General features: G+C 31.6%; 1 protein-coding gene across 1 annotated transcript; it reads left to right on the forward strand.

Annotated features, from left to right (window-relative positions):
- Positions 1 to 23,333: 23,333 nt before the first annotated feature.
- LOC134727364 (endoplasmic reticulum chaperone BiP-like) lies at positions 23,334 to 54,649 on the forward strand. Its single transcript, XM_063591741.1, has 10 exons — positions 23,334 to 23,380; positions 24,993 to 25,219; positions 27,753 to 27,962; positions 28,576 to 28,665; positions 29,473 to 29,567; positions 46,543 to 46,658; positions 47,403 to 47,882; positions 51,506 to 51,893; positions 53,054 to 53,200; positions 53,702 to 54,649. Exons 1-10 carry the CDS (start codon positions 23,334 to 23,336, stop codon positions 54,647 to 54,649), a joined length of 2,748 nt encoding a protein of 915 aa, XP_063447811.1.
- The last annotated feature ends 1,860 nt before the right edge of the window (positions 54,650 to 56,509 follow it).

Here is a 56,509-nt window from a genome sequence, read left to right on the forward strand (position 1 = left end):
AAAACTTGTGTAAAGTGTAGAAAAGTCAATTGTTTTAATACTATTACAAGATAAACGAGAATTAGATTGGATGTACTCTAAAACGTCTTTGGAATGTTTAAGTAAAATTGAGAATGGAAATGGGGAATGTGTCAAAGAGACAACAACCCGACCAAAATAAAAAAACACAACAGCAGAAGGTCACCACAACTGAATCACGCAATAAGTATCCACAACTGAATCACGCAATCGCAAGAAAATGCAGCTTTACAATAAGTTTGAAGCCCATCTTTGATTGCTTTTAAAGTAGATGTTAATAATTTAGAAAGAGGTTTCGTGGAGCACATGGAAGACCCAGCAATATACCGTTGTTTGCAAGGGCACTTATGTAGTTAAGGTATCCTATACAGTGATGGAAGATCCAGTTTATCATCTTTGGTGGAATTTCCAAAGGAACTTAGAACAGACCTATGGTTATCTAGGATTTCCTCTTAAGCTGGGGTCACATATTTACGATTTTTACTACCGTTCTTGACAGGACCATTCCCGATTAAAATGTATTAAAAGTCTGATCAAGATCCTGTGAATCGTGGATGGAAATTCAAACTTAAATTAGAATTTGTAAAAAAAATAATTTGATCACGACAACAATCAGATAGTGTTCAGGAAGCACCGATATTCAACCGTTTCTAAGCGAATAAGTCCAGATAATCCCGTTCTGAATCCGCTTCTAATCCGATTTGCATTTTTCGCCAGGTAAAATTCGACCGAGTCTGTCACGACTGCGTCCCGACTCTACCGAATGTAATCCGACTGAGATCAGACAGTGACCAGACTGTGAACCGACGCTGACGGAAGTTATTTGTTCGAAAACTGTCGGCATATTCAGGATAATCAGGTACTGTCGGAACGTAATCCTATCACGGTCCTCTATATCGCATTGCAAACGGCTTTGTCTGGTCTCAGTCGTATTGTATTCTGTAGTTGTCGGGACTCTGACGTGGGTATCGTTGACGAATTTCGTATTAATAACGGGACTGTTTCTGAACGGTTTCGGCAAAAAACGGTTCGCAATCGACAAGATCTAGATGCAATCTGGACTCAATCGGCAGAAAAACAGCTATGAAAAATTACTCCGGATCATTCCCGTTCCACAGGACACCGTCCAGAATACACAAGACATTGTTCGGAATTCGATCCGATACAGCAGAATCTGTCACGACATAGCCACGATTGTAATCCGATTAGACAAAATCGGCTGAGTTGCCCCGAATGTTACGGGACGCACCTAACTGTCGGGATGCTTTGCCGAACTATTCGGACCCTTCCCGATCCGTAGGAATCTGTTACGAACTAAAACGACTGCGTTCAGACAATGATAGGACATTCCAGATAATTGACTTTTTCACTTTTCATATCGTATTGCTGTCTGATCTCAAACGGGAGCAATAATCGGCAATGTGTATATTTTGAGTTTTCAAGTGAATTGTCAATACCTAATTCGTGTATCAAGCATTTAGTGTAATGAGTTTTACACACAAAAACTATGTTGTTTGGGGCTTAATCTTTGGGGACAACAGCATATATGTCATGGAGGTAAGCTATAAGTGTTTTGCAACATTTGTAACTGATTTAAACATCAACAGAAATAACACTCATTTTGTACATAAGAACGAGGAGATACAATAGGGGTTATCAATGAATGATTTATACTGCCAAATCAACATTACACATGATGATTTCGTATTCACAGAACTTGAGAAAAAAGTCTGCCGGCTACAAGATGTTGAATAATTTCAATACATTTGTGTTATATTTATCTTAAACTAACTTTAAGTCACTACAATTACGCTTGCGTCGGACGAATCAGTTACACTTTTTCCCCACTGATGTTAATAGCGTGCAGAATTACACCACATTCTGTTAGTTCCGGGCTCTGGTCAGAATCATGTAATGCAATGGTAGTTGTTTTGTTTATGTTGCCAGTTTGCCTATTTCATGTTTTTCATTTCGGGATTTTTTAAAGCTTGCTTTCGATAAGTCCATTACGAAAGGCTTCTGTGACTAACAATTGAAACTTTTGTAAAAATTCGGTTTCTTGGGGAGAGTTGTGTTATTGGCAGTCGTTCTTCACATTTTAACCTTCATATTTAGAAGATAGTTCTTCTTAAATCTGTATTAGATATATATTAGTTTTCTGCATACTGTTTGAGTCTCAACTTTTTTTGGGTTCTAAAATCAATGCAAAATGCAAAATGAAAAATGAAAAAAAATCACTCCAACATTTACAGAGGCATTTTTTGGATATGACTTGTGTGTATATTCTTTTTATATTTCATTATTCATTACCTTATGTATTTTATGGTATTTTATTCAGTCGTGTAACAATTCATTAACTCAGTTATATAGATATTTCTTATAATGGCTTGAAAACAGAACATAAAGTTTACTATAATTTTAAGACGGTTAAATTTATTATAGAATACCTTTGTGGTAATATTAATCACACTCACACAATGTCGCACCTAATGATGTTTGGACAATTTATAAGATTTAAAAAAAGTTACATGTATTTGTCCACACACATTCCGTTGAATGATACAAACTTGAAATATGACAAGTTCCATGCTGTTTTTGAATTGATAAATATTATATCTAACAAGAGTATATTATATTTTATTACTTTAAATTCACATTTGAATTTGTCATTTCTTTACATATCAAGGTAAGAAGAATGTCACAGACCTCATGAGAATGAATTGAAAGAAAGAGAGAAAAATTCAGCCATGACTTATTAATTTAATTTATTTCTACAAAAACAACAACAAAATAAGCTAGGACTATCTGATTAATTTTGGGATCAATATTTATGTCCCAGACGTGCTGAAACATTCAAAGAGAAAAGTGTTCCACTCGTTCATAAGTAGTAAATCTCGCCGTATCTACGCAGTAATACATCCATAGATTTTTATATCAAAACGTTTATGCTTTCAAAATGAAGATAAATCGAGAGATTAGCACTCCAAACACACAAAAAAATGAAATAAATTCATTTTGTAGGACGTTCACTTTTATGGTTTTACTACAAACCGTAGATTTCTAATGAAATATAACCGACTGTTTATGACATTTGTGTATACAATGTATATGCAAAAAATCAATTCTGCATTATTTTGTAAAATAATAATAACTGATTATAAACAAAACTAGCAATTTCTATGCCGAAAGACTTCAGCCATAATTGTCCAATTCTTTTTTTAATAAAGACAAATAATAAAGTTAAATAACGATAGGTCTGGGTTAGTAAAAATGGTAACAATGCCTCTTTGTTTTAATGTCTCATTATGTGTTACTATCTATTAATCTATCTAAGTTAACTTTATCTTTTTTTTCAAGAGCAATGTGTTAAAAAAAGAAGAAGCTTTTAATGAAATAAGAAATTTTTTTAAACATACATTTCAATTTTGTATATGTCAGTTTATCTCTAAGGATTAAGTTTCTGTGTATGACGTTAAACAATTAAATGAACATCGTCATCATCATCATGCAAACCGATCGGATGTGCTTGACAATTGCATGAATTGTATGCAAATGTTTATTTACATTTCTTTTTATAATTGACATACAAGCTTTTTCACGCTTTAAATGTTTTTGTTGTCTTTTTGGACAAATCTTTCAATCATATGCATAAATGGTTGTGCATTGTATGTGTCTGTAACGAATTTTACATTGTACAAATATTGCATTGCCATATAAATGAGTCCTAGTTAGGAGGTTCTAGACATCGATGATACCGATTTGTTTCAATACTACTATATGTTAGTAACATTGTCTTCACAAGAGAAAAAAATATTAGACTTGAAAGGAATAATATACATAAGCTTAAGTTGAGTATTCCTAAGTATTTTATTTTGACTGATGTTCTTATTCATGTTATTCAGTTGTTATTATATCGCAGTTTTTGTAGAATTCTAAATATATACTTTATAATATATATTTTAGGAGAAAATTTTAGCACAATTTTTAGGTCTCGAAGATTTTGTATTAGGAAAGGCTATACGCTCGAATATTTCAACGAACATTTTTCAATTTGAGATATAGTCATAATTACGTTTCAAAACTAGCTTACTCAAAAGGATTTTATGGTTGTGTTGCTCATTGACTTATACGCACATTTTTCTCGATAAAGAATCAATAACCATGGAATTTAAATGTATTTAATGAACATGAAAGGCGGTTGTTATTTTATGTCCAGTGAAACATCATAAAAAGTGATTATCCTTAAACAGTAAAACAAGTTAAATGTAAAGTAAGATGAAAATAAGCAAGGACTTTCGTACTTTTTTTTTTTATAACAAACAGTTATCACTACTTAGCATTTTCAATCTCCTAGGACCCATGTTTTCATGAAAAATAAATAATAATCGTGATGGAGCGGATCCCAATATAGTAGTATGTAAACATAACATTTCCGTTATGAACATGATTGCTTATTTTGGTTAAATAACTAAAACGCACAGAAACAGACCAATATATATATTTATCGCTATTTTGTGCATTTTTCCTTTGATCTTTTTTTGTGATAATTTTCATATCATGCTACTCGCTTGAGATGGAAAAATTATCGCTAGAAACTAAGGACGCCACGTGCGTTGTTAACGAAATTGACATTGAAATTGACATTGAAATTGACAACGTCGTCATAGGTAAAATAGCGATAAACAGATTATCATTGGTCATCTCAACTCGATTGCTTTTCTCACTTTCGCTGTTCCAGCTCAAGCGAGAAAATCATTCTTGTTGAGATAATCAACGATAATCTATAAATATATATGAAAAAGACTTTTAATTTTAATCAAATCAACTTTCTAAACCAGTTGCAGAGATATAAACATTAAAACAAAAACAATCCAATCCGAAAAATATACTTTAAAAAAAAAACAGTTTACGGGTAGTACAATTAATATATTTTTATATATATTTTTTACGCAAACCAGTAAGATTTATAAACAGACACAAAGAAAAAGAAGAAAACCACACCTACCTTAATTTGTCCTTTTTACATTGTTTGCGTTCACATGTATTTGTAATAAAGAATAAAATCAATGGATACAATGCTTTATCTCGTTTTATCATGACAACTTCATATTGAATATTTTTGTCGTTTAGATAAGGGCAAAATATTAAAATGAATCTTGAATCAAGAGTAGTTGGGGTGTTCCTATCAAATGAAATCTGTCGTTTATAATGCATTGTGTCGTTATCTGTGTTTATAAAGGTATTTCAATATCATTTCCTTTTGATTTAAGATTAATCTTTGTCTTCTTTTGAGATAAAAAAAAAAACACAAAATAAATACAAAACTTATTTGGTTTTTATATTTTAATCCATCTGAATTCTCGTTCACTGATTTATTTATTGCTATTTATTTTAGGTATTTTGTTCATATAGCTCTTCAACGGTCTCGGTACGTATACATTCCTCGGATTTCAAATATTTGGCTTTGAGCGTTCATGATGTAGGTAAATCCAGAAAAGCGTTTCGGACGCATGCAATTATTAAACGTGTTGTTTTGAATTGTTTAATGTTATATTTCCGGGATCAAAGCGTGTCGTTAACATTTTGTTTGTAAAGGTAAAATTGTATATTTTCCGAATTACAAACTCACCGTATACCTTTTTCAGAACAAATCATCAGGCTGTCAAGTATTTTGCCATATAAGGTTATTTTTTTTGTCGGCGGTAAGTTGAAAATTAGTCCCTTTTTAATATATTTACAAATCAACTCAATATGAATTATTGTCATATATATATATTCCTTTTGTTTAATAATGCAATTTACGGACTTAATGTTTGGCTAAATAACTTCTGTTATCTTAGAATATGTAAAATGCTACACCGTTTGTTGTTCTGTCCATATATCTTCCGTCAGACGGTCAGGCATTGAAAAGAAGCAAAAAGGTACATATTGTCATTCTATAGTTACGGAAGTTTAACAATTAATTTTAGTCATTTATAGATCGCAAACTAATTCCAGTAATTCTGAATTGATTCCACCCTATTAAAAAAATCAAATATAAACAAGCTATCTAAATTCGAAAAACGCCAAATTTTGAAAAATAAAAGTAAACTAAAAACATATTTAATTTAGTAAAATATAAATTAAGGATTATGTCCATGTGATAGTACGTACCTTGACCGACAGTGTAAGGGCTGTATAGCCAACCAAGATTGTTAAAAACGTTCATCATCAACAACCAAAACAATGGAACATTTGCTACGATATACATTAAAAAAAATTTGTTTTAATGCTAAATGGTTAAATCTGTAATGTAAGTCGGAGATAAAAGTGAAATAGTGAAAATAATTCGACCTCATTGAATCAGATTCACGTGACCTAAAATGTAAACCCTTGAGTACAGCTGGGTTACGCCCGTATTTGGCGTGTTTTAGAATTCAAAGAAAGAACTGTTAACTTTGAAGTGAGACGAGGGTAAATCATTTGAATGAATAATTTGATCCACAAAAAACATTCTTATATGGACAAAAACGATAACATAAATTGTTAACCTGTTATATGAAATCAAACTGAGCTCTTAAAATCTTATTGCACGTGTTTATATCTATATATATGTGTATTCATGTTTATATCGGATTATATGATGAACAGAGGTCTTATGAGGTCACTAAGATTGATAAACAGATCGAGTCTGAACTAAAATACACACGAAGTTCTGATTGAATAGAATGAGTTGACAATAAAGTAACATATTTGTCACAGATAACCCTGGACATATTTTACTTGTGATATAAACAAACCCCTTTATTTATTCATTTAAATAATGATATCTGTCGGGCCTTAATCATCCCTCGTTCTTGTCTCTGATATAGTGATGGTAAGGATTTTGATGTCAGCCTGTGTCTGCCCCGGTGATCTCGAATGGAGACTTACGGAAAGGTCAGGTTTGCATGTGAAGTAACTTCGCTGACTATTAATGTGTTTGTTACATGGCTTTTCTGTCTCGCCAACTTACTGTATACCACATAGACACTGAAAAATGTATACAATATTCTGGTTTTGCAAATAACATTGCAAAATACAGTAGTGTACACATACCCAAAAGAGTGGCAAGAAAATGTTTCAGTATTCAATATTTGTTGTCAAGTCAGACATCTTCTAGATCTATTTCCACACTACTTGCACCATCCTGCAGTTGAACAGTTTTATTAGAGGAGGCACGAGCCCTCACGAATAAGTCTTCTGGGCTTGCTGATCTCCGAACAGCTAAGACAGGGGGTTTGGGAAAAAACTTGGATGTGTTTTGGTGCTTGACAATAATATGCAAATTGGCACTATTAAATCTGTAAACGCGGTAATGTCTTTAAAACAAACGGAACTATTTCGCTGCACCTTTTTAATAATATTAATAAGTCTGAATTAAAAACAACGTTCAGGCAAATTATTGCGTTTGATAAAAATCAATTGTATACTTGTGCAGCCAAAACAAATAATTTGGTAGACAGGTTTAAATACATCAGCATTTTAAACAGCATTTTCCAAAAAGACAAAGAAAGAGAAAAAAAATATTTTAATAAAACGCATCTTAACCCTCTTGACTGCCATTGACGATTGCCAAATAAACAGATTACTAGACGTTAACAACAGGATCTTAATTAATCCAAACAGAAAAATACTACACCTACAGAGAAGATGGTATACCGCAAACATGAGTTGTACACCAATTCCAGATTTAATGTTAATGTCTCTTCAGTGATGTTAGGTATCAAAACGATATTTGGAAGGCTGTATAATTTACCTCAATTTAGGATAGGCTCTTAAATTTTGAAGAGTCCAAATAGCATGAACAGGTCATATAAACCCGATTGAAAATGTAATACAAGCACCAACGATTGATATAATTTTCAAATAAGGAGATTAATCACTAAATGTAGAATAAGTGATCACTCCCTCTTGATTGAAAAGGGGTGATATTTTAAAATCCCAAGAGAGGAACGACTTTGTCATACATGTAAAATAATAGAGGATGAGACACATTATTTGCTCTATTGTGATTATAATAAAATGTTAAGAAATAATTTTTCTAACACATATGTACTGAAACATGTGAAAACAATAACTTTAATTATTAAACTGAAAAAGAAAAAGAAAAAAAAATCCATTAACGTCTTTCGCGGAAAGATAACATCCGACAACCGAAAGTTTAATTTTAATCGAAACAATATGGTTGATTAGTCTAGCGCGCTGCTTCCGCAAATTCATAGACATTGTTTGGGTGTTATTTAGACTAATTTCATTACACAGAATGTGTTTTAAGTCTTGTTTCACCACCCTGGTGATCCGATGGATAACATTTGTCATAGACGTAGTTGAAAATATATAATTACATTACATGTATTTGTCATTATAATTATAATGATTGGTAAACATCAATCTCGCGCCTTTTTGCAATAAACCTTCATTTCAAAATAAACGTTGCATGCTGACACGAGTGCAGAGGTATTTAAAATCAATACTTCATTTAAATCGTGTTTTCATGATTATAGCATTATAGCACAAATTTGTAAATATAAGTTTAAAATGCTTATTTTAGTAATTTAATATGATTTAAAAAAAAACGTTGACCGTGCGCACATTAAGAATGGAGCGTTTCTGTGCTTCATACAAATTGTACTTTGGCCGACGTTTTTACACTCCAATTAATTTACAAAAAGCAGCATTCAATTTTTAAATATGTATTGTAGTAGTGAAAGCCATCGTGTGGTGTTTCTGTAGTTTCCGTGTGAAAATGTTTTTTTACTACTGTTTCAATGAATTTACATTTAATTAAATGGTTCGATCAAATGAATTATCATGTACAGAAAATTCTAGAGGGGAATATAAAATGGCGTACAAATCACAACTTCCGTGTTTGCAGTTCCAGGAAAGTATGTTTTCTTCAGACTAATTTTGTTATCTAAAGAGGACGTCGCGATTTTTTATAATTCTAAATAATGTTATCCTGATTGCCATAATTGATCTGTGTACATGTCATGTTAGATATTGAGTGTTTTATCAATAAATTTAAAGGCATATCTTTTCAACATTTTAACGTGGACGTGTCAAAAGATCTAATCACATCGTTGAGGTTGTTATCTAAATGCATTTTAAGGGATCGATATGATATGGTTGTTTGCATGTTGTATACACCTTTTTAAGGACTTTCAACGTTTAACCGGCAAGCTACTCACTTTGGTCCTCTAGCAATAACACATTTTACAACTTGAAAGGACATGTTCATGCAGTTGGTTTATTAGTTATGATTACTTTATACTTGTTATGGATTTTTTTTTTCTTCAGGCTTTACGTGTTTAATTGAACTTTAAAAAAAAAATTAGGGCTTTTTTTTGGAAATGTTAATACGACCAACACTTCCTTTTTATAAAAAATGAACAGAGAAGTGGACTCCACATCAAATGCAACAGTAACACAATTGAAAATATCACCAAACACTACAAAAGTCAAAAAGTCTGAAAAGACCAGTTTTTGTCTGAATTTGCATGAATATTTACTCGACATTCTTAATTTGTCTGAATAATTTTTAAAAATTCTTGACATAGTATTAATTTGTCTTATAAGGTTCTTGATTTTTCTTGACAAATGTCTTGACAGTATGAACATTGTCTTAAAATTTCTCGACACTTCCTGTACCATCTGATAAGATTCTTGATTAGTCTCGACCAATGCGTGACTGTCTTAAATTTGTCTCGATCTGTTTTGACATATTCTTGACATTCTTAATAATGTCTGAATATGTCTTGACATATTCTTGACATTCTAAACAATGTCTGAATATGTCTCGACACATTCTTGACAGTCTTAAATATGTCTTGACACTATCTCAAAAGTATAAATTTTGCCTGAAATGTGTACTGACTTACTATGCACTGTTTAGGACATTATATTGCTGTTATATACTCCTTTTTATTATGGCTTAACTAAACATTAACCAAGGATTAATTTGGTATAGTAAGATACCTTTGTTGTGTACCTAAGTTGGAATACTCTGAATACACCCCCATGTAGTTTAATTTTAATTCTTTTTTATTTAACGTTTTATTAATTGTTTTCACTTGGAATATAAGTCGAAGTTACTGACAAACAGCATTTGGATGTTTGCCATTCGCAAAACTGCCAGTCAAATTTGCTTTACTAAAATAGGTATCTAGGAATGGTCAACTGATAAGTTGTATGGCTGCTTACAAGTAAATCAGTAATTTCTATTTGACAGTTGCGTGTATTCTGAGGTGTGGAAAACCTTAATTTTATGGGGAACATCCTGTCCATGTATAATACTTAATAAAAATTTCCAACAGATGCCATTACACAAATTTTTCTTCTGTTAAATGAATGATTTGTATATCATTATAATTTGTTATTTATATAAACCACGTTTTTGTACAATAGTTATTCACCATATTGAAATTAAATATTATGAATGTAGAATGAAATATGTCTACAGTATGATTAATTAATAAGATTTAGGAATCACAATTTATATATTTTTTTTAAAACCCACATTTAAATTGTTTTATATTAACACACCCCGTTTAAATTATTTTATACATCAGATTTCATAGCCGTATTTGAATTTGTAAAAATATTTAGATACCCAAATTTTCATTTATTTAACATGCCCAACTTTCACCTTTGTTGTAAAAAGGGTAACTTGAAACAAATGTGATATTATGTAAAAAGAAATAAAGATTAAAGTTATATCATGAATATTGGTAATGATTTGTTAAACTCAGAACTGTTAAGTAAATTTAAGACACAATTCAAAATGTTTAGAATATGTCAAGCCATACTGAGAAAAAATAAGAATGTCGAGAATATGTCAAGAAATTTCAAGACAGTACTTAAATGTCAAGAATTTGTCAAGAAATTTTAAGACCATATTCAGAATGTCGAGAATATGTCGAGTAAATTTCATACAAATTGGATGTAAATGAGAATTTGTCAAGAAAAGACACAAGTCATACTTTTGGAGAATGTTGAGTAAAAGTTCATGCAAATCAAGACAAAAACTGGTCTTTTCAGACTTTTTAACTTTTGTAGTGAAATGAGCACTAATGTGCAATATACTGTCTTCCAAAAGAAACATGTGGATTTTAGTACACTGTTATACAAAGACAAGTCAAGGAAAATTTATTTAAACGAAATAATCTCTGGAATTGCTTACATGACAATTAACAAAAGCAACCAGTAAATATTTACATAAAGAAGTTAGATATTTATTCTACTAATAAGAAAATATTGACATATATTTATTACATCACGTTTACATCATGATTCATGTATCGCTTGATTTAATGTATTGGTATTTTTTTTTATTTTTAAAATATTATTAGTTTTAGAAAGACATAAGTATATACTTCAAGAAAGGTTAACCATTTCCGAAAAGAGACAAATCGTTAGCTATAGACTATGCCAGACGTTTAATTTGTCTTACATATTGGAAAACTTAGGTCTCAAAAATTTAAGTAAAACATTTAAATTATACAGTTGTTTGATCGAAAATTTTGGTCGGAAATAATACGTAAGATGAATTTGTTTATTTTTCAGAAAAAAAACATGTAAATACAAAATGAATATCGATTAATCAGTCAAAAGATTTTGGCACTGTCTTGCTTTTACTCAGAGACAATTAGAATAATTTGAGTTGCAGATGGAGTTAGCATTGTATACTTTGATCCTGTTTCTACATGTGGAACTTAGATTTACCTATCACAACCCAGAATGGGTCACAGCTCCGCAAAGTGGTAAGTCATAATTATTTTTGGATAATTAACTAAATGTGTCATATTGCTGCTTTCAAAATAAATGGTGTCGAGCATGGATGAAGGTGCAAAGTTAATGAAAAATAAACGGATAATATGTCAGACTGAAAATGTGTCAGACGGACAATGTGTCAATAAGACACATATCTACTGACACATATATTGCTGCTCTCTTGCGTATAACATAATAAAGGGCGATTAGTACTTAAATAAAGTAAAAGTAACGCCTGTAAAATTCAAACTTGATCTGAGTTTTGTGGTAACATGTTCTGTGTATAAATTACATAACATTAGTTTGAAGGCAACCTTAAGTTAGAAACATAAGCTAATTTCTGTACGTATGGAATGACGGATAAGGGTAACTATAAATGCCCCTAAGTGGAGACATAAACAAAATTACTGAACGCAAAACGTATATCTTAATGTGGCAATTTGGTTTAAATTGTACTCACATTCGACTATTTTGGATTTTATAATATCTGGTTTCCAACAATACTGTACCATCTAATTCATGGAGCTTCTTTTTTTTTTTTTAAAGTTGTATGGAGATGATGATTAAACGAAAAACGACTTTGTGTGTTAAAAACATTATGAAAACAAAACAAGAAACCATGTATCCATGTAATACAATTATATACATAATCTCCATTTTCAAGACATATTGGAACTGTCACAGTAAACGAATCAACGGTATTGTTGGAAACTAGATGTTATAAAATCTAAAAGAATCAAATGTGAGTACAATTTAAACCGAATGCGGACATTAAGATATACGTTTTGCGTATGTAGACCCCCGCTTAGGGTCATTAATAGTCCCTTTTTGTCATTAAGTTCTTCATTTTCATAGGTATTTATGCATCCTTGTATTTCAAATATTTGGATATGGGCGTTATCGATGAAGGTAAATTAGGAAAAGTGTGTTAAATTCACGAAATTTTATATTTTTCATTCATTATAATTGTAGTTTTTATTTAAAAGCTGTCTTGAAAAAATGTCTTCATGATATAAAATAAGATTTTATTATGAAATTGAATTACATGTAACAGTAGTTAAATTTTACAAGCATCATATTTTGATACAACTTTAGTGGTATCAGCTTCAATAGTTCTTGTTTTGAAACTCCTGTATAAAGAAAGTAACATATCAATAAAATGCCTGGCAGAAATGGACGTAGAACACAGTTGGTTTTCATTCTAATATAATTAAACTTAAATCACAAAAATTTCTGAACTCAATGGAAAATTAAAAACGAAAAGTCCTTATCAAATTGCAAGATCAAAAGCTCAAACACATCAACCGAATGGATAACAATTGCAAGCGTCATATTTCTGAATTGGTACATGCATTTTCTACCGTAGAAAATGAGGCTTTAAACTGTTTTTATAGCTAGCTAAACCTGTCCCTTTTATGACAGTCAATTTCACAATGTTAATGATGTTAGTTTAAGGACATTTTCCGTTTTTATCAGAGTGGGTCTCAGTGACAAAGTATGATTTATTCAGTTCTTGAAACAAGATATTTGTGTCCAGCTGGCACTTCTTTGAGGATTTAGAACACTAGTGTAAAGGTGAGCAATTTTTGCAATCCCAATTATGTAATTTAAATCTTTGCTACAGAATATAGTATGTATAAAATTGAGAATGGAAATGGGGAATGAGTCTAAGAGACAACAACCCGACCATTGAACAAAACAACAGCAGAAGGTCACCAACAGGTCTTCAATCTAGCGAAAATACTTGCACCCGGAGGCGTCCTTCAGCTGGCTCGTAAACAAATATATACTAGTTCAGTGATAATGTATATCTATATGCTAACCAAAAAAGCATATTCAATTCATCTCAACTTCGAGGCACAACGCTTTTTACTGAAATCATTTATCTTTATTTCTTTAATTGTTTTCTTTTCAAAGTGAGTTATGTAAGATTCTCTAACGAGCCAATTGACCACGCCCACATATAATAATTTTCAATTTTTAGTTAATAACTACAAGAGTATTAATTTTACCTATCGTTTTATTGTATAACAAACAACGAACGGTTTGTGAATATTTACAATAACTATGGTGTGAATATTGACATAATAAAAATATATTTAAAAACTATTTAAAAATATATTTATGTTCTAAACATCCATTGAGCTTTTCTGAATGTTGATCAATTATTAACATTTATAATTATGATCCGACTTATCGGGGAATAATCAACACAATGGACGTCACTGTGAAACAATAATTGTTTACCGAAACGGATCACCATAGTCGATCCAAGCTTTGTTGCCTGAAAAAGAAGGTAAAATAATTTTTTTTTTCGAAATACATTGTACCTATGTTAAACAGTATTTGCAAAATAAAATAATTTTGAACTGATGACTGAGGCAACATATTGGTTGAAATTCTAGTGATGACATTTCAACAGTACAAATATTTAATTTAAAAGGAATAAGTTTAACTTGAAAGACAAATTTGTTGTTGTTTTACAAAAATAATCCGAACATCATTGGAATAAAGTGCCGACTTTTCTTATTATTTTACGAAAAAAATAATTTCTGTGTTCAACAAAGTGTTTGTTCTCTCTTCAAGATTAGTCAATATCCTAAAATCATATTCATTTGCTGTGAAATGAATATTTTTCATTGAATAATTCAATTTGTTTCCCTTTTTATTATATTTTATGATATATTGGAGTTCAAACTTGTGTATCGTTACTATTGTTAACTAGTATAGTTGAATGTAATTACCTCTTTAAAAGATAAACATTTTCTTATCATCGATGAGATTAACGTTTGTATACAATCATGAGGTGTTTTTGTAGACATGCTGCTGATTTTTTTTATTTATCATTTATCGATAGTTCTAGTTCATTTGATTGTCCCAGTGCGTATTTTGTACTGTGAAATGCGTCCAATTTTATCTACATACATGGTTTCAACTCTTACATAATTGTTTGCTCAATTTTATAAGACTGTGAACGATTTGAAAGGTGAAAAAGGGAGTCGTTGGATACACATTGTGTTAATTTGCATGTTTTGATAGTTATACATAAACATGCTTATGAGATGTGTGTACTGAGAGAGTACCACTTCTCTCTTTCAAACAAATATTTTTGTTTATGTAAATCGTCTTCTGATTGGCTGACGTTATTTTGTTTATCTGCTAATATACATAACTTTGTCATGTGACCGAGAAGTTTTCAGTCTGCCCCACATGTTTGACGTTATTTCTTCATGGACAGACAAAAATATTACAGACATTCCTTTAATAATAATTCGCGTTTCTCTCTCTCTCTCTCTCTCTCTCTCTCTCTCTCTCTCTCTCTCTCTCTCTCTCTCTCTCTCTCTCTCCATCTACATCTACATAATACTTCTGAACTTCAATATGTTGAAGATTACAAGAAGGCACATGCTAGGGAAACAAATTAAAACTAAACATATTTACAATAACTGCAAGAAAAATTTTTTTTTTATTTTTTTTTATTTTTGTATATAGTTAAAAACATGGTTTGATTTAGCAATACATATGTGGTTTTGCACCAGACTTAAAAGCTTCTAAGTCTGGGCTACAGGCTACTTGGTATGGTAGGGTATTCCACAACCTTATTGTTCTAGGAAAAAATGAATACAAATGATAGTTTGTGGGAGAGAATGGCTGTATAAATTTATGTTCTTTGGATGGTATTAGGTATGTATTTACTGGGATGGAGACTAATTGGTGTTGAATTTTGTATAGCATGGTGACGGATGCAAGATTTCTTCTTTGTTGTAATGTTGGCCATCTTAGATGTTCAAGCATGGCTGTTACACTGCTTTGATAGCTGTATTCGTTGAGTGTATACCTGGCAGCTCTTCTCTGTGCCATTTCAATTTTAGGTATTTGTTGTTTCTGCCAGGGGTCCCAGACGACACTGCAATATTAAATTTTTGGTCTTACGTATGTTTTGTAAGCCAGTTCTTTTGTTTTTATGCTGTTAGTTTTGACGTTTCTTTTTATAAATCTCAGTGATGCATTTGCTTTGTTCTCTCTCTCTCTCTCTCTCTCTCTCTCTCTCTCTGTTGACTTTTTTAAATTCAACTGTCTATCCTAAAATGTAAATGACATGAGGAGACATTATTTGTGGCAATCCGGATAGAGTGTAAAAAATTCAGCACCTAATGCTGTGGTTTAACATCTTTGCCAGGAAATCGTTCATACATTTACTATTTCCTAAAACAATAAAAGTTGAATAAGACATCTTGATTGAATTTTAATGTCATTATAATAGCGTTAATGTTTATCAAAAATTAAAAAAAGTGTCTCAAGACCGTCATATTCATGATATTCTTATATATTTACTTTTGGAGATTTAAAAATATTTAAAATACACAAACACTGTTTGGGATCTTTATCGAGTTCCTCGTCATTCATTTTGTTTGAAATTGTAACATCGTCATCAGTGTTGAAAATGTTCATTGCATTGTACATTTTTCCTTTTAACACATGTGAGAAAAAACACGCAGGGTAAAAAATTATGTACACATTATAAAACAAAACAAATTATCCAGAACGAATATGTATCAATATATCATTTCATATTACTTGCTTTAGATTGAATAATTTTCAAATTCATACTGGGCCAAAAAAAAATATCCTATTGGATATTACTATGTACCAGACTGTACAGTGATTGTAAAACATTTTTTTCTCTCAAGGTCGTTACACTGAAATGATAAAGTACACTCTGCATTTAGTTAAAGAAACATGGAATGACGCTGCTCTAATATGTGCCAGGGACGACGCGCATCTGCTGTCAATCAACTCACGCGACGAATTTGAACTTATACAAGAATTGAAGCAAGATACATGGAAAGCTATGCTGTAAGTATCCAACAAATTAGCACCGTATATAAATTCTTTTCAGTTGACTTTTTTTTTATATTTCTATTTGCAAAATTTGAGATAACTGTTTAGTTGAGTTTTGTTTTATCAAAATGTGAAAGATATAACACCTTCGAATAATTAACTACAATTTTATTCATTAGCTATGCACGTCATCAAGTATTTTTCAAAGGTACATATGAAATTTATAATAGACACGATGAATGTGTCAGAGAGACAACAACCCGACTATAGAGCGTATACAACACAAGGTCACCAATCATTCCTGGAGGCGGACTTCATCTGACCTATGAATCAATACAGGCGTAACACATTAGCGTATAGCTCCGGCGTACGCCAGGCTTGGTAAAAAATAATGTACACATCCAATACGCTAGTAATTATGAACGCATTCAACTTGTATATCATATATGTATCGTGTGCACATGCGTATGTCTGTCGTTTGTCTGACATAGATGGAATGCACGGACAAAAAGTATCTTAAACGTATTTGAGACGCGCCCGGTCGTATCTGGGACGAACATCCGTGCTTTCGAATTGTCTGACGTTTAGTTAAATCAAGTGTTTGTATCAAACATACCTGCATACGTTTTAGTAAGAGTCGAACGATCTTGAAGCGTATACAACGTGCCCTTTACGTGTTTTAAACTTATCTGGATCGTTTTCAACCGCTTGAAATGCATGTATTACGTGCGTGTAGCGTACAGGTTTACGTTTGGAACACGCTTGAGTTGGAAGAAAGTTTGTATGCTGCATACAAATTTCTTAAAATTATAGCGTTCACCAAGCGTATATCTTTTCGTTTCGTCGTACTTCAAACTTATGCAACATGCTTTTAATGATTTCTTAGCGTTCCTCTGGCGTGCAACTAATATATACGGACTTTGTCAATTTTCTCTTTACATCTGGAGCACGTGCACGCCGCTCTATGTGCCAAGGTGTGACGCCAGCATATTTCAGGAGTATTAGTCCTGCAAAACTAGACGTTTAACTCCGAAACATAATGAACCAAAATAACACAAAATAACACAAAATACTTAAAAAGGCTACAGGCTCTTGACTTTTGATAGGCGCTAAAATGTGAAGTTGCTAAATATGTTTTGTGAGCTCTCAAACCTACCCAAACATGCACCTTTTCCTCAATTTAGAACAGAAAAACACACAGCAATACACACCCTAAAACTCAGTTCAAAAGAAGTACGAGTCAATGTCAGAATAGGTAACAGTATAAACTAGGCAAAATGACAATGGCAAATACATTAAGGAAAGGAGTGGTAACAGTTACTGACATATCAGCTCCAGACTTCAATTAAACCAATTGAAAGATCATGTCTTTATCATACGAAAAAAACCACAATCCCTCCCGTTAGGGGTTCAGTATGATACCAGTATATCAGGATTGATCAAATAATAGACCGACCGTGGAGACATATTGCGAGTTACGTGAATGTTATTCAATAGAATACGAGAATATCTTATAAGTTGACCATTTGATAGACTAAAGGGTATACATAAATTTAGATAAAATAATCAATCAACATAATCAGTGGAACTCAATAAGATTTTCAAAATCGTTCACACGAATATGTTAAATCTGGCTTTGTCTACATTTAAATTCATCTAACATATATGATAATATTTCTGTATTGTAGCGATAAATTAACTAAACTTCACCTTATATTTGTTTCTAAAATTAATAGTAAATTATAGATAGCATTTTTATCATGGAAAATAATGACCTCTAACAGGTCATCATTTTATGCCTTGGAGCATATTTCATAGAACAAAGGTATCGTGCAGGTTGATTCTGAAAAGGAATTACCTATGGTTCTGAAAGTAATTATCTCCATATAGGCTAGTGACATTCAGACCTAAAAAATATTTTGTAATGCACCTATATAACACACAGCTATATTATATATCATTCGAAAGGAACAAATGTGTAGATTCCATTTTTCCCGGTCGTAAAAATGAAATATGGTGCTATTTTTTTTTAAATTGTTGTAAAAGGTCATTTATAAAAAATTGAAAGAAAACCACTTTTGTAGTATTGTTGTTTTATTTGAAGCAGCTGGTAATATAGCTAATTCAAATCTTACTTTACACGATACTATGATAACGTCTCTCTGATTCTTGGTTGCATATCGTTCATAGTTTGGCGATAATTGACGTCATTTTGACGTTTTCACTCTGCTATAGGTAAAACGGTACTTTCTACAAAAACGACGTATAACAAATATTTGAGCTTACATGTGTTAATATTTGCAATAATTGATGGTGTGTCATGCAAAATAAAAAATGATGAACTATTTGTTAGTTGTACGAGTAAAAGGGAGAGAAAACAACGCAATAAAGAGAGTAAAAAGTAGACGTCTTTGTCACATCAATAGTGACAATAGTCTCTTGTTTGTAAACAGCCCACAAACCGTGTCAAGATCGGAAATCACTATCTTACATGTTTAATACAACCACAAGCAAAGTTTAAAAGGATATATGAATCACAATTTAAGTCTGTCCGTCCGTCAGTCCCCACTTGTTTGCGGCCCGTGTCGAATTAAATAAGGTAACTTAAACATGTATACAGATATACAGTTGATTCAAAAACCAATGATTTCAAATATAAAATGCATTGCCTTGAACTATAGAACTGATGTTAAACACACTTAGTTCAGACATGCATTATGGGATGGCACGTGGTTCTTCATAAATTAAATCAGTTAAATTTAACAGTGGTATTGCCATTTGAGCCGTCAAGTTTTCAAACATTGTTTGATTCGTTCTTGTCTGGTTTGTGTCCGGTCCATATATTTTGAACCTTTGAATCAGGGTTTTTCAAACTAAGTAGGCATATACATCATTTTATAGGGGATGGTCATAAACTAAAATCAGGTCACTATGATATGGATCCAATCATGATGGAGTCCTGTCCACGACATATAAAGCTGCAAAACTAAGGTTTTTACATTGTCAAGGGCCTTTTATAGCCGACAATGCGGTATGGGGTTTGATCATTGTTGAAGGCAATACGATGACCTACAGTTGTTAATGTCTGTGTCATTTTTGGTCTCTTATAGACAGCTATCTCATTTGGCAATCATACCACATCTTCTTTTTTTCATATTTACAAAACTTCAGATACAGAAGTCGGTTTTACAAAAAAACTGAGGACAAGATTTATCGCAAGTAAACTGAACTATCCATGACTTGCGATCAGCTTAAGTCGTAAGATTTGTTGTGAAACTGACCCCAGATACAAAATAAGAATGCGGTGATTTACAAACTAAACTTACTGTAGGTTTCAAGGTGACCCTTGTTTTGACACTTGGGATTATATACTTTACAAACACTTTAATTTCTTAACGGGTTTTTTTTAATACGACTGCATTTATTTTCACTCACATTTGTGCAGTTAAAAGTTTGGCAATTAAAAATGCAAGCATTAATGTCTTACCAGTATTCAAAACTTAGATATATCTAGATTTTTATCAACTATATAGATATAGGAAGATGTGGTGTGAGTGCCAACTCTCCATCCAAATAACAATTTCAAAAGTAAACCATTATAGGTTAAAGTACGGCCTTCAACACGGAGCTTTGGCTCACACCGAACAACAAGCTATAAAGGGCCCAAAAATTACTAGTGTAAAACCATTCAAACGGGAAAACCAACGGTCCAATCTATATAAACAAAACGAGAAACGAGAAACACGTATATATTACATAAAAAAACGACAACTACTGTACATCACATTCCTGACTTAGGACAGGTGCAAACATTTGCAGCGGGATTAAACGTTTTAATGGATCCAAACCTTCTCCCTTTTTCTGAAACAATAGCATAACATCACAACATAGAAAAACACACGATAAAATATCAATTGGCAGACTTAACTCAATCAAAAAAAGTATGATTATGAATTTGCAGGATATAGTTCGGATAAACCTATATATTTGTTTTTTTTTGTCATGCTGGAGGATTTTCTGTGAATAATCTATTTTTTTAAAAGAAACGAAATAAATCTAATTTATTACAAATAATGCAATTTTTTATTTTGTGATTTTTAACAATATAAGACAGTCGAAATTCATATTTTAAAACTGAGTCTGTGAAGATTTTGCTTTACTGGAACAATTTTTGTTACTGACATAATTCTGTGTAACAGATGTTTACAATGATATCAGTACATGTACAAGTTCCCTAACGCATAATTTTTCCTTCACAAAAAACAAATTTATTAAATCCTGAAGAAAGTATGACGTATTAAGACCACTTTTGTCATCCGTACTCATACTTAGGTAAACCTACAGTCGTATTAGATTGTTATGACGCCATGTCTAGGTTTGCCAGATTTCAGAACATGTAGTTTGAATGATGATGCTCTTGGTGGTAGGCGTGACACGATGGCAATCTTTTTGGTTTGAAGTCTGATATTATGTAGCTTGCTCAAATCGTCTTGATTAGACTTATACATACGTATTTTTGGTTTCGGACACTTAAGAGTTTTCTTTCAGCACCGATCTACATGTCAATATGAATTTTGTTTAACTTGTGATAGACCCGTTATCTATTGATGATTTCGAAAGCATTAAAAGAGAGTTTTCTTAGAAACACAGATAGATGATGAGCTATATAACTTGTAAGAGCATGAACTGCTGGTAAAGGTACATATAAAGACACTATACATGCACAATAAAAATGGTGCATCGCCAACCATAATTCACACTGGTTATAAAACTCGTAACCAGCACACAATTGTTCCATGTCTACAATACAACGAAGTGTTAGATCATCGTCGACCCTCTGACATTACTCCTCTTAAATTGTTAATCCGTATTTAGAATATAAGAAGCCTGATGATATCATATTATAAGCCCGGTACCTTTGATAAGTATGATTAAAGGACACTATGATCTCTGTATACCAGAGACTAAATAATTTGAGGTAAACAACTATAGCTTATCGTATGGCCTAAAACAAGAATCAATAGCCAACATCGTATAAGCTATAAAGGCTCTAAAACAATTTTAATTAGATACCCAAAATGATTCATGCTCAAAACTACAAACAAAGGCAACAATCATAAGAAGCAACTTACGACATCCATAATGAATAACAAATCAATTTGAAAGATATTAGGCATATGATCGCTTGATCAGATTTGACACATATTTGCATACTTTTAGTTGCAAAACTAAAATGAGCATTGATCCAATTGAGAAAGAAGTATTTTCAAATAGTTATTCAAAATCTCTGCTTTTTGTAAGTGCAAATTGACTAAGTACAGTAAGATATTGGTTTTCTACCAAGAAAAAAACGTTGACATTTCAGCTTCTATGGTCCTTTTAATCTTTTTTTTTATACTTTGCGTACTATAAGTACCAAAAAAATTGCCTTCGGGGTTATACATACTCTTTTTTCGAAGCGTTTGGGTCCATTAACTTAAGGGAAATTAACAGAGAAAGCGATTTCGGAAATTTGATTGAAAAGGGGGAGTGTGTAAAAAATGTATAAAATCCAGAATAATACAGCTATATTGATATGTTTTAAACAAGTAATGAACTCTTGAATAATACGAACATAATTAATTTTGGTTTCGAGCCGAAAATATCTCAGAAATAGAAAAAAAATATGAAAATTGGCACCATTTTTATAAGAAAAATCAAAAATTGTTACAAAAATCTTTTTTTTTCACAAAGATTACTTTTGTTATTTTTGAAAAGTATTTTTTTATACATTGACATGTTAAACGTACATAATTTTTGCAGTGTGACAACAGAAAATAAAGCTACAAGTAAATTTTTCACGCTTCAACAGTGTTGGTCATTTTTCAATTTGGAATTATTTCTCGATTTTAATTCAATTTTTACAAAAATTGCACCGTACGATTTTTTTACGACCGACCAACAAAGGAAGTTCAGATATTATACTATAACATATAAAAAATTCAGCTGTGTGTTAGGTGGGTGCATTAAAGTCACTAACTAAGCGTCTTTTCTGGAAATGTCACTCGCCTAATATAGGTATATAATCTTAGTTAAAAACGACTATCCACGCTTTCCATAATCCCTTTCGAGATTTAAGATTAAATATATCATGTTTTAAAACCTTTCTTACAGTTCATAATATGCTGCACGACTTTAAATGAATTGACAATCACATGGTGCAAAGGGGGAGAAAGGGGGGGGGGGGGTGGGGTGGTGCAACTCATTGTTCCTCGCAGCAAAACGAAATGAACTTCAATCGATAATGAACATTTTGTAAAGTTTAACATATTTTTTTACAATAAGGAACAAACGTGTACGATTTATTGTACGTTTTGAAATGTGAGATATTTTCTTTTCTATTGTAAGTAACCGATATTCCCTTTTCAAGTTTACACAAAAACTTTTCTTTAAATTGCAGTCAATATCAATAGCTTTTCTTTAGACCGAGAACCGGTCGAAATCATACGCTTTTGTTGAGAAACATAGCACTTGGTTTTATAAAATATTGTTTGCTTTAATTAACGTCAGTGATTTGACTATCAAAGATAAATAATATACTTATTTTCAAAGAAACATATAGCCGACGTTATTCATATTTCCCCTCGAAAGAATGTCAAAACTTACGAGATGCGTGGCTTAACCTTTTATTTGAAGTAGGGGCTATGTCGAAGAACCTTCCAATGAAAGACCAGGAATATGCAAAGAAAATGTAGAACTTAATATATAAACCTATACACACTATAACATGTATAAAGAAGAACCCGAGGACGAACCTGTCATCGCAAAAAAAAAATTTAGTTTAAGAGGATTTTTTTGGTGAGATCCAACAGAAAAAAATTACAATATGTTTTGACCATATGCGCTGCATTTTTATGTTGTAAAAAAGATTTATTTACATTATCCGTAAAATCATTGGGGTTTACAGTTTATCTCTATTTTTTTTAATTTGTTTTTTTAGATGACGCTTTGGTTTTTTTCTAACTGTAATCGTACATGTAATTTTAAGACTTTTAGTGTAATTTTTGGTAAAATACACATTAGTTTTCGTAAATGTCTATTATTCTACATTATTTGCATATCTATAATTACTTGAATGTTATGGTCCGTTTGGTAGAACTATGTGTTTTACGCTTCAATGGACCATGTTGCCGAAATCAATTCCGTAACGCAAAGCCAAGGTTGACAATGATTTTCGAGAAGTACCAATCTGCTTTTACACAGTCATAGCTGGGACAATATCCCTAATGCGCCTTGAAATGAGGAACTCAAAAGTCACGTGTAAACAAAAACTCTCTGTGTAGTGATACTTGACACGTTGCTATGATGAACAAATTACTGAGCTGAACCATTTGTATTAATTTAGGGAACACATACTAAATGTGTAAAAACTATGGAGCTATTAAATGTGTTCAAAGTATTAAATTTTCAAAGAACGTATTGTGTTAAAAATGGGATATTTTACCATGAGGAGTCACATCGCAAAAGGATACTGGGGGTTTGCTAATTTACGGAAAAATGAATCACACTTCGTACCCCGAAAATTTAATCACATCTGTTAAAATGTCTCAACTTCGAAACAAACCATCATACATATACAAATTTACGATATGGGCTGAGAAACAGAAGAAAACGTTACCATTACAGCCTATGGAGAAACAATTACGCATATTGCCCCAGCTATGTGTTATGAAATTTATCATACTGAATGTCCTATAGTTATTGTCTTTTACTGATGTAATTTATTCAAAAGTATTTTCTATGACGTCACATACATAACAACGTTACGGGGATTAGAAGTAAATCAAGATATTTTATTATTTTTATTTTGACAGTCAAACCTAAGCCATGACGTAGAACTTCAACATTGTCTTTGATAACTTGATATAATTTCAATCTATTGTTCTTTACATTTTCGATTTTTGATTGATCTGAACAATAGGGAAACATTAAAAAAAAAATTGGAACCCGCTCAGCTATATGATAGAGTAAATCAACACCCTCTTATTAGCAAATCAAAATATAGCATTTTTACGTAAAATCTAACTGTTTTGTTCAATCATTGTTTTCAATATATTGGAATTTCACGATACTGTCATAGTCACTGTCAATTGAGAGGTTTAATTTCTTCATTTTCTACATAGGAAATTGCCGGCTTTAGTCAGGAATACTATGAGTGGGACTTTTAAATTAGGTTAAATATGGTTATCACGTTCGTCTTTATTTCGATCTATGCGCGTTTTAATTTAATTTTGATTTGAGTTTTAAGGAATTGGAACAAATAATGGAGGAAATTATTAGTATTTTTACACTTTATTTTGCAGAGATGAAGATTACTGGTCAGGATTATCAGAACCAAAACCAAGATTCTTTATATGGAATGACTGCACGCAGCTAGATGGAACTCATAGTTCTGAGGATTTTAAAATGTTTAAAGAAGAAGGTTACAATCAAAATGAACTATGTTATCTGATTAAGAAAGATTCCCTTAAGTGGGAGAGTAAAAAATGTGAAGAAGTACATATTTTTGCATGTGAAAAGAAAATACAAGGTATGAAATATTATATTACAATTGTCATATACTGCTTGAAAAAAATGTTTTGCATTATCTTCTAGTAAATGATACCCGAGAAATGATTTGTGATTAAGAATTAAATGGATAATGTGTATCTTATGTGTCCTGTCGATGCTTTAAAAACAAAATATAACCAGCACATGCATTATTGTACTAATAACTAGAAGAACGCTCACTTTTCTTAATGTGTTTTCATTTTGTGTTAACTTATAAAGTTCAAAAATTTGAGTTACGAAATAAAGGTCATGGGTCAATTGCATTTTTTAATGAGAAAAAATTGCAAAATGCTTTTGATGAAAAATGCGTGTATGTAAGACAGAAGTTACTCAGGGAATAATAAACATCATAAATTGAACCTGAAAATACCGTGTTGAGACAGACAACAATAAAAACACACAAAAATGACAAACGATTATCGTCAATAAATAAAGGCAACAGTAGTATACCGTTGTTCGAAATTCACAAATCGATTGAAGAAAAATCTACAAATTCGGGTAGCTCAAACTGCGGGACACGCATCAAATATAAGAGGAAAACTACGACAAAACAGAAACAAACCATTAAAATGTAACACACACAGAAACAAACCATAATATGACAATAACCGTTGTTGTTCTCGGATTTTCCAGAATGTTAAGATCCTTATCCACACATGGCACCCGTCGTGTTGACCATGACATTTAAATCAGGGAGATAACTATAAAAAAAGGGCGAAAGATGCTGAAAGGACAGTAAAACTCATCGATCAAAAATAAATTGACAACGCCATGGCTTAAACGAAAAAAGACAAACAGACAAATAAAAGTACACAAGACACAACATAGAAAAAAAGACTTAGCAAAACCATAAAATTGAGGGTGTTCTCAGGTGTACCAGAAGTGTAAGCAGATCATTTATCATATGCTGCACCCGTCGTGTTGCTCATGTTATTACAAATTCGGTAAATATTTGAATTAGGTAGGTCACATTCGTGAAAAAAGGACGGGAAGTGAAGTTACAACATAAGGAACATTTCCGATATCATCTGTTGAACGGTTATTCCATAACGGTCAACTTGGTCAGTCATCATGGTCATATCCCAGGGAAAAAAAGACGGTATTGTGGTTACGACAATTTGAACTTACCTTCCGTCATTTGTACTACAAATATTTCCTGAACAGTCAACTTACTTGTGATGACGTCTGCATGGATGACTTTGTCTTGACCACTTGGAAGTCGTGCGTGGTTCAATAGCTTCCATTAGGCAACAATACTTTATCAAGGAAATCATTATAAGAAATGCAAACTTTGGAATATCAATCATGATCTCTTAGAAAACATATTATAAAAAATCAATCGTTACATTTATGCAGATAACGCATGTATACCTACTGGTTGAATGATATCATGCTGCTGCATACGGATTTTTACCCTTGTATTTAATAATTATTCATTTAGTTGTTACACTGTACAATGTGTGTTGTTTTGGTAATTGATAATGAAAAAAAATGATATCACACATTTTTATGTCAGTGTGAAATGGTATTATTTGTCAGTTTCATAGAGATTTGAATCAATGAATGAGAGCTGTACCATTCGTTTTCTGAAATTCCACCGATACCAGAATGCTATATTCGGTCTCTCATGTTTTAATTCTAGTTGAATACGACTCTTGAAATCTTTAATGTAATAAAAAAAATAAAAAATCAGTAAAAGTCAATACGATATTTAAAATTTCAGCTCAATTCGATAAAAGAATTGCAACTCAAACTAAAAATCATGCAAATGCTTATTTATTGGTAGAAAGCCTACTGTACTCACTTTTATTTTTGAAAGTTTTAAATTAATATTTTAACTTATCCATGATTTCCATGGTCATGAAAAGACTATGAAAATACTTAGAAGAGGATAATTGAATATTTTTTAGTACATTCTATAGTGAATATCAATTCAATTGACTATTTTCATATTACCGACTTTTGACTCTGGTTAATTTATTTTCGACAGGTTACCTACGACATCCTGATACTCGATCAATTAAGAGCAATGTAAAGAAGTAACATTAAACATTATTGAATTGGTACAATTCGTGGGGAAAATATACTGCTTCATATTTTATACTGAAATTTCCCCTCAAATCACACCGATTCATTGTTTGATGTTACATTCTTTTGTTGCTCTTAATTAGCCGAGTACCAGTCTATGACCAATGAAGGATCTGTGGTAATCAGAAAGGTATATCTACAGGTTATATAATAAAATCAACGGTACCAATTTTGTTGCACCAGATGTGCATTTCGACAAAACATGTCTCTTCAGTGATGCTCGTGGCCAAAATATTTGAAATCCAAATCTTATATAAAAGATATACTTATGAATATTACAGTACGGATAACAAAGATCAAATTCCACAAATAATTTGACACCTTTGTATAGTCATGTACTCCCGCCGTCAGGCAAACAACCAATAACATATTAGTAATTCTATATCTACAATATTATAACAATATTAAATGCTTTGTTTCCCTAGGAGAATGTGGTCGATCAAATATTTTAAGTTCCAGCAAGGAAAAAACGTTTCCCAATATATCTACTAGTCTGTGTGAGAAAGAGTGCGCTGCTCGTCCTTCGTGTTGGTCTGGGATATCTACAGAGGAAGGGCTTTGCATTTTACTGAAAACACGCAATGACGCAGATCCTTTATCAGAAGTCACTATATTCAAAAAAAATTGTGTAAAAGGTAATTTTTAATTGATAAAACATTTGTGTTAAATCTCATTGAAATATATCACCAATTACCGTCTTACTGTTTACAACATGTACAACTAGCAAACCTATTTAATGCTTATTTAAGATTTAATTCTGTATCTTGAGTGAAACATCCCTAACGAAGCGTGATTGTGCGTTCAAACAGACAAACGGGTGAGATTTTATGTACTTTCTTTGCATCCAACACTAAGAATGCAAACTGATACCATCAGCAAAAGGTATGATTACAAACATTCCACATGAAGCTAAATCTAGTTTAGCATGTCGGAGGCTTAAAATTATTTAACGTGTCGTTTTTATGTTTTTATGTGCTGCCCGGACGGCCGGTGTTTGCAATAGTCAAAGTGTATCAAATATTAGCTATTCGGTTTTCATTCATATCTCAATATCTATTTCAAATTGTATATGTTTTAATGTAAAAGTATAAGTTTGAATGTTGACTAGAGGCAGTAGAGAAAATCAACAGTTGAAATTTGTTAACCACCATTATTTAGGTGACCTGATTAATTTCTAAGTAGATTTTTTAATAGCTATCAATCAAAATAAAGGAAATAAAAGAATAATGATTTATATTCATGTTTTAGTTGATGTACTAAGCAATCACGACCCTCTTATAACACAACAAAACAAAGATGTTCAGCCATTGCTCAATTGCTCAGCTGTGCCTATAACAGGTAAATATGTATTGCCAGTGCAAATTATATGTTTATTTTTGCTCGCTTTAATTAACGGACTGGACGTCGTGACTATACAAAGTTGCGGATGACATATTTCGTGTTGCTTAGTCTTTAGTTTACGATGTGTGTCTTGTGTACTATTATTTGTCTGTTTGTCTTTTTCTTTTATAGCCATGGCGATATATGAGTTTGAATGTCCCTCTGGTATCTTTCGCCGCTCTTTTGTTAGCTTAAAATTTAAGGTGTTGCTACCATATGAGACACGCAAAAGTTTAACTCATGATATTTAAAGTCAAAATTAGAAAAAAACGAGATTATTTAAAAAAAAATCAATACATACTAATTTTACTTCCAAAATAGTTTCACCACATGATAGTCGAAATAAACATATAATGTCTTGAACAAAAAAGAAATGAACATCGAACAGGCAAACAGCAGTCTACAAAAATGTTTTATTTTCTTATTTATTTTTGGTTTAAAATCTTCAACGTGTAAAACTCTATAAATAATTGACGACACACTGCTACAAGAAAAAACTTTAAAAAGTGCTCTTATTGCAATTTAATAAACAAAGACAAAACAAAAAACAGTACATAAGACGATAAGTAGACAATGTTTACAAAAACGGGCGGAAAAAACAAACCAAAAAATTATTTGTATTTTGAAAATATTATATCTGTATGTGTTCAGGCAAACTATGTAAATTATAACTTCAACTCAAAACAGATTTTTTTTCTTCAAAATAAGGTGAAAAATTCAAACGTGACATGTTGTATTTAAACACTATTTGTATTTTTCTTATAGATGTGACCATTTCATATCTGCCAGAGATTTCAGAGTCCACCTCATTAATGTCAGACATTTCTGCAACACCATGTTATATATATGAAACATTGAATGTAACACACATCTACAATAGTACCGAAATGATCATGTTTAATATAACCGATGTGTTCAATATGACTGAATTTATTAATGTAACTGAATTTATTAATGTAACTGAAACGGTTAATGTAACTGAAACTATGATTTTAACAAGTGTTGCAGTAGCACAGTTAACAACAACATTGACTGATAATTTCAGTACACTCTTTATAGTTACTTCCACCATAAATCTTACTAACATATACAACGAGACTGAAGTTTACAACATAACCGAAACTTATAATTTCACATCTACTGTTTATTCAACACGATGTTCAGGAAACAATTCTCAATCTTATCGGTCTACAGATGATCCTTCACTGCTAGAAGCAATTGCAAGTATGTCCAAGGAACTGACAGTTGATAAAAAGAAAACAAGTGCAAACATACGAAAACTGACAAGTGCGTCAGACAATCGTCCGTCTGCGCGTACTATTGGACTATCGGGATTGGTATTACTGATAATACCGTTAGCATTAATAATGTTGTGTGACGTATTGAAGGCTTTGCGGGGTGTCGCATTAATGTTTAATCGCTGTCGTGGAGATCCAGATAATAACTAGAAATTAGAACATGTGGTATGAGTGCCAATGATACAATCATTCATTCAAGCCACAATGTTGAACAAGTATAAAATATAGGTCACAGTACGGCCTTGAACGCGTGCATCACACCAAACAACAAGATATAAATGGCCCCAACATGACAAGTGTACAACAATAAGTCTTAAAAGAGAAAATCGCGCAAGCACTATATATGTAAGACTCAATTCTTTGGTGGGTTAAAAATCTATGGCAGATTCCTAATCTGGCAAATGTGATGTCATACCATCCCAAATCTATGGCATTTTTTTACAATCCTAATCAATTACAAGATTTGTAATTTTCTAGTCTATAGCGGATTTTTGTTTTCAAATCTAGGGCAAATATTGAGCAAATGGAAAACAAAGAAGTACGTCTACGACCAATGAATTGTCTTAAACGAGTACGACAGCGGGATCATTTCTATAAACATTTGTGTAAACCAAATCGTGATGGCAACCAATGAAAAACGCCACATTTGCAATAGATTAGGAATCTGTTATAAATTTGATTTGTTTGACGTTTACAGCGTTACATTAGCTATAGATTATGAATCTTTTGTTTGACGTTTATAACGTCACATTTGCCATAGATTAGGAATTTGTCATAGATTTGATTTGTTTGACGTATATGGCGTCAAATGTGGCAAAGATTAGAAATCTGTCATAGATTTGATTTGTTTGACGTTTATAGCCTCACATTTGCCAAAGATTAGGAATTTGTCATATATTTGATTTTTTAGACGTTTATAACGTCACATTTGCCATAGATATAGAATCTGTCATAGATTTGGTTTGTTTTACATTTGTAACGTATCATTTGCCATAGATTATGAATCCGCCATATATTTAACTCCTACATAAATACTGTATATATTATGTAGTTGACACTGAATAATGATAACATGAAAATGCTAGGGAATAAAAGGTGTCATAATTACTACAGATAATCGGAACATGATGTCTATAGTTCATTCTTCTCATGTTAGACCAAGTTTGAAATTGTATGAGTAGGAAACAAAATCTTTAAACGATACTAACACCATTGTAGCACAACAACAAGTTAAGGTAGATTGATGGTATACCGCCATATTGAATTGTACAATCCCAGTACACATTTGGTCTAGTTGTTTGCCAACATCTGCAAATTTGGAGACACATTTGCAATCTATTGGTTAGACTATTTATTTATATTAAGAAAAATTGCAGATTTATTGTATTATTCAAAATATTTAAACAAATATCATTTTTGAGGGGTTTTAGAATATCTTTTTCAAATGAGCCATTTCAGGGAGATAACTCTTTAAGTAAAAAATTTACTGAACTAATAAAGAAAGTTTTTACTTTCGCTTGTAGAAAAAACAAGTTCGGTGACATCACTTTTTCGTTTTCTTTTCTTAAAACATATAATAAAACCTATCTTCTCACAATTTATTTCAAAATTCTATCTCATAGATTTTTTTTATGCACACAAATGTGTTTATTCATGAAAAATCTAACCCAAATTAGACAATTTTCAACGACTCATTGCGTGAAAAATAACACGGTGACCCATACTTTTTATTGTATTTTTGAAAAAAGCATAATCAAATCTTCATTTTGGCAAATTATAAGAAAATTCTTTCTAAAAAAGTATATACTTATGATCTACCTTAAATTATCTGAAAGCAAAACGCCTACGTGGCGTAACTTCATTTTTGACGTCTCATTTTGATGTCTGGTAAACCATAAGCTAGGTCAACCGCTCAATTGATGCAGTTAGCAAATGAGATGCATCGGATAGAAATCGACCTTATGCAAGTGCATTTATACATGAACCTCAATGAGACTTTGGTTGATTTCGTAATATTCAAAAACGAAATAAAAGATCAGTGTTGGTCTGTTTTGTAGGTTTCTTATATCAATTCAGATTTCAAACAGTTACACAATTTGCATTGCGATTATTTCAAAACGAAATATGTCAATCTATGTATTGATATTTATTCGTATAAGGTCGATGTCTATTCGACGCAGACCAAATATTTATCTTCTGCTTGCATAGTATCACACTGATGCATATGGATTTTACCATTATATTAAATTATAAAACATTCTTTATGTTGCATTGTAAAATATGTTTTTTAAATGATGTTAAAATTTATTCAAAATGAAAAAGGATAATTTCTTTATAACTGTTTCTGTTGTTGTGTAATGATATTGTTTTTCAGTGTCATAGAGATTGGATTCATATATAGCTGTACCATTTGTTTTTTGAAATATTCCCTCCTGCACCAGTTGTGACTGCAACTTTTGTAACACGTGATGTAATAATAGTTGAATACACATGCATTCCAACTCAAACTTTAAATCATGCAATTTATTGTTTATTCGTGGATTAAAAGCCTTCATATTGTTATTGCTGAAAGTTTAAATCCAAATTTAATAAATGTAATAATAAAAACTACCTATGTTTCTGAATTCACACATGATCATGAAACGATCATGAAATGACTGGCCGCACGATTACCTAAAGTTGTTAATTTTTTGTGTCTCATTTTTGTCTTTTGTGGAGAGTTGTCTCATTGGCAATCATATCATATCTTCATTTTATATATGAAGATGATAACTAGACGGCTGAAAATTACATTGTTAGTATAAATTCAATTGAGATCATACAGTATTGGAGACATAACTCATTGTGACATATGCATTTTCACATTTCTTTCCTTTGGATAAACATACCACTTCTGTTATTTTTGAAAGATAAAGAAAAGCTGATTTTTGTAAAAACATTTAGAAATTCCTCTTAACATTAGTACGCTCTTAATTTGTATAACAATGCTCTAGTTACAGCTTACTTTATAACACACCTAAAGTTTTGTGTAAGGTATACATTTTCACTTCAATCTGTTCTCGTACTATGAACAACAAAATTTTATTTTTCCAAAACATTTCTCTTCTATTTCACTGTATATACCTTACAATCAAATTATTTTCACATAACTGTGTACTTTATTGTATTTGGCGGCTTTGTGTTCTAGATTATTATTGTCTTTCTGTTATTATTTAACATCTCACCCCTTATCTTTTTGATCTTGTACTTGCATTGTGACATAGATCAACTTTATTTGTTCAATGTATGTTAACTTTTTTGTGTTATTATAACTTTTGATTGAATTAAGCCATTTCAACTGATATTTGTTTCGGGTAAGGATAAAGACTGGTACCTTCGGAAACGTTTAAACCCGCTGTATTTGTGCTCATCTGGCTTAATTAAGGAACCTTATTTTCAGTGGTTGTCATTCGTTGATGTGATATTTTTCGTAAAACTAAGGATTTTCTTATCCCAGGCATAGATTACCTTAGCCGTATTTGGAACAACTGTTTGGAATTTGGGTTATTAATGCTCTTCAACTTTATGTATGTTTGGCTTTATAATTATTTTGTCTGAGCTTCACTGATAAGTCTTAGGTAGACGAAACGCGTGTCTGGAGTATTAAATTATAAGCTTGTGTCCTTTGATAACTATTCACACTACTGGGTCGATGCCACTGCTGTTGGAGAGACTGTAATAAAATACTGTGTGAAGCAATATTCCCGTTTTCACATAACCATGTTTATAGGTTGAAAAGAGTCTTATAGAATTTCTATGCTTTGCAAGTTGCACATTTTTGAAACGAAGTTCAGCGTCTTGTATTGACATTGACGTAAATACAGTTAGTTTAGAGAAGTGGAAAATGTTGATACAAAACCAGTATACAACTTAATGACAAGAAAAACAGTCAATGTTTACATGTGCTAGAATGTGTATCACAATGACAAAGTATTGTTTTTCTTTTTAATATTTGTGCTTTGCGTCAGATTGTAGTTGTAATAAAACTTTGACTGATTTCAAATTTATGGTAATCAGAAAGGTATCTGTAGGTAAAAATAATATATAGAATCAAGACAGGAAATTTGGTAACAAAGACTTATCTATGTGTGGTATACCGCACAAATTATGTGAAGGTAAATACATATCTGTCGCTGTAATGGGTACCTTTTTTATACGTCAAATATGTCATTGGGTTGCAATTTTACCGTGGAATTATATGAATAGGTAGCCCATTTGTTGTAATTGATCAATTGGGATATATTATTGCATGGGTCATAATTTTTTAAAGATTGCAAATGCGCATGTTATAGTACTACATTTGAGCTAAAGAATATATGAATGGAATACGATTTCGCTGTTAAATATATGTATAGGTAGGGATTTCAACTGGGCGTGAATTAGTCAGACAAGTAATGCATGCATAACAGGAGATTCATACCCTGTAGATTGATACAGTTTTGCTTCTTTCAGGATATATTAAGCTTCTCTGATAAAATTTACTGCCTTGATTTGTCTATTACCTATCTGTTTGAGAGATTTGAAAATCGACAAGCTTCTGTCGCTTATGTAGTTGATAGTTGTTCCTTGGTTTTCCACAATTTATTAATTAAATCTGAAAAGAGAAATCACCACTTTGCTAGCCGTTTATTACTTCTCTGTATTTAAACCTGGAATATTTAAATGCACAAATAATCCAAAAGAATTAATCAAATATAAGAATGTATTGGCGAAGTATGAATCTATTTACGAGTATTTCATAAATAAGTATAGACAAAACAAAATGAACTCTAAAATCAATTAAAAAAGAAGAAGGCTATACTAACTGACATTATCAAACATTAAACTATATGAACATGATAAACAAACGAAGCGAATGAAAAACAACTGTCTTGGTGCAGTCATATTCTTAAGATAATGGTTGTATAATCTTACTTTAAAGCTAGTTTCAAAAATAAGTATCACCAACCGTTCTGTGTTTCGTAAATTAGTATTTATGAAGAAAAAAATGAGCTCCGAGATAAATTTAAAAAAAACCACAATCCAATGAAGATCGACAGGAAGGCAACTACAACGAAGATAAAATACAAAGCATCTGCAACCCGATGTACAATAGATATAACTATAAAACACTTCCTTATAGAATACAGTGCACTATAAATGGAAACAGAAAATCATCAAAACTTAATAGTGTCTAATATTTTTAGAACCTTTTAATATTAACTTATTATATACTTAATACATGTATTAGATTTGAATTTAACATCTTGTGAAATAATCACTGACTTGTACTTGTACTTGATTTTATTTACTTGACTTGGCGGGGTTTAACTCGTTCGCTTTTATAAAATACCAGTCCATCTACAGACAGGTGTTTTGTGATAACTCATCAATGAAGTGTCCAGTTATTGTCATTGGTCTGGTTAAAGTTATAAAACAATGCTTGCGCTTTAACAAAGTAAATAGTGAGTCACAGCTGAAACGGAGTTTAAAATCATGTACACATTGTTACATTTTGGATTTGTGGAACATTTTGAGCTAACCTGGTTACTCTTACACTTTGATTTACTTGTTACTTCCTTTTGTTCCGAATCCTTTTGTTTTTGTTAGGGTGTGATGAGGATACGTTGCAAATTGTAACTTCGACCTTATTGAGTTGTTTTATTGAACAGCAAGAAAAAGTTTTCTCAACATTATCTTCATTTTCTCTCTCTCTCTCTCTCGCTGTCTCGCTGTCTCTCTCTCTCTCTCTCGCTCTCTCTCTCTTGCCATATGTTTATGGCAAATTTTGGCGTTTAACTACTGGCCTTTGCTTAAGCCAGAAGCTATGGGCGGTGAAGATTTGAGTTAAACTGTATGGTATACATTAGCAGCAATGAATGAATATCTGCTGGATTGATATAAACATTAAAACTTCTCAAAACTACACGGAATGGTATTGCAATGTTAATTGTAATAACGATCTTTTCTTGTTGGTTTCATAAATTGTTATTTCTGTAAACCACTTTTGAAAATAGTCAACCTTCTATTTCATATAGTAGTCTACAGTTAGTAGTCTACAGTACATTTTTTAGCCTTATGAGAAAGAAGATGTGGTACAATTTTCAATGAAACAAATCTCTCCACAAGAGATAAAAATTAACAACTAACTTGTATATAAGCAGTGATTTTGGAACAAATGAGAATTTTCTGTCCCATGAACGATTAATAAGATGTTGTCATCATTTCGTTGCATCATTTCGTTGCAGTATATGCTGTGTCGATCCATTTATCGTCTATTTACACCAAAGTCATACCCTTCTTCCAGTTGCAAATTGAACATTTTACCAAGCTCATTTTCAATTTTCAGAAGAATTGATTTTAATCAAGGAAAATTAATGTTACATGGAAGCGAATCATAAAGTCTACCAAAGGTTGGTATCTGACGGCGAACTGTATACACTTCTAACATCTTCTGACATATAGAATATTTTTAGAAATGATCGTTGGTTTGATATGGACCTCTTAGTTTCTGCCTTTCTGGTAAACAAAGTTTTTTTTTCATTTTTCTCTCTTTGAATTGTCCGTGTACAAGCTTTACTACCGAGAGTAGTTAAAGCAGTTCTCTGCAATCTCTTAGTGAAGGCATTTTAAAGGGTGGCCGATGGTTGGTCAATCTGACAAAAAAAATCTTTGGCATTTTTATTATCAGACAAATTAATTGTTTGACTGAGAGGAAATAATTTTCTTACGCTTTGCTCTTATTCATTATACAGCATGGTTCAGATCAACTAGAATGTTTGCTTTTTAAAAAATAGTCAAAAACGTTAAAACATATGTATATATTTTTATATCACGTTTGATATTCATGATATCAATCTCACAATGTTTCAAACAGAATAATACATTAGCCAATATTTTAAAATACTTCGCTATCCGTTTAAATATAGATTGTACTACTGCATCGAGTGAAATAAGATATTTTTTTGCAATTATTTTATTTTTTAAGATGAAACATGTGAAATTACATAATATAGTATTAAATACAAGTATAAGAAATTAATTAACACTTGTAAGATCGATTAAATCATATTGGTATAAAAAGATATTAATATTACAATTGATTTTGTTAATTTAATGCTGCTTCTAACATTTGCAACTTCGGATCCATATTTATTTTTTGTGTAGGGGTTAAGAAACATAGAGTATTTTTCTATTTTAATCCAATACTTCAAATATTCTATCCCACCATATGTTGTGGGCAATATGCTCTTACATCTACATTTGTATTGACATTATTTAAGTAAAAACAAGATATCATTAACTGTTTTACTGTTGACAAAATCCTCAGACACACATAGATACCCTCTTTTGCACTAAAAGGCAAGAAGATTTCATAATTTCTCATCCAATCTATAATGGAAAACCAGAAGTTTTGTGTTACATTACATTCCTAAAAAACGCAAAAAAATATTTTCTCTAATTTCTGAACAATATGTACATAGTTCACTTTCTTTTAATTTACATTTATATAAAAAAGGAATTACATGGTAAAATCATATGAACAATCTTAAATTGAAAATTTTGTAAAACCGAATTTCTGGTTATAATGAAAGGCATGAAATAAATAGCATTCCAATCTTCAATCTGTATATTTAAGTCTACTCCCGATTTGTTACGGGAAGATAGTAATAATACATTATTATCCTCCATAAATAAATTATAGAAACATTATCAAAATTTTTGTTCTTTTTTAACTTTATCTACTAATTTATTTTCAATATTATCAAGTTTAAAACTACCTTCTATCCTACTTTTTCATCTTTTTCGAATAGCACTTAAAATACCATAAAACTCTACAAAGTTAGTCTTGATATTATACTTTTTTCTCGAATAATATAATATAATCTGACACCAGATCATTGATAAAAATATACAATTTTCAATATATTAACCCTTCAAAATCACCTTGCCATCCACGTTTGATGTTTGGGTTTAGAGATATGGACTGGGCAAGAATATCGGTATTGTTTTCAACTTTCAACTTATTTTTCAAATTTGAAAAATTTACCAGGATATCATACCAAAAGAGATTGACTTTTTTGGCTAAATAAAGCAATCCTTCCTTACTTAAATGTAAAATTTGCCCCCCTCCCAATTTTTGTTTATAGCTAAGCAGCAAAACTTTCCAAAGAGAATAATTTTGGGGGTCTAGTAATTCATAAAGCCAAATGTTTTTACACTATAATAAAAAATAGTTATATTAGGCATCTTAAGACCGCCATCACAGTTTTCGGACATAACCACTGTTCTTTTCACTTTATCTAGTTTTTTCTTTCCATAAAAAAAATAAAATATATTTTGAATCTCCTTCAAAATAAAAACCCAAAGGGGTGATGGGGTATACAACATATAGAAATATGGTCTCTTGGTCTTCTCCCGACCCGCAATAAAACGCTTGCCGAAGTGGGGCGTCCGTTTGGCTGTGCGGGATGTATCAACTTCACAGTCACGTCCGGTCAGAAGGGGACATTAAATCCGATGCCTCGTGCAAAGAGAGTGCCACGCGCTTTGCACGTTAAGAACCCTTGCAACAACTCTTTGGATGGGTCCGTAGGTGGCATGTTGCAAGGCAATATGTCTGTCCCTATCCAAGATACCCTCATTTTCCAGTGACAGTCTTAATTTCCCCGACCATTATCCCAAATGGCCTCTATCTAATAGTTTTAACCTCCAAGATAGGATATATATCAACTCGAAACAGTTAAAATTCTAAAAATGAAAACGCGAGGCTCGAGAGTGGATAAATATCGTATAACACGAAAAAATGAAATGAGTGTATGATTAAAGACATACATGTATAAAACAGTTTATCTAATTCTTGGTGGTGAAATCTGTTTCTCTAATGATTTTTAAACACTATGTAGGCAAACGTTTTCGTTTATTTCAAATGATCTGCAAGAAGATGTATTCTATGTTTGTGACGTCATCAGACATGGACGCCTTTTCATACTCTCACAATAGGAAATTCAGAGGAAAGTCAGAAAACTGGACGTCATTATTAAATGTTCACCACTGAAGAACTGGGATCAAACGAACCACACGTTGGTTAAATAAAAATAATCAACATGTCGGGAAAAGGATAAATCGTGTAAGAATTAGAAAAACTGTTTTATATGTCTCTAACCATACACTCATTTCATCTTTCTTTTCATTTTTGCTTGTCGACACTTATTAGTACCAGTAATTAGAAATGAATGATAATAATTTTAACGGCAATCGACATTATCACACACACATCTTCAAATTGACTTTCTTTAAGCAAATTAAAACGTAAGCTCTGCCAGATAATTAAAAAAACATTAATAACATGTGAAGGTACCGTCTGTACTCAAACAAATAATTTATGTGGCTTTTTTTAAAGATCTTAATTTATATAAATCAAATATAAAGGTGTCATACCACCAATTAAAAGTCCCTATCTGTTCAACCACGTTTTACAATTTTCACAGCTTTCTAAATATAAGTTTAACTTCATAGAAAACCATATATATCCTGAATTACACATGTATCAGCTTCCTACATGCCAATTTTCAACAGGTGTTTAAAATCATACAAAAAAGAAAAGGTCTTCTGAATAAATGTACCACTAAAAATAACCCCTGGTTTTCGGTGAATCTTAAATTAGTATACTATGGAGTGCATTATTCCTCAATTTGAATGCAAACTCATAGACAAGTAAATTTTAGCTCAAAATGGTCTTAATATATTTCTCGTTCACCAAAAGTTTCATGTCTGCCAATTTGTTGGTTAGTTTAAGTAAGCAATGGCATCAAACGCACTAGTTTATGTCCGAGTAGGCCTACTTTCTACGTTCTAAATTTGAGGGAGTTATTGGTGGTATGACACCTAAAAAATTATAACTATCCGGGCCTAGAATAAAAGAATCTAATTGTTCTGATGCTTCTGCACTTCATTATATTTATTAGATTTTTTCTATGGATAAACACGGTTGTTGCTGCTTTAACAAAAATTAAAAGTTAAAAATGCTCTTAAAGTCTTCTAGTTCACTACATTTTTCTCAAAGAGATTCATACATTTGTGATAACTATGGTTCAAATTAAAGTAACTTAATATATAGATAATATACGTATAGTATGAACGGAATCATTGATGTATTTGCAGTATGTTTTTATCTACATTTATAAATAGAATAAACGTAACACAGAAGTTCCCATTTGTGTGTACATTTATTGTAAAGTAATAATGTCACTTTTAATGTAAGTTTTTGAGTAATATTGTGTATGAATATTTTTATATTTTTTGTCTTATTTTTTGTTTTAATTACAAATCTAAAGTTCAAATGGTAATACAGCCTCAAAATACAAAAAAAAAATATATGAAGAACCTCGAACATTGAACCAATACAATTGAAATCAGCCGATAATAGCTTTGAATATTTGTAGAACATATGTTCACCCCTTAGTTCAAAATCAATAATGTTTCATGAAATAAATTAAACGGTGATTTAAATAGTGAATATTTTGGGAGAAATTTTAAGTACTTTTAAGGAACCATTTATAAATAAATACTGTGTCACTGAAAAGACTATTGAATAATCACATTGTATAACTAACTTCACAATTAGTCAATCAGTGTTAAATTTTATATAGTATAGAAATCCACTGAATAGACAAAATGTCTATTCAACAATAGATTTATATTTTTAGATTAAGCGCTTTGTGAATAGTTTTTTTTTCTTTTTGATATTTGAATCTATTAAATAAGAAACGAATATATTTGCCAACGATTTGTGAATAACAGGTTAGAATTACACGCCTCGTGGAGTCCACATTTAAAATAAGTTTTGCTAACAAAACTTTTCATTTATAAAACACGCACCATTACAATTTTTGATGATCAGTTCAAAGGGTCACTAGCTATGAAATATATGAAAAACCTATCATATATTTTTTTTGGCTCAATCAGTAATGGAATACAAATAGTGAAATAATAGTTCTTTCTTAATAGCCAATGAGGTTGAATTTTGATACAATAAACAAACAAAAATTGATTATGACTTATTCACTTGCAAGTGAAAAACTCGACCTCATTGAATCCGCATGCATGTGAACTTTAATTTAACTCCTTAGCTTGAGATGGATAGCGTGTGAATTGTATGTATACAATTATTTAAAGGAAGAGAATATCAACATTGAAAGTAAACAAAGGGAAATCATTTGTTTGACTGATTCGATCCACAACTTAACATTCTAATACAAGTAAAAAAGATTATAAACATTTATTTTTTTATCTGTAATATGAAATTAAATATACCTAGAATAATTCAACAACACGTGTTTGCTTAATATATTTATATTCATATTTATGTTTCCATTGCTTATATGAACATCAGATGACTATAGAGGCAAACTCGATAAATAATTAGATGGCATCTAGACTCAAATACACACGAAACGAAGCTACGCCTTGTTTATTGTTTTTTTTTTTTGAATTTTAAAAGTTTGGATAAATGTTTTACATTGTTATAAATCAAAATGAGAATTTGATCAGAATCGGTGAACATGAATTTGACAGCTAGTGCCCCTTTAAAATTGAATTAATGTCTATGAGATGATTGTTAGCCTTGTAATATGAAGTGAAAGTAATAGTTTTGATAATGGCTGTTTTATTATTCCTTCACTGCACTTTATGAGAAAAAAGTAAAAATCACAAAAATACTGAACTCAGAGGAAAATCAATACGGAAAGTCCATAATCACATGGAAAAATCAAATAACAAAACGCATCAAAAACGAATAGACAAGAACTGTCATATTCCTGACTTAGTACAGGCATTTTCAAATGTAGAAAATGGTGGATTAAACCTGGTTATATAGCGCTAACCCTCTCTCTTTAATAACAGTCTCATCAAATTCCGTTATATTTACATGATGCGAAGTGTAGATATATGTCGCATTTCTTATGACAAAAGTGTGTTAGAAATCATATCTGATATTCCTCAGTCATAATAACCTTCCATCATTACCGAACTGAACAAAAAAATAACACGACGGGTGTCGTATATGTTGATTTCACTCCCGGTTTTAAGTGGAGTTCGTGTTGTTTCTTATTTATTTTCTATAACTGTTGATGTAAATTTCTTTAGTATTTTTAGTCTTTGTTTACTCCTTGGTTTTGAACGTTATTGTCTCCATATTGATTTGAAGAAAATGCAGGATGCATTATTCACATTTTGTATTATATAAGGGGGATTTAACCAAATATAACTTTAATCAACGTTTTGTTTAACATGATTGATAACCCATGAGAGTGAATCATGAATTATAAATATTAACTGATAATCTATAAATATTTATATAACACAAACTTAAAGTTCTAAATGCTTTTAAAGTATTTTAATTCACTACGTTTTTCTCAAAAAGATTTACATACTTTTGATAGTCATGGATAATTAATTAGGAAACTAAATATATAAATATATATATGGTACAGTATGACGGAAATTTCTTCGTGGCCAATTTAACTCACGTATTTGCTATATGTTTTGATCTAAATTTATCAATAGAATAAACGCAATAAAGAAGTACTCATTCGGGTGTACATATATTGAAAAGTAACGGTTTCACTTTTAATGTAAGTTGTTGTTTAATATTGTTTTTTAATGATTTAAATATGTTTTGTCTTAAAAAAAATTTGTTGATTTGTAAAGTTCAAATGATAGTCATAACGTTATATCTATAGGTTGATTCGAGTCAACATTTATATCTACATCGTTTAACTAAACAAGGTATTTCGTTAGTACTTCATCGGGAGAGTGTATTTTTCCTCATGTTTTACGAAAAAGTACTAAAGTATATTATCAATTAAGTATATCGGCTAAAATTATTTTGTTGGCATGTACGTCGTACCTGAGATAACCCCTAGTGTTTGATGAAGTTCGTGTTGTTTATGCTTTAGTTTTCTATGTGGTGTCATGTGAACTATTGTTTGCCTGTTTGTTCTTTTTCATTTTTAGCCATGTTATTGTCAGTTTATTTTCGATTGTTGAGTTTGACTGTACCTCTGGTATCTTTCGTCCCTTTTTTTAATATATTGTTATCATAACGGTAGTTTGTGTTATTTAAATTTGAGTATATATGTTTACGCAATTTTGGCTGCTAGATTACTTCTATTGTTGTGTGTTTTTGTGTTTTTTCTTCCATATGGGTTTATAAAATGTATTGTCAATATGAGGGAACATCATACAGTATACTCATCATAAAAACCAGGATGGAAATTTTGTATTTGCGACAGAGAAAACGACTCTGCGGTGACGCTCGAATTAAAAAAGATTAATGAGTCAAAGATTAAAGAGGCTAAATAAAGTACGAAGTTGAAGAGCATTGAGGACCAATGATTCCGAATAGTGTTGCCAAATACACATGTCATAAAAGTTGCTTAGTCTTTAGTTTTCTGTGTTGTGTATTGTGTACTATTATGTTTTTGTTTGTCATTTTATTTGTTAGTCATGTCTTTGTCAGTTTATTTTCAATTTTTGAGTTTGACTGTCCCTGTGGTTTCTTTCGCCCCCTCTTTCACAACTTATATTATATAATATAAAAAAGTGTTATTATTACTAATTATAGGAGCGATTAAACACGAGATGATTTTATCCATCGCTTAGTTTATCAAAATTAATAAGCATGAGAGTGAATCATGAATTGATAAATATTTATTGATGATCAACAAATATTTTAAATATGCATTATGAAATTCAATCCCCTGTTTTAATCATATATTTTGTAATATGATTTCGATTTGCATATATAAATAGATTGAACGCAACACATCAATCCTCATTGTGGTATACCATGTTTAAAGGTAATAATTTTCATTTCATCATAGAATGTTATACATTGCTATGGAATATCGTATAGCGGGTTATATTCATGGGGGTAAATTTTTGCTTATTTGTAGCGGATAGAACAAAATAGCCATTATCTTATTCAATGAAAATCTTGAAATTTTACACCCGCGTACATAACCCGCTATACGGTATACATTTTATAATCTTAAATGTAAACAGATAGTATCAAAATTTTGGCAAAACGCAAATATAGGCTATCACATGACACTATATTTGTCACAGAAAATACACATGTAGAAACACAACATTAACATGATAAAGCCTTTAAAATATATATTTAGGATCATAATTATAGGTTTTCATAAAACCAAAATGTTCCAAAAAAAAACCCGTTTAGAAGCTCAACTCAACAATCTCATTTGAGACATGACGTAAGTAGTAACTGCCTGATATTAAGGAAGAAGAGACAAAACACAGCAGAAGTGTGACAGAACGCAGTAAACATTTTGTTAAAATCTTAATCACAACAAAAACAAACAAATATCTATCAAAGAAACTCAAAAGGCATATATCAAATTAAACAACCTCATCCATTGTTTTCTTATTTTTTTGTTTTATTTATGTATGTTCAATACACTCATAAAGATTTTAAAGAATTTAAGTAGTAGGACCGAATGTTGATTAACATTAACTCTGACGTATTAAAGGTAGAATGTAAACGTCACACATGTTGAGATATAAATTTTTTTTTTTCGTTTATTGAATAAAAAAAATGTTCATGAAATATCCTTTTGGTGTGTCTTAAACACTGCTGGGGTAAATGGGCTGAAATACAAATATATCGCAGAACTTACTTCATGCATGCACAGCTCTTTTTAATCTGTTCAAACACGACGTTAATGTTCATTCCGGATGACGTTTATTCAAAAATGATTAAATAAACAATAAATGTTTATTCAAATTTGAATAAACAATAAAGACCTAGACACTTATTTGACTGTTTTACCAATATATAAATAATAATACATATTTTTTTCAATGTTCAAAATCGAATGTTTAGTCAGACACTTGTGTCATATAAAAATAGTTGTATTGAATATAAAATCAATAAACAGAAACTGGACACAAACTGGTTACAGTGACTTAAAGACTAAGCAGTGTAATGTACCAACTTCACCTGCATATGGGATATACACTTCCCAACTTATTCGGTATATTCAAGAACTTGCAGCTTCTACTCAGACTTTTTACAACGTCACCAGTGTCTGCGTAGATAGTTAATGAACCCGGGGTATGTTTAAAAACGTTTCGTCCTTTTAAAAAAAATGTTAATTGGAAGGTACTAACACCTAATTGATAGGCATTCCATATCAACTTCACAATTGATACACGATGGTCATGGAGTTCAGATAACTGTAGAAACTGTAGAAAAGTAAACGCATAACAATACGTACATTTAAAATTCAATTCAAGAGAATTCCGAGTCTGATGTCAGATAATGTAACCAAAGAACATAAACAAAATGACAATTATACATAAATAACAACAGACTACTAGCATCAAACTGACATGCCAGCTCCAGACTTCAATTAAACTGATTGAAAGATTATGATTTCATCATATGAATATCAGGCACAATCCTTCCCGTTATGGGTTTAGTATCATACTATCATAACATATATGAGAAGAACATAACCAGTGTCTTGTTATTTGTTTCGTTTACTTTAAACATATTTATTTATAGTGGATTGGGAAACAAGTTTTGCAACTTATATAAATCCCTTTCCACTTTGCGGGTGCGAGTGCTGCCTTGTAGCGGCATTAGCCTACTCTTTTTCGAAATCTAAAAGGGTGTCTTTAACGTTCAAGAGATATGGCTCTCTCTTAACACGGGTCAGCCATTTATCGTCCACTTCCGACGGACTATCATCGTTTCCTCAAGACCATACTCGCAAATGGTGTCAAGGGAGAGCCGAAAATTGAGTTCCTGAAATTTTCATCCCAGACGGGAATCGAACCAGGAACCTTTGTGCTAGTAGTCCGATGCACTAACCACTACACCACGGCTCTCAATGTTATTTGTTTACATTGATGGTGATAGAGATTATTAGACATTCTGGACTGCTGTACCCCTATTTTTGACATTTATACCTATTATATTTTTTATTTGTTTACACATCATTGTCAATATAATGGAATTTGATGCTCCTGTTATACACGCAAGAGGTTTAGATAGCTATAAAACCAGGTTAAATCCACCATTTTCTACTTTAAAAAATATCTCCACCAAGTTAGGAATATGATAGTTGTTATCCATTCGATTGATGTGTTTGATAATTTGATTTTGCCATTTCACGAGGGACTTTCCATTTTGTATTTTCATCGGAGTTCAGTATTTTTGTAGTTTTACTTTTATCTTAATTCGGTCTATAGTATTTTAGTGTTTGATGCATCGTACTCTTTTTACAATGTACCAAATGTGTGAAACTATGTTACGGAGTGAGACAAAGAAAGCAATCAATGATAACTATGATATGCATATACATTAAGAAGTGTTATTCTTTTTTTTAAATATACTACGTAATGAAAACAATTCTTTAAATTCACTGCAACACGCATGTTTTATGTTGCCAATTTTTATAAGTGTAAACCCCGTTTTTTATTGTTACAGATGATGCAAATTGAATTGATTATAACATTAAGCGTAATAGGTTTCGCTACTTCTAAAACTGGTTATGTGGAGACAAATGAAGTAATTGGAATTGACTTTGGAACCTCTTTTGTAAGGTAATTATCATATTTTCTTGTTTATACAAATATTTAAGTTTAGTGGAGCCGTCTGTCATATTTTCGAGGTTGGTATTTTACTTTTTAGTCATGCTTATTTGAGATTTACGATATGTTATGTAAACTTTGCGGAGAAACATAATAGTGTATGTTACTATTATGTTTATTTTAACATATCAAGTATGCCGTTTTGACAATTGAAAATTCGACATGTTAAATATTGCATCAATTATATTTAGAGGTAAATATAACTACCCCGATCAATAGCAGTTCTATCTCTGTAAGCGACAATGTGGTTTAAATATAGCAATTAAAAAACCTTTGGCTACCTTGCTTGCTAGCTGAACGGTGAATTCGTTGTTAGGTTAGGTTGGGTTAACTCCACTAAATGTAGACTAGTTTGAAATATTACCAATCTATCTGTCTATATAACTAGGCTACATCGAAAGCAGGGTAATAAACCTTACCTAGCAATGACTTTACGGTTCAGCTAGCAAGCAAGATATTACCTTTAGCTGCACACGCATTGAAATAGGCTGTAAATGACGCACTGTTGTATCCACTGGTTTGCAAATACGAAGAGATTATCCTACGATGTATTATTGCTGTTCCAGCAAAATGTTAATCCTTAAGTGATAAAGATATATTTGTGATTTTCATCAATAGTATTTGGACATAATTGTCGTTGATAATTATCCACTTTTTAAGTTAATCATATAGTAAGAAATATGTTTTCAATTTCAGCGTCGGTATATATCGACATGGCACAGTTGAAGTAATACCAAATGAGTATGGAAATAGAATGACTCCAACATATGTACTATTCACTGAAACAGGTGACTGTATAATAGGAGAACTTGCATACCTGAAAACTGGCCATAATCCTAAAAACAAAATTTATAATTTAAAAAGATTATTAGGTAGAACTTGGGATGACAATTTCGTTCAAAACCTATTAGCAACAGTTCCATATGATCTTGCTTATGTAAATAACAAACCATATGTTCAAATAAATCTGCGAAACAAAACAATACAATTTTCTCCGGAGGAAATAAGCGCGATGTTTCTTGTCCAAATGAAGCAATTAGCAGAACAATACTTACATGGTACCATCAAAGACGCTGTAATAACTGTACCAGCATATTTCAATGATCAACAAAGACAAGCAGTTAAGGATGCTAGTGCTATTGCTGAATTAAAAGTTCGAAGACTAATCAGTGAACCGTGAGTTGAATGTTGGTTAATATATTTTTATAACGGAAGCTATACAATCTATTTTAAAACATGTTGAAATGTAAAGGTTTTCAAACAGTGTATTAAATTAAAATGAACATAGAAGTAGGGGACATGTCAAAGAGTAACACCCGACTACAGAGCAGATAAAAACCGAAGGCCAACAATGCGTCTTCAGCGCAGAGAGAAAAATCCGCACCCGGAGTCGGGCCACAGATTATTTCTAAATAAAATTGTGCACTAGTTCAGTTAACTTCAAAACAAAAAACAAAGACCAAAAATTAAAAACAAACATACAAGACTATCAAGAGCCAGAGGTTACTGCAAATATCTAGCAGGTTAAACGTTATTTGAGAGATTTCAAACCTCCCCATATACATCTAGCCAATTTTCAAAAAAGAAACACACGGCAATACAATTTTTTTTTAAATTAGTCCGAGTCTGATGTTAGAACAGGTAACACACGAAACTAAACTAAATTAAATGACAATGATCAATAAATTAACAAAGGACTACTAGCAGTAATTACCATACCAGCCCCAGACCTCAATTAAACTGATTGAAATATTATTATTTCATCATATGAATATCAAACAGCTGTCGGTAGTCGTTTATTATTATACCATCATAAAATATATGAGAACAAAATAAGTAGTTAAAAACCAACAAATGTTTTGAGAATTAATGTGTTTATTACCTATGCAAATACCATATAAGTTAATCAATATTTATTTCACAATATGCATTCTATATGACCTAATAACAGTGTCCCTTACTTACGAAAGGGTTTGGCATGCCACAAAACCAGTTTAAACCCACCATGTTATGTATGTTTTTCTGAAAATGTCCTGTACCAAGTTAGGAAAATGGCCATTGTTATATTATGGCTCTTTTATGTGTTTGCTACATTTTGAAGTTGTGTTTCTGTTATGTAGTTGTTCTCCACTCATATTTGGGGCGTTTTTTCCTCAGTGTATGTTTTTCGATCGATTTATGAGTTTCGAACAGCGGAATACTACTGTTGACTTTATTTAGTTTGTAAACGGATTTTTTTTTCTCTTAATCGATTTATGACTTTTGAACAGTGATATACTACTGTTGTCTTAATCTTATTCCGATGATAATATTCATTATCATATACTTGTATAAAATATTACTAAAATTTATAGTTCAATAACATTTGAAAATATCAAAAGGCTATGAAAGGATTACTAGGTTTATTGACTAGATTCCTTAGAATTTCAATAGCGGGCTGATAAAGGTACATTTAATGACTGCTTCGGGTATGTGATCACGTGCCTTTCCGTTAATTTCCGTGACGTTTATCACATGCAACTTCGTGCATTTCCGGAAATTTGTTTGAAAACGACAACAGAACGCGGAAAACGGCAAGTGATAAGACTTTTCCCAAACTGGTTGAGGAGCAAAACATGAATTAAGTTAAACTTGTTTTGAAAGACATAAATGAGATGACAATATTAATAAAGAACATGATAATTGTGAAAAGATAAATAAATGCTTGTAATAGCATGCAATAAAAACAATTAAAGTTAAGATTTGTTTTTGGTTGTCTGCAAAATATTATCTGAAAATGCAAAGACAAACAAATTTAAATTTTAATAGTTCTTGTCTGTATTTCTCCTGCTGAAGCATATGATAAAAAGATAATTACATGTCATTTTTCATATCAGACCCTTTATCGGCCCTCGTTCATGGTATTAGACCTCGAGCCTGCGGCTCTTGGGCTGATATCATAACCTTGGGCCGATAAAGGGTCTGATATGAAAAATGCCATGTAATAATCTATACATATACCGTATAGCGCGTTATATTCACGGATGTAAAATTTCGTGATTTTTATTGAGCAAATGTTGAGTAAGGTATAAGAAATATTTTGGCGATTATTATTTTAGCAGATGAAAAACTAACATCAATACCTTTGCATATGTACTTTTGAATTGGCGGAATATATTTTGGCAATTTTGTTCTTTCCGCGAATATAAAGCAAAAATTTACACCTCGCGAAAACAACCCGCTATACGGTATGTTTTGACTTGTTTTCTGAAATCGAGACTCCTGGTATATTTCGTCCCTCTTCTTTAATAAGGGTTCTGTAGTACAGAGACTTCTGTCATAAAAATCAAATACGTTGTTTCATACATGTACATGAGCGAATCGAACAAGTTGAGATAAATAAACACCATAAGATGGTCACAAAAAAATGCAATCATTTTTTTTATCAACGATTTGGGTATTATTCTTCCCGTCAAAGATAAACATTTTAATATCAAGGAAAGGGAAGTTTTTATTGTTAGTATTACCTTTTTAACGTTAGTTCGAAAGGAAACATATATTTTGTGTACATACTAGGGTAACAATTATTGACAACCATATACACTCGTTATTGATAGACAATTATGCTTAGTCTAAAACCCTTTGAATCTGTTTTCGATAATAAAACCTCTCATATTTCCCTTAATATAGAATTAACATATTTTCTTTTTCGTTTTTATCATCAAGATTTGTTTTTGTTCAGAGTAAATATGGTTAACTCTACGAATAAACATGATTAGACTATTCATTCTTTATTTTATTCCCTCTTTTATGCCCATACGATCTATATTTTGATAAATGTTACTTTATGGAGGGAAGAACGATACCAAAGGGACAGTCACACTCATATATCTAAATTAAACTAACAACGCCTTGGCTAAAAATGAAAAAGACAAACAGACACACAATAGTACATATGACACAAAATAGAACCTAAAGAATAAACAACACGAACCCCACCAAAAACTAGGGGTAATCTAATGTGCTCCGGAAGGGTAAGCAGGTCCTGTTCCACATGTGGCACCCGTCGTGTGATAACAAATCCGGTAAATAGTCAAATTCGTTAGGTCATATTCATGAAAGGGAAGGGGATTGTAGTTACGACGTAAGGAAACATCCGATTTCATTTGTGAAACAGTTATTCCATAACGGTCAACCAACTCGTGATGGCGTCCCTAAAATTTACGAAGGGATGATTTCAACTTCACCATTTGGAACTCTTGGTTAAATAGCTACCTTGTAAGCAGCAACCCTATATCAAGAAAATCATGATAGGAAATACAAACACGGGAATATTGTATCAATTAAGAGATATACACCCCGTATGCAGGTGCTGCTGGAATGTTGCTACTTAGAAATAGAAAGTTCACAATTAACGTTTGTGATACACTTAATTTAGATAATCTCTAAATCTGGGAAAATCGTTGAAGAACTCGACATAAGACTTTATCGTTCTAGATATCGTTAACAAACAACTTATTTGAAATGCCCATGAACCATATACATATGAAAACGAGGTGATATGATATACATAAAACGTAAAAAGTGTACTTGAGTTCAAACGTATTTTTTTGTTGTTGGTACGTGTTTCTAAGTATTTGCATTTATATTTAGTGTTTTATAAAATGCTGTTCGACTTTTCTTCGTTTTTCTTTTTTACCGTTTCATGATGATATTTTCGACCTTTTGAAACATATTTGTTTTTAATGTGTTCTTTTTCTGCTATCTTTATGTTTGTAAAATGATGATATATTTCTACAAACAACCATTCTGTATTATAGAACTGCGGCAGCGATGTCAACCCGTATTCACAACACAGAAGGAGAAAATATGATTTTCGTTTTAGATCTTGGTGGAGGAACAGTTGATGCATCAATAATACAACAGTATGACGGATTTTACAAAGCCATTGCAACAGTGGGAAACACCAGTTTGGGCGGAGAGAACTTTAATGAGCGAGTATATTCTCAATTTATAAATCAATATATAAAACGAACTGGCAAAAAATTTCCATACCAGAGAATTGATATGAAAGTACGGCGAGAAATCGAAAGAGCCAAAAGAGCGTTATCGTCAGTATCAGAAACCATGATTGAAATCAATTCGATTTATCCAGGTGAAGATTTTTCGTGGAAGTTGACAAGAGAGCATTTTAAGCATCTTTGCAAAGTAAGTTGCCATATTTATCCATGCATAAAGATATTCTCTTTCTTAATTACAAAGTATATGGAGTTATTGCAGTATTAAACTTCCGTGAAAGATTGATCTTATTTACTATTACATCATTTCAATAAGACTCTTTGACAAGTTCAAAGAATTCTATTAACTGGTTCAAGATATGTTGCAGACACAGAAGTGAGTTTGAAGGACAAAGGAACAAATGTACGAAATCATTTCAAATCGTTGTTTCTTGGCTTCGAGCATCACTGAAAAGATATTATGTCTTTGATAGAAAAAAAAGTCCTATTACAAATTAACTAAACTTTGTGGAAAATTCCAAACGGAAATAGCAAAATCAAAAGAATGAAAACAACTGTCGTATGTTTGACTTGATGCAGGAATTTTCTTACATAGAAAATTGTGACATAAACCGGCTTTTATAGCTAGCTAGACTACTCGTTTGTATGACAGTCGAATACAATTTCATTATATGGACACTAATGTGTGAACAAAACAAGCAAACATAAAAGGTACAAGTATAAAAAATAGGGTTCAGCAGTCAATACACATCGTGTGAACTTATATTGGTATCGTTAATGTTATAATATGTATAATAAACACTGAGTTGGCACCTCTTCGAGTGGACTGATAGTCTTAAGTCTTTAAAGGTATAACTAACCAATTAACTATTAGCTAATGAAATGACAAATAATAATTGATAGCACCTAGGTTTGGGAATATATTTCATTCATGTATAGCGGTGTTTTCGAGGCCTATTCAAGCTACACTTGTGATCCCTATTCGAATTTTTCGGGTCTTTTATTTTTTTTATTTTTTTTAGATTTTCAGAAATTTTGGTACAGTGATTTTTTAGAATGCCTAACTGATTATATGTGGTATTAAAAAGTTAAATCACAAAAATACTGAACTCAGAGGAAAATCCAATCAGAAAGTCCATAATCAAATGGCAAAATCAAATGACAAAAAAACATAAAAAAACGAATGGACAAGAACTGTAATATTCCTGACTTGGTACAGACATTTTCAAATGTAGAAAAAGGTTGATTAAACCTGGTTTTAAAGCGCTAAACCTCTCACTTTGATGACAGTCTCATCAAATTCTGTTATATTTACAATGATGCTCTAAAAGCTCTTTATTTATGTTACAGGATTTGTTTTCGGCAATCATGTCGTTGGTTAATAAAGCAATGGCATATGCGAAAACAGACAAACACGACATAACTGACATATTGTTAGTTGGAGGATCATCAAAAATGGGAACCATAAAATATTTACTGTCAAAATATTTTAAAAAGGTAAGATCTAAAATAGTTTGTGTATTTGACTTTCTTTTTGTTTTCAACATCTTTAAAATAATGGCAACTAATAGGTTACAAACAAACAAAAAAGGAATCGGACAATTCCTACTGAGTGCATAAGTCTCCTGCTTCATGTACATCTGCATTGTATTTCGATGTGTCATACCAATTTCATAAATTTTTTACGCCCGTTTACAGGACGTATTGGGATATATCGCTGTATGTCTGTCCATCCATTCGTCGTCATCATGTAGGCCATTAACCTCAAAATGTTTTAACGAATTTGCCCAAAAAAAGTTTGGGAATTGTAGTTTATATCTATTGACTTGAGCTCCCTTTCGTTTTTTATCGGCTGTGAGTTACGCCTTTGTTGGTATTTGGATATTTGTTTTTACCTCATGGTATGATTTGAGTGACAAAACAAAAGAGAAGTTGCATATAATTATATGATATAACATGTTAATTAACAATCGCCACTGAGGTATTTTGTTTTTTCAGACACCTCGTTCTGATATTAGTCCTGATGAAGCAGTAGTATATGGGGCAGCGGTCCAAGCCGGAATATTGAAAAGGGATTATGGTACCGAAGACATTTTGTTGCACGACATCTATCCTATGACGCTTGGTTTCGAGGCCGCAGGTGGGAAAATGGCTGCAATCATAAAACGTAACACACCTATACCATACATTAATAGTCATATAGCAACAACTGCAAAAGACAACCAACCAAATGTAGAAATTAAAGTATACAGAGGCGAAAACTCACTTACTAAAGACAACGAGTTCATGGGGAAGTTTGTATTATTCGAAATACCAATTCTTCCTAAAGGAGGACCTCAAATCGAAGTCACATTCGAAATTGATGTTGATGGTTCTCTTACCGTCACAGCAGTTGACCTAATTCTACAAAAACGTTGGTCGATGCAAGATTTATCGCAAAGTATTGTTTTTAGGGATGGTTTCAATAAGTTATCTTCATCTGAAGTATCACAGATGAGAAAAAGAATTAGACCCTATATAGAAAACGAAAAGAAACGCAAAGAGAAATTAAATATCATTGATGAATTAGAAAGAGTTATTTATACATGCCATTATATTGTTCAAGAGAAAATAGATTGGTTAGATGATCTGTCGTCTTCAGTTGATATTACAGAAGTAGTACAACAACTGTTAGATTTCAAAGAACGTTTACAGAATATAACAGACATAAGTGCTACAAGAATTATTACGCCAAGCAGTAACATCAATCTTGAACATATTGATATTAGGGAAGAACTTGAGAAACACGTTTTCACTTTGCGATATATCATTCAAACAAATATGGATTGGCTTGAACATAATCATGAAGCAACTTTGGCAGAGCTGATTTACCAGAAAAATCGTTTTTACGACTTCGCAAAAGAAACAATTGATGAATTGAGTTTTACAACACATTTGATGACATAACGCAGATCAGATTTAGAAGTTAAATAATAATCCTGATATTTCAAACGCATTTTTCACTTGGGTCTTTTCATCATTACAATGCTGTTAATTATCCTTTATTGTTTTGTTTTGTGTAAGGGCTATGTATATCATATTGCGTTTAAAAAAACCCAACATGAAACGTTAAGGTAAAGCAACAGACCAAAATATAAGTAAATACATGTACCGGTATTAGGTAAATAACAAATGATACCCGAGTGTTGCTAGGAACTCCAATAAGTATGCTCATGATCATATAATTAGCAAAGAAAAAAGGTAAAATTGTTCAGGGCCAAAATACCAAATGAAACTGCACGGATATATTTGTTTACGCTTATTATAACAGCAAGTATTTGTCGCCTTTGCATAAGTACACCTAAATAAGTTTATAAACTGCTATTGCACAAACAATACATATATGCTAGGCCATATGACCTGATTTTGTTCATGGTAATAACTCTTCGCGGGTATTTGAAAACAATGTCTGTCTGTGACGGATATTCATCACATATTGTTTGATATCAAGATTTCTGTTGAATGTATGTAGATATTATTAAACTACTAGTGTTGCATAAATTATATATAAATTTTTCTCTAATTCTATGGAAATTTATCCCTTTCCGAACCCATTGTATAAAAAAATTTAATCAACGTGTGGTTGCTGGTGATCTCAAAAGATCATTGGATGATTTAAAGGGTCATGACCTTTTTAGCTAACTGGATGAATCAAATTATTGATAATTTAACTATCTCGATTGGATAAATCCGATAATCCATTGGTATCAATGTAAGAATCTATATGTATCACTTAGTTGTGTGTTATTTACCATTTGTATGATATAAACATGATAAAGTTGTTAAAATTTTATAAGACTACTTTATTGTTGAATATATAAATGAAATGATATTTGATTAATTACTTTCCCAAGTCTGACTGCACGGAAAATTACACAATTTAGTAAAGTCTACTTTTGTTGAACAACATTTCTAGTAAATTAAAATAAGAAGACATGGCATTATTTGCATATTGAAAAAATATCTTTCTACACCTAAAAGTACAGTCCATCGTATGAATACCAACATTGTTCAAAATTCATACCGTTATGTAAAGTAAAAGGGCTTATGATAACTACCTGTGCGAAAATTCAAACTAACAAAACACAGCCTGATTGAGCTTAAACTTAGTAACTTTGAAAAACAAAACATTATGGCAAATATCATTCACTGCAAACACTGAACTACAGGATCTGTAGTCGGCGTTTGGTAAAAATTGAAATTTTGCGAGTGTTTGTTGTTTCTATCGTAAAATTGAGATTGGAAATGGGGAAGGTTTCCAAGAAACAATAACCCGACCAAAAGACAAAAGACTGAAAACCGCCGAACGCCACCAATTGGTCTTCAAAACAGCAAGAAAATCCAACACCCGGAAATGAGCTTCAGCTGACCCATAAACAAAAACGTCCACTAGTTCAGTGAAAATGGACTCCATACTAAACTTCAAAACATATAAATGAACTAAAATTTAAACACCATCAAGACTAACAAGAGTCGTTATGTTATGTTTTGTCCTTTGTACTCTGGTGTATAGTAGTTTTATTAGTAATCTTACCACACCTCCTTTGTATATGAATATTGACTAAATTCAAAGTATTCCAATGAAACTCAAATTCCCTTTCGATTAACATTTACTATAAGTGTACTGATTTGACATATAAATAAAGGCAACAGTAGTATACCGCTGTTCAAACTCATAAATCCATGGACAAAAAACTAAATCGGGGTAACAAACTAAAACCTAGGGAAACGCATTAAATATCAGAGGAGAACACGACACAACACTAA

Source organism: Mytilus trossulus, chromosome 8 (assembly GCF_036588685.1).
Source record: "Mytilus trossulus isolate FHL-02 chromosome 8, PNRI_Mtr1.1.1.hap1, whole genome shotgun sequence".
NCBI lineage: Eukaryota > Metazoa > Mollusca > Bivalvia > Mytilida > Mytilidae > Mytilus > Mytilus trossulus.

What these genes read in the sequence shown, in the direction of transcription:
- LOC134727364 (XM_063591741.1), top strand. Translation starts at nt 23,334, where the DNA reads ATGTCGAAGAACCTTCCAATGAAAGACCAGGAATATGCAAAGAAAAT. An exon ending in CGAAGACTAATCAGTGAACC is followed by an intron (nt 47,883 to 51,505) that starts GTGAGTTGAATG and finishes TCTGTATTATAG; the next exon opens with AACTGCGGCAGCGATGTCAA. An exon ending in ATTTTAAGCATCTTTGCAAA is followed by an intron (nt 51,894 to 53,053) that starts GTAAGTTGCCAT and finishes TTTATGTTACAG; the next exon opens with GATTTGTTTTCGGCAATCAT.